Genomic DNA, 55,436 nt, shown 5'->3' with positions numbered 1-55,436 from the left:
CCTCTGGTTATTCGAATCTTTTCAATGCCAACTTTTTCATATTTTCTTCATAGAAGACCTTTAACGTTCTTATATGGTTTTTCCTAGGAATTGCAACTATGACTGTGAACAGAACCTTTTATCTTTTATGCTCTTTTTAAGTCCATGAAAAATCTTACCGAGCTCACTTGTGTTCTGACAATTTTTCTGAGCGCTCTTCAGTTTCATCGTCTTCAGATGCTGATCACTTCTGTACACCCCAGTACATCCAAAAATATCACCCTCTAAAACGAACCCGGGCCGGTTTGCCTTTGTCCTAAGTTCAATGTCACTGACTCCAGATTCTCAATCTTGGTGGCCTCAGATGAACGTTACTTATTGAGATGGAACACTGTCTTCATATTTTTAATGAACTGAGATTTTGCTTCTTTGGCAGCTGTCGAGATGATTATAGGTTGTGAAGTCTAGTAACCCACTTTGTAGTAGTGGATACCCAATAAAACCAACTTCGTTGTAATGGCTTTATATTTTTAAATAAGATGGATTTATTTATTCGTTCGTAATTTCAGAACTTTTGCTTTTGTGGCCTTGAATGCATTTGCTATTGCCAGTGTTTGTTGACCGAGTCCCCCAGTTTTCATAACATCAGCCACCATGTCTTTGACGTTCTGAGGATTCACCGCTTTCTGAAAACACTATAAACTAGACCCACAAAGTCATCTGGGTCCAGTGCCATTTTTGTGGAGAATTTTATAACTACAGTTATGATTTTTGCTGATTTTTTGCCACTCTTTCAAATTCCTCAAAGTTATGTTTACTTACGGAGGAGTTTGATATTCGATGTTAATAATTCAAGTATTTGTCTAGTTTTATGGTTGTTTTAAACGGGAGGGCGCAACTGGAAGTTAACAGTGGAGGTGAAAAAAGCCAGGTCTCACGCACACTCTAGGTGGTCAGCCGGGCAGTTTCAGGGCTGGAGCCACAGGGAGCCTGCGTCCTGCTCGGTAGCATCTGTCCTCTAATCCTCCAAACGCCCTGCTGGATGCAGGCCTCCCCCCTGTCCTGGACGCTGTTAAGTGAGCTCTCTGAGGAACTTCTGCCCAGGAACATTCTGGCCCATGGCTTCCTAGTCACCTTGGCCCCCACGGCCTTGCCCTGTCATGTGTTTTCTCACACTGTCTGACCACATGGGTCCTTTACCTCCAGAACTTATTGTTGCAGGGAGTGAGCACAGCTGGATTTGCATAATTAATCTGTTTTTAATTACATTGTTTCTGTTAAGATGTTGAAAACATTTTATCTTCTTGTTTTTTACAATTTTGAGTACTGATTTTACCTGCAGAGTTCCTTTTCCATGCAGGACCTGGAAAGCGTGCACACGTCCTGACTCACGTACAGGCGTGCACACACGCACACACACCCCACCCTCCACACGGCCCAGCTCCTCTGCTAAAGCCCCATGTCTTCGCATTTCTGATCACAGGGAGCTGCTCAGACTTGCCCCCCTGGGAGGCTTCTAGCACGGCCACGTGCACGGGGCACCTCCGGTATACACTGCGGTCAGCACAGCCAGCCTTAGGGTTGCTCCAACCTTCCCGTGGTCATTTAGCTCCCCTTGCATTTCAGGGTGTTTCTTTGTTAACAATGTGAAATCGCCTTTGAAAGTGGTTTTCCACACTTTAATCTGATTTGGAGATTCTCTCCCTCTGCACCGTAAGATGTTCTGCTTTTTGGTTCAGACATTTTATAGCAGCCTTCCAAGAGTGTTACTCTTCCCGCTTGTGCATTCGTGAACCAGATGACTGGACACAACGCCCCTCACGCTGGCGTCACAGAGCAGGGAGCCTCTCCTGCATTGCTCTCTGTGCATTAGCACACGGGCTGGTTCTAAGCAGCGTGGTAGCAAAGCGAGGTGCCGGTCCGCTGGCGATTCTTCATCATCCTAGGCTTGCCTTGTGCCTTGAAAGCCTGGCCTGGGCTCAAACCCGGACGTCCCCTGACAACTCATTGCTCATACCCCATCTCCCAGGATGTACTGGGCCACCTGGGCTTTCTTGCAATTGGTGTCAGCCTGTATCCTGATATTTCTAACAGTGTACCATTTGAAGAAAAGACACAGAGAAGAGCTCACTGCACTTCAGAATTTGACTCACCTGCAGTTCCAAATGAGCTGAGTGCACATTGGTACTGTTGCCTCAAACTCAGCCCAAAGCAAGAACTCCTTACTGCACACTCGCTTTTCTTTTCTTTACTTTTTTTGGCAGTACTGGAGTTTGAACTCAGGGCCTCACGCTTGTTAGGTAGGCACTCTGCCACTTGAGCGACTCCACCAGCCCTACCACACACGCTGGACAGGAAGAAATCACGACATTCATTGGCTGGACTCTGCCTCTGTCTTTCCTGGGAATGCTGTGAGCCGCGAGCGGAGGCTGGGCTCCCGCTAGAAGGACTGAGAGGAAAGGGTGTGCTGTCAGCTCACGGTGGACTCCAGGTCCCTCAAGCTACTTAGAGGTCCATCCCGGTGGGCTGTTGCAATGACAACTCAGTCCCCTATCGGGTATTGGGGTGGAGCCTCAGTCCCCTGTGTGCTGTTGGGGTGAGAGTCTCACTGCCCTATGGGATGTCGGGGTGAGGGATAAGGACTCAGTCCACTATAGAATGGACGGAGTTCCTTAGGGGCTGTGGGATGAGGGCTCAGTCTACTGAGTAATGTTGGGATGAGGGCTCAGTCCACTATAGAATGGACGGAGTTCCTTAGGGGCTGTGGGATGAGGGCTCAGTCTACTGAGTAATGTTGGGATGAGGGCTCAGTCCACTATAGAATGGATGGAGTTCCTTAGGGGCTGTGGGATGAGGGCTCAGTCTACTGAGTAATGTTGGGATGAGGGCTCAGTCCCCAGGAGATTTGGGATGAGGGTGCAGTTCCCTGTGTGGTATTGGGGTGAGAGCTCAGCCCCTGTGTGCAGTTCAACTGAGGACTTCAGCTCTTCTGTGAGAATGGCTTCTCCACACAGCGTTGCTCATGATAGGGAAATTTGCCCCTCCAAGTGTGAGAATCATGACAGTAAAAGAGAACTGTCAAAGGAAGACCCCAAAAGAATTCACAGTGTTTAAAAAACAATAAAACCGGCATTGACAATGCTAACAAACACCCCATTTCTCCTCCTTGGCTGGATTCCCCTCACCAGGAGTGAGACACTAAAGCCATCCCTTGAGGGTTAGGTTGCCTGAGGCAGGGTCACCCCCGACCGAAGGCCAGCCCAAGAATCTGAGCCACAGGGAACTTCTTTCTGTCACCTGGCTGTTTCAGGCCATGCTGGTGCCCACAGGGAGACAGAGATCAGACTGTGCCTTTCATAAGGGAGACCAAAGCCTTGGTCTTAATCCTTGCTCCTCACAGCAGAGCGGAAAGACTCTGGGGTCAGAGTACCCGCTGGTCTGCATTTCCCACGCTGGGAATTCCTCTGCCTTCTTTTGCCTTTGCCACGTGTTGGGTTTCAAGGAGCTGGCTTTTCAGATATCACCAGAGGGCCGTGCATCTTTACTTCTCCACTCACTCCTGAACTAAACACGCTTTCCCAGGGGTGACCTGATTGCGATTGCATGTATGAACCTTCCGTGTTTATTCTAGAGAGAACTGAAGCAATGCTAACCTGCATCCACATAATGTCAGAGGTGAGTTTTACGTTCACTTATGGAGATGGGATCACAAATGTAGGAAAGTCCTAAATAACATAAAGGTGATTTGACTTGGTCTGAGGTCAAAGATAGTTAACTCAATCCTCCTCAAATATTTTGCTAAATTTAAAACACATTGCAAGCGTGTTTAAAAGTTTTTTGTGTAGCCAGAACAAATACTCCAGTTGGCATGAATATAATAAAATTATGATACTGTCATAGAACAGATAGGAAAAATTGTTTGAAGCAGTGATAAACCAAGTGGGCAGGACTGTGCCACAAGCACTCTGCCTAAGCTGTGTATAGCAACACATGTAGCTGACCCCGGGTTCTGCAGGAACCCGCCCATGGCAGAGTCCACCTTAATGTTCTTGCCCACAGGAGAAGGGACAGGTGCTCAGAGAAGCAGAGCTATCCTTCAAAGACAGCCCAGTGAGAAAGTGGCAGAGCTTAGAGCTGAAACCAGAAAATCTGAGTCTGGAACTCGTGTTCCTGGTTCACTACCACAAACAGCCGCCACCAGGTGTGTGAACACAGGTGTGTGAGCAGCATTTGTTGACTTTCAACGAATTCATGAACGTTTGAATAAATGAGGGAGGCAGACTTTTGGCTAAATTGGGGGAGGGGGATTGTCATCGCTTTTCCTTGCAAGATTCTGATCCAGCTTAGTGGCTCCTTCAAAAGACAGTTGCTTTGTATTATTTTTCTTAGTCAACACAAAATCAGGTGAGCGCCAATTTACGGGGAACGTTGGGAAAAGCACCATCACTGCGGTAACTGAGCTGTGTGTGTAGACAGGCCTCTTTGCCCTCACCCTGTATGCGGATTTGAACGTGTGGCGGGTGTGAGGTGACCAGTCATTCCCGAGACTCCTGGTGCTGGAGGCGAGAGCCCAGCGCCTGCTCAAGAACGGCTGCAAAAATCTGGTCTCCGTATGTGTTTTCCACGTGCTGCAGCCCAGGCTTTGCTCCAGGGCCTAGGAGCCAACACGTCTCCCCGGGAGGCTTTAAAGATTTTACTAAGTGGAAAAGATTTTGCTTCCTTGGACTGGGAGCCTCAGGGACGGAAAGACGCTCTGTGCTTGGAGACTGCCCATTCATTTTCCACAGATGGTAATCTCTTAGTAAGGTGAATTTGAAGGATTTCAGGTTTGCAGTTGAACTATGAGAAAATAGAAATGTGTACTTTTCAGTATTGTGAGTAAAATGTCTCCATCTTTTTGGTGACCATACTTCTCTGCCTTTCACTATCTTTACTAAAATGTGACATTATTAGTAGAAGCACAAAAAGGTTAATATTTCTCCCTGAGAAACAGGAGACCTGAAGGTAGTGAAGGAGCTGAGGCCAGGCATAGCAGACACTCCTGGCTCTGAGGTGAGCTCGATCTTGCTCTGCACACGCAAAGCAACCCGCAGGCCATGCTCTCCCAGCACTGTCTCAGGTGGCTCAAGGGCACATCTCAGAACTCACAGCAGACTGCTGGATTGGAAGCTAATGACTGAGTTTGGGCTTCAGATGTGATTTTCATCATCTCTAATCTCTTTCCAACCCAAATAAACTTAGTGGGACTACTAAAAGTGTCCTTAAAGTCCTTATTTCAGCATTTGAGGTTTTGTTTTCTTTAATTTTCATCTTGGACATGAAAGTCTAGCTTTATATTTTCAAGGGTCACTCACACACTGGCTGAGTCCATTTGACATTAAGGGTTCCAAAGATGAAATCAGAAACCAAAGAGAGTGCAGGCAAGGTGCACTAATTCAGAATTTGATTTGCTTTATTAGCACTGTTTTATGGTGAGGACTGCCCTAGCTTTTCAAAAGGTTTGGTTTGAGAAATGGCTCTTTGCAATCACTTTTCCAGCTGACAGCAAACTGAGGCAGAATTAGGATGGATGAGGGGGTGGAAAGGGAATTTCTACAAAACAGGATTTTGCAAGAGACAAAGTTAAAAAGTAGAATTTATCTTCTAAGAAGCTTTGGAAGTAGGTTGAATAATGAGTAGCAAAGAACTTAAAATTTTATATTTCCTTCCAATCAATTTTATGACATTTTGCACAAGGAATATTTATTTTCTTTCCCCAAATACCTTCTGGGAAGAGCATTAAGTCCAGGTCTATATATTCTGTACAACTGACAATAAGAAATCTTTCAGGAAAGGTGGGTCGATGACACTAGGGATAACTGGGCCCCTAAAATGACCATTTGACCTCTTTGCCGACTGGATTCCCTATGGTCCACGGCCGCTGACTGAGCTCCAGTTCTCAGCTCCTGCAGAGCTAGGATTTTACTCAGGCACCAAGCAGAGCCCATCGTTCTTCTCCCAGACAGGGAAATGGGCTGCATATAGCTTATTTTTATTCTTTTATTTTTTAATTGTTTTAATTTTGAAAACTATGGTAAAACACAATATAAGATCCTAGCTGCAACCATTTTGAAGTCCAGGACTAGAAGGTATTCAGGACACTCGCAATGCCACACACCCACTGTCACTAGCTAGTGATGAATCTTGTCATTCCCCGAGGGAAACTCTACACAGTCAGCAGCACCCCCGTGAATGCCACAAGGCAACTTGAGATTTTTTCTGTGTCTGACTCCTCTCTCTTAACATAGCCCTGTAGAGGTCCTTCAATTTTGTGGCAATAATGGTATTTCATTCCTTATTTTTTCAAATTTTTTACTATAGTAAACTATATATAAAATAAAGTCTGCATTCTAATGATTTTAGGAGTAGCCAGTGGTAATGCGTTCACTCATACTGTGTGCACCATAACCACGTCCACCCCCACAGCTCCCTTCTCGAACACTAACTCCCCCCAGCCCCTGACAGCCACCCTTCACTTTTTCTCTTTGACTTTGACAACTCTAGGAACCTGACAGAGTGAAATAACACAGCATTTGTCTTTGAAAACCAATAACCCTTTGTTGAAATGGGCTAAAGACTTGACAAGCTCCCTTGTGTTCTTATTTCACTATGATTTTTATCATGGGTGCAATTTATTGTATAACAATTTTGCCTAAACAAAGCTGTTAAAAATAATCAAATCTTATTAATTATAGTTAAACAGTAATAAGAGATGAATTTACATATATAATACACATGTTAGGTGGAAAAGGCTTAAAATGATTATACTTTTAAAATCTTTAAAAAAAGAGCCAGACAAAATGAAAAAATAGATAAGGAAAATAATGCAGTGAAGAGCAGAAGTCAGTGCACTGCAAAATAGGCTTGGCATTTGCATTTGACCGTGTGAGCTTCTGCCCTACACATGGTGTCCTGCAGCCAGCGTGGCTCACGCACATCCCACGGGAGGGCACTGGGAAGATGGTGAGGGTCACACATCCCTCTGTTCCTCAGGTGGTGACCCCCATATCACCTGATGGGATGAGTGCCTTTGGCTAATTCCAGAATGTTTAGGATAAAGTCCAACAGGGAGTAGGGTTCTAGCTATTGGCAGCACTTGTAACTAAAGTAAATGCTCTAAGGCATTACAGGTAAATCAGGCATGTCAGCCAAGTCAGTAAACAAGAAAGGGTAACACAAAAGCTCCTGCTCTCCAGCAGGGAAAATACCCAGCCTGTCATTAGATTAAGATGAACGTGTTTCCATGGAGAAGACGGGGAAAGTAACAAAAACGCAAGACCTTCTCCTTTGAAGGGAAGAGTTTCCTGCTCCTCTGGAAGTGGCTGTCCCTGTAGGGAGACTGAGGTAGGCGGGGCCGGAGACCCAACTTCATCTGCTGGGCCATGAGACAAAAGTTCTGCCGAGGGTCTGTGGAAAGAGCTGCCTTCCCTCTCCGCCCTCACTGTCGGCTGCGTATTTTCGTGCTGAGTCCCACACCTGAGTGTTCTCGTGCACGTGCTGTCCTGTGTGTCCCAGCATGCACTCCTGCCTGCGTGCGCCCACAGGTGTGTACTTGTGGCTTAGATGCACCTGTTCTCGCCTGCTGTGTCCACACAGCTAGATGTTCTCCTACCTGTGGTCTCCTGCAGCTCTTTCCTCCCGCTGCCGTGTGTCCTCATGCGTGTAGTACTTCATCTGTGTTCTCACTGCTGCCTCACACGTGTTCTCATGCCTGCGTGGGATGGCAGACACAGTAGCCATAGCCACAGAGGGCAAGCCGCTGAGCGGGCAGCAGACTGGGAAGTCCTAGGTTCTGTGAGTGTTAGACTGGACCTGTGGCCACCTGCCCTGGATGTTTTGTCCTGTGAAATAATAACTTCCACACTCAGCCATTCAGTCAAGCTTCCTCCGTCCAGAGACGCCCTGTTGATGCAGGGACTGCCCTTGGTTGGTGATCAGCACAGAAGGGTTCTGCTTGACCTGACATAAATGCAAGGGAGTGAACACCAGGAGCTCCTGGGGTTCCACAACCCCTCCACCCTGATCCCCCGCCACATTTTACGTGCATTTGTGAAATTTACAAAGCATTTTACACGCTTTTTTTTAAAAAAAAAATGTTAACTCCCCCCCGATCCCCAGATTCCTCCTCCCTGCACAGGCTAATGAGGGCTGTCCACACGCACACGGGTGATGCCTGGGGTACAGGTGAACTTCTGGTGGCCCCTGGAAGGCTCGAGAATGTTGTGACTAGATGTCTCAGTGAGACTGCATGGAGATAAAGCATGAAGAACAAGCCAGGTCGCTTTCACGGACCAGTTACACCCTCAGGCAACCAGGAAGGCCCTGAACAAACTTCCGTTTCTCAGGTTTGTGAGATTTCACTCTACCAGTGCTGATTCTCACGAGCAGCTGAGCAGGTGGTGGCACTGTGTGTGGGGAATGACCAGCTTTCTCCCTCAGTTTCTGACTCGAGTAAGATCACTTTGACTTGAAGCTTTGCCTCCAAATGGCCGACCTACACTTCTACCACCATCTGTGAGATGCATGGAATCATGGGGAAGGTAAAAACAACCACAGGGATCTTTCCTGCTATCACATCACGGATTAAGGGAACCAAACAGGAGCTGCCCCAGCAAAATCACTGTTTGCCTTGAAGTGGACACTGCTGAAAAGAAGCCGTCTTCTGTCACCATGAGCAATGTTGGATGGGAACAGTTACTGGAGGCCACCCTGAGCTCAGAGTCGGTGAGGATGTGACCAGCAGAAATCGCAGACAGGTTAAGCCTTTTAGCAGTTCACCCAGGAAGGCCCTGAGTGAACTTTAGTTCTCAAGTTTGTGCAAACATTTGTGGCTTACCAGCCCTGATGACACTACCTAAGAAAACGCGAAGATAGGTTCTACCACTTCTCAAACACACTTGCGATTTCTAAGTCTTGGAAGTACAAGAGCCATTCCAACTTGGAAATAAAGGACAGACTTGCTATGAGAGGCAGGCGCTGGCGCTGAGGATTGCTTCATCCCACAGAGCCTCGTAACTCATGGGCCCCCCGAGGCTGCATGGCTGCAATGTGCTTCTGCCTTGCAGATTTCAGAGTGGGCTTAGCGAACTCCCCAGGGCCACAGCCTTCTCAGCATTGCTGAATGCCACTGTCACTGTCACTCCAGAATCAGCCCAGGCTGGCTGGCTCAGCACTGTCCCTGTGAGGATGTCCCATGGAGGCTGGTGCAGGGTCAGTGAGCCAGGCATTTATGCTCAGATGACAGGGATTAGACATGCGTGTTTTATTTCCCAGGAATGTGAGGGGTTTGTCTCAATTCTTGCATCTGTGTGGATCCCAACCAGTAAATATTTAATTCTTGTACAACACTCTGCTCTGAGCACCAGACTTGCCTGTCTAGAGAGCACCGGCAGCCAGCTGGCTTCCTGCAAGATGAGGGAAGACAGACAGAGCCCCCCAGTCCCCATCATTTATTATCCCAAAATGATCAAAGATTCGGTTTGGAAAAGGATGGAGCTGGAATTGGACAAGAAAAGACAATCGTAGGAGAGAAAGGGGAGGTCTTCCATACCTCGAAGTCAGTGTTGGTTTTAATGCCTCCCGCAGGGAGTGCACTCTGCACACCGCCTCAGCCGCACTCACCTGGACTTTTATATTTAGGAGGTTTTGTCACTCCAAGTTCACTAAACATCTTCTCCTGAGCCACAGCCCCAAGTCCATCCCTCAGACCCTCCCTCTTTGTGGGCCCAGAACCGCCATTTATGTGCTCACCTTGCAGTGTGCGCCCCTACAACACTGCCCCCACATAATCACCACCTGTGCTCTGAGCAGAGAGTCTGGACGCCGTGGGCACAGGATCCACTTCTCCAGACAGCAGAAAGCAGCTCCGGCAGCCCGTCCACTGTTTGATGATGGTCCTGGGGCAGAGCTCAGGGAGCAGCCATGCTCCAAGCCTCCCCGCCTCATCCCTGTCACTCTGTGTGTCCTGTCACTCTGTGTGTCCTGTCACCTTGTGTGTTCTGTCACCTTGTGTGTCCTGTCACTCTGTGTGTCCTGTCACCTTGTGTGTTCTGTCACCTTGTGTGTTCTGTCACTCTGTGTGTCCTGTCACCTTGTGTGTCTTGTCACCTTGTGTGTTCTGTCACCTTGTGTGTCCTGTCACTTTGTGTGTCCTGTCACCTTGTGTGTTCTGTCACTCTGTGTGCTCTGCTCTGTCACCCTGTGTGTTCTGTCACCTTGTGTGTTCTGTCACTCTGTGTGTCCTGTCACTCTGTGTTCTGTCACCTTGTGTGTCCTGTCACCCTGTGTGCCCCGTCACTCCGTGTGCCCTGTCACTCTGTGTGTACCGTCACTGTGTGTTCGTGCCGCGCTTGGCAGGTGCACACCAGGGCAAACATAGAGCACCCAAATGCTGGATCTGCTCTCAGGCCCAAGAGGTACTGCAGCATGAAAGAACGGACGGCTGTCTTTTGAAAATAATACCGCCAAGAGCTGAGTTCAAGTCAGTTCTATCAAGTCTGCCCCAGCCCTCAACACTTTGCCTAGTGTCTCTCCAACTAAGGGTCCTGTCCCAGCCTCTCTTCACACAAATCCCTCCTTCCAGGGAGGATGAGGTGTTTGTCACCTTTCACAATTCCTTTTCTGAATATCAGGACATACCTAGTGAACGCCATGCTCACTTACACAGCAGTCAGTGTTCACTAGACCGTCTTACCTGTCCCTGAAAGAGGACTGACTTCTGTCCTCAGCGTCTGGGTGGTGGCTTCTGCCTCAGATTTCAACAGTGTGGTAAAGGTGTGGCACCAGAGGTCCTGGACCCCAATCCCCTCAGGCAATTTATCAAGCTCAACCATGCAAAGGAGCAGTGGACACTGAGTGCAGGCCTGGTGGGTATTGCACACTCTAAAGACAGCAGGCAGCACTGTCCCATCTCCTGGCAGAGGACTGAGGCTCTGTGTTTGGTATTTCTGGACCCTACCCTGCACACTGCTTCCCAGTTGATTTTAATGCCATCATTCCCTTGATAGACTGAGCTGTGAGCACACTATCAGAGTCCTGCTCTTCTAGAGGTAATGGCTCTGAGGATGTATGGGGAGCCCTGACTTGCTGTGTGTCAGAGGGCGGGTGGCCCTGGTGACAGGACCTTATAACTTCCCTGTTGTCTAGCCTTCTGGCCTTAGGCCAATGTTTCAGAAAAGTAAGTTAAAAAAAAAAAACACCTTTCAGCCAGAACCTTCTGCTGGTCCCTTGTGTTACTCAAGTCTATCCTGTGACGTTCTGTCATCCCATTGCAGCCTATCCCTACTCCCTACCCCTCACCTGACAGTTCACATCAGAGGTCATCTCCCTCCCTTGCCTAACAGTACCCTATGGCCCTAGCTGTTCACTGTGTACATGGAGCTCACGCCCACTTCAGGACTGAGCACCCAGCACCCCTGTGTGGATACTCTTCCTCTGGTTCCTCACTGTTCCCTGAAACATCATCCCATCTCTGTATCCCATACAGACACCCAGAGCTCCCCTGCCTCCGTCCTGTTTGTTTTTCCCAAACACTACTGACTGTAATGTGCTTGGTTTGGTTGATGTCTCCTCCATGGGAATGCAGCCTCACTGGTTTGTCCACTGTCACACCCACGCATGGAGCAGGCAGCAGATATGCTCACAAAACGCTTTCTGAATAATCAAGTGACTGAATGAACGGTGCCCTGTCTCTACTGTGCACTGCAGAGGTGAATTATACATGGAGAAAGGCTGCTGCCTTTAATAAGTCTCAGACAGCCAGACACACACAGACACACACTCCTGGGAGGAAGATCAGGGTGAGGCAGCATGCACGTGGTGGAATCCAGGGGCAATGGAGGCGAGAAGGCACCTGACTTGGAGCTGAAGTGTCTCAAAGCTCAGCAGGTAAAAGATGAGAAGTAAGCCTGGGATGGAAAGAGAGGCCTGGGAAACGTGAGTGGAGGTCAACAAGGGGAAACTTAGCAGGCTTCTTCTACAACAGGCCTTTCCTAGATGAAAACAAAAGGCCTTTGAGACTGGACACAGAATAAGCTTGCTGTTCTGAAGTGGCAAGTCATATGTGCAAATCAGATAAATAACAAACTTTCTATGATCAAATGAAAGAAGCATGGGATTGCTCTGGGAGGATTTTTTAAGTTGTTAAAGTGAACCTAATGAAATCTCCTTGACAATTTTATTCCCTGCAAATCTGCAAAGTAGCCAGTTTTATCGCAACTTATCCCTTGGGGCAAGAACAAAGAAGAGGTGCCCTGCTCATCATTGAGACTTTCTGGACTAACACAAGGAGGAGTAAATTCTGGCCTCATTCATCCCGTTCTGCTGAGGGAGTCAGAAGGTCCCCCGGCTCCATTTTCTGGTGCTTCCCACCCTGCCAGCCTCACAGAGACACAGATGCATTTTAGGACCTCCCCTTTGACCCTGGCTGCACAGCTCAAGTGTGCACAGCTGCAGCCAAGGAAGGGAACATCCTGTTGTCCTGAGAAATGGTCTCTGGAAGTCCTACAGCGTGCAATCAGCACACAGAACACTGGGCTGTGTTCTAGCTCTGCGTGACCACGTTAGCCAGGTCCCGGGAGAAAAACACTATTTCTCTGGGTGCCTGGACCTCCGTGGACAAGTGAGAGGGAGTCAGCCTCTTCCTGAGAGCTCACACTGCCCCAGTGATGACCATCTGGAATGACATTGTTGACACTACTCAGCTGAAACTGCTACACCAACACATACCCAGCTGCTGAGCCCAGGGTGAGCAGGGTACCAGGTGAGGCTCAGCATGGAGGGTGACTCCCTGCAGGACGCAGAATGGCATGGAAGTAGAACTTGGGTGAGGCAACTTATTCAGTTATTTGTAATGAATCCCACAGAATATTCACCAACAAAAGCATCTTTTGAGAGTACCCAAAATGAAAAGCATATACACAGGGCATGGCTGTGGCCTCCAGTGGAGTGCGAGCAGTCTGTCCACACTTGAGTCAAGTTAAAGTGAAGAAAGAGAAAAGGAAATAGGAAAAATGTTTGCTGACCACAATGTCTTGGGCCTCATGTCTGGCGTCCTGGTCCCATGTTATGAGTGAGGTGTTTCTCTGTGGTGTGTGTGTCCTGATACGAATGTCCATTTTCCCATGATGCACCTGTGAGGTCTACCCCAAAACTAGAGGTCCTGAAGCTCTGCTTCTTGCTCCAGAAGTAAAGCAACAGGACAAGGACGTGCCAGGCTCTCTTTCATGTGCACCACACAGGGCCCATGTCATCTGCATGCGGCTGAACAGTTGACAGAAGTACTAACCCACATCCTCTGCCCCCTGGGTTTCTCCCTGGCTTGCTTGTGTTAGTCAGATTTCTGTCTCTGTGACAAAATACCAGAGAAAATCAACTTTAAGGTGTTAGGATTCATTTTACCTCACAGCTTCAGAGGTTTCAGTCCATGGTCACTTGGCCACATTGTCTCTGGGCCTGAGGTGGGGCAGAGAATCATGGTGGGGAATAAGTGTTGGAGAACAGCTGCTCACTTCATGCCCGCAAGGAGGCAGAAAGAGAGAGGAAGGGCCAGTGTCAAAATGTCTTCTTCAACAGCCCCTCCTCTTACAGTTTCCACCACCTTCCAACAGTCCATTCAGCTGTGACTCCATCAAGGGATCAATCCACTGGGTAGATACCCATTGATGACGTCAGAGCTGTCATGATCCAATCACTTCCCAAGACCCTGCCTTTGAGCGCTGTTGCATCAGGGACCAAGGCTTCAGCACCTGAATCTTTGCCTTTGAAATGCGGGGGACATTTCTGATCCAAACCATGACAGTCCTCCCCCTCTTCCTCCTTCCTCATGAAGGCCTCTACTGACCACTGACCTCCAACCCCCAAACCCAGTGTTGAACTTTGTTCTGTTCTGAATTGGCCTGGGGCTCCATCTTGGGGCTGCAGTGGCTGAGACAGGCAAGGCCTGCATGGGTTTGCTCTGCTCCCTCTGGACAAACAGAGGAAGACAAACCATTTCCAGGCAAACCACTCCAGCAAACTCCATGTCCTGCAGTGAACTGGGGTCCAGAAAGCACAGCCAGGACCCTGTTCACTATGAGCTTTGTTTTAATAGCTATCTTTTTTCCTCCTCCTCCTCCTTCTTTTCCTTTTTTCTTTCTTTTCTTCTTTTTTCTTTTTTTTTTTTTGGCAGTACTGGGTTTAGACTCAGGAACTTAGCCTTACTAGGCAGGTGCTCTACCACTTAAGCCATGACCCTAGCCATTTTTGCTGTAGTTTTTATTTGGATAGGGTCTTGTGCTTCTTTCCCAGGCCAGCCTGGACCACAATCCTCCTATTTATGCCTCCCACATAGCTGGGATGATAGCTTACTGGTTGAGATGGGTCTCGCTAACTGCCTGGGCTGGCCTCAAACCTCAATACTCCAGATCTCTGCCTCCTGAGTACCTGCCATCTTCCAGAGTCATGTGGGGTTCTGAGCCCCAGTTTCACTATCTGTAAGGAAGATGACAATGGTGTGATGTGGGTTCCTGCCTGGCTGCTCAGCTGTGCAAGCTGCAGTCACTTGATGGCACAGGCGCTCTTGGTGGTGTGGGGTCTGCACTGTCTGGGCCAAGGAGTATGAAGCTCCCATCAAATGCCTAGATGTGTTTAGCAAACAACAGCCACCCCCCTTCCACCTACACCCAAGGTTGCTCCAACACCCCACAGTGCCAGATATCTAACTGCAAAACAAGCTTAGGGAAACAGCTGCACGAACGGGTTGTGTGGGGCAGGCCATCAGCACCACCTGCATTTGAACACGATAGCAGCTGCAGACACTAGATGGGCTCTTGTCTAAGCTCTTCACCTGCTGTGACTCACTCAAGCAGCACTCTGGAGCCCTGAGGTAGGAGGGCCCTGTGAAGGAGGACCACAGCAGCCCCTGCCTGGAAGGTCCAGGTTGCCACTTAAATGAATTACAACAGGCAGAGCTTTGAAGAGAGCTTGGCCCATGTTTGCAGCTGTCATTATCTTCAAATGGTGGCAGTGGTGATTGACTGCCCTCTACAACCCAAGTGAACGGCCAAGTTCACCACATCAAGACAGTGGCCACGTATGGGCTTCAGCTGTACATTCTAGCTCCTAAGCCTTCTGATTTCACTGCGCTGTGTGGACCCTAAGGGAGCCATGGGATCCCTCTCTGCTGCAGAAAATCCCCAGTCAGTATCCACAGAGGCCTCTGGGGTACTCACGGCTGTGTAGTGAGGCTGAGCCCTGGGCTGGATGGTCTGAGGAGAAATTCCTGGGTCCACTGACAGCAACTGGGCCATAAGCACCATCCCGTGCCTCAGTTTCCCTGGGTATAAGATGGGATTAATAGCAGGATGAGTCACTACTTGCACAGTGACAGATTTTAAAGTGCCCGCTCCTGGCCAGCACTAGGTAAACATCAATGCCATAATTTCTACATATGGAAAAGTAAAGACAAAATTAGTCATTGCTCTGGAACCTTCCAGTCAGTTATGTCCAGAGCGCCGGGGACAACATGGAATTTCGAAACGCACCGATGCTCCGGCCAGCAGAAGCACCTGCTGCCTTCTGCGTGTCCCCTCACTGCAGGGGTCTGGCGGCCACAGCTGCACGTGGCCCCGGGGAGTCTGGCAGCCAGGGTGAGGTGTGGAGCCCTGTCCAAGCCCAGACATTGGGGTGCGGCAGCATGGGCTTCAAGTGTTGGGTGGTCTGCTAAGGACCAGCTCTGTTACTTATGGAATGGAATGGTCTGACGTGGGGTGGGACATCAGCGAGCTGGAGCCCAGCATGAGGTTATGCTCAGGGCCCTTCAGTCCAGCAGGAAGCTGGGGACACAGGAAACAGTGGTCCAGGCAAGTTTCCAGGGCTCACAGGCTAGAGGGAGGAAGGAGGAGATCTCACTGTGAGTTGAGGCAAAGCCTTCATGAGGCTGTGTGTGAGGCACCCACAGTCACCTGGACGTGAAGTTTCCATGTGGGGTCCTTCTGGGAAGATGTGTTGACACACACGAAAGCCCCTGGGGTGTTCAGAGGGTGATGTGTAGGGACACAGGTGCTTGAAAGTAGGTATTGGTTACATGGCTTCATGATAGGGCCAGGACTGGACATTTCCACATGGAGACCTCTGCATGGCACCAGAGGACCAGGAACATCTTTTCAGAGAAGGAGAAGAAAGCTCACTCCTCTTCCCATCATGGAATCATGGAAGGAAAGTAAAGCACAAAGCATGAGAAGACCGGGAAGTGTTGAATCTGAGCACACTTCTGACAAAGGCTTTTCAAGTTTAAGTGCAGCCTCCAGCTTGTCCTCCAGCTTGTCCTCCAGCTTGTCCTCCAGCTTGTCCTCCAGCTTGTCCCTGGAAACATAACTCTTGCATCAAGCTCTATAAATGAATTGGCTGCAAGAACTTCTTGATGCAACTTTTAGTGAGCCCTCCACAGGTCACTAAATAATAGTCCCCGTGGTCCTGAGATGTCACCACGTACGGCAGATACCTGTCCATGCTGTCCTCTGGAGAACTTGTACCCCCTCCTGCCATTAAACAAGCGCTGGGAAAAGAATCTCCAAGGATGAGGATATCCCATGGGTTTGACTTTTTCTTTTCTGTCATTGATGCACATAGTTGAAAGTTTTAGAATAATACAAAAGGATTTCTAATTTGAGGTAACCTTTAAGAATCTAGTATTTCAAAGCAATGGTAAAATTCTCCCACTACATGCAGACGTGTCTTCACTGTGACTCAAGTTTCAGTACCAACCGCGTAGTCACGCCACACACACTCACGCCACCCGTCCAGAGCTGGGATTTTGCTTCACATTTACAAACCCTGCCATTTCACCTTAATATTTCTCAACTGTGTGCAATTTGGTTCTCAAAAATGTCACCAAAGTGAATTATTTTGAAGACAATTCTATCCCACACACACCTCTGCCAAACAGGGTTTTTTAAAAAAATTCTTTTTCTCACAAATTTTAGGTAAAACTTCCTTTTGTAGTCAGGCATCTCCCTAATAAATTTCAGAGTGGAAGAAATGTCCACTCCTCATGAAGCAGAGAGGATAATGGTGTAGCTGTCGTTGGTTCATGGATTAGATAACGCTGTGTGCAAGTCAGAGTCCCAGCAATTTTGCTGTTTTATGACATAGGAGCATCTCTGTGATTGAAGCTATGCATTATTTGACTCTTGGGATCTGCAGAACAAATTCTCAAACGGAGGAGCCAGCACCTCTCCTCCTACCCAAGCCACTGGTTGGTCACACCCAGTTGGTTTTCACGTCTCTTTGGTGTCAAAGTTTTCATCCTGGTGGATGCTCTTAGTTCTTCCTTCAGGACAAATTGTCTTTCTTCAAGGAATTTCTCTTGGGGATTCTAGCTGGGGTCGTCAGCCATCGCTGTCATCCCCACGTGGAGCTATCTGGGGGCAACACGAGCGGTAGGCTGCGTGGTCTTCTGGGTTGGAGTCCTCTCTGATACCAAAGACCTGCCTGGTCCCAAACATGGCAGAGAGTCCACAAGTGCGCAAAGCCTTTGGCTTATAACTAATCTCTTAAAGATAATTTCCTTTCTTATTTCAGGCTTGCAGATGCTTTACAGATCCCCATTTGGTTACCCTGTATGGAGCAGGTGACTTTCAGTAACGGAAGAAACAGTTAACTCCTCGTCGTCTTCTTTATGCAGATCAGATGTTCACACCAAGGGAGGACCAGCTGTCAGTGGAGGTGATGTGGAGGTGACTCACCTTAGGGAGGACCTGGCTGAGTCACAACGTAGGACAAGAGTGCTGGATTTATGCTCCCTGATTAATTTTCCTTCTGTAATCAAGGCTGTCTATTGGGATGAAAATAAATATTGTAAATGTAATTAAATGCAAAATATTTCAGGTTAGTATTGAACTTTCTGACAATAAGAAATTGATTTTTCAATAGGCAATTGAGCCATTTTTAAGAATGGCTGCAAATGTCTCCTTCTTTCTCTGTTGAAGTGTACTCCTTCTCTAATAAACATCATTTTCACTACGAAGAAAAAGACTGGTAGCAAACAAAACACGTTACAACGCATAAGATTAAGCATTCATAAGTAGATTAGTAATTATGACAATGTTAATCTCTACTTATTTGATAATTTAAAGCAGCTAAATATGTTACTTGTGTAAGTGACCAAAATATTTTGACAAACTAGTTTCTGGTTACACAAAAGACTGTGGTATTCTACAATAAAACGATTTACTTTTGTCTCCATTGCCTTAAAATATCTTCAAAAACAGTAACTCAATATGAAATTCCACCAAGAATAGACAAGTGGCTAATTTTAATGTCAACAGCCAAGACAAGGAAGGAAAAGAGGGGGAGAAGGATCACAAGGAAAGTCTATTTCAGAGTGTCTAACATTAGAAAAACAATAATGAATGACTTTAGTTTGCTATCATATAACAGAATATTAAGTGAAACCCTAAACTGGTTATTTTGTACATACACACTAAAATTAATTTGCTGATGAACAGAATATCCTGAGTAAAGCCGTGGCTTGCCAGCGATTCCGTGGGAAGACAAAGGGGAGGGGAGGTTATGGCTGTGAGGGTGACGAACAGTCTTAGGCACAAAACAAGCAATTTCTGTGCTCAGGTGGTGAGTTGTGTGAACCATGAGGATTGAAAACTTGGAGAGGATTTTAAGCATATAAAATGTTAGTTATGTTCACCAGATTTCACATCTTGAGGCCCACGAACAGCCCATCCCAGGCACCTGGTAGGGCGTGGGTACCTGTGCCAGGTAGCCACTCTTTATGATTCTGCAGATAAGTCACAGAGACACAGAGCTGCGTTCCTGGAATGTCAATGGGAAAGTGCGTTTCTGAAATGGGACCTCTGGGGAGAGTGCGGCAGAAAACAGAGCCTGGAACCAGCGCTGAATCGAGGGGGCCAGGAAGCAGGGGCTGAGGGCAAAGTGCCCAGGTGGCTCCCAGATGCAGCTTGGACCACAGGTATGCGAGAGAGCTGCTCATGGCAGGGCCTGGGGGATGGCAGAACAAGTTTGTTACCATGCAAAGGGCCTGCTGACCCAAGGCAGTCTCTGGTCTGATTCTGTCAGCAGATTTGCTTGATGTAGTCTAGAGAGTCCACGCTATGTGGGCCATGTGGCCGGCACAGGTCTCATTTCTCTCACTCAGCATAACAGATTTGTGGCCATCATGGTTTGGCTTTCACCAGCAATTTTTTTCTTTTTGTTTCTGGGTCATATTCCACTGTCTGACAACACCGGGACAGACACAAGGCTGTGCTAGCTTTGGCCAATCATGGACCGAGCAGCTGGACACATTCTCTTGCGGGGCATTTTGGACATATGTACTGATTGTCCACAGTACCGTGTACTGATGGACCTCGAGAAACATCTACGGGTGGAAGTGCTCACAGTTACAGGAGAGTTTAGCTCTTTGAGAAAGTGTCAAATACTTCCAGGCCGCACACCCACACTCAGGGAGCCGCTCTTGGGAGTTACGGCTAAACCGCAGTTCAAGGCCGACCTCTGGCCTTCTCAGGTGGCTATTCCATTTCAGTGAGTGAGCAGCAGATCTCCTTGGGGTGTTAATTTGAATTTTCTTAGTGTCACTTAGTTGTGCCAGTTTTTCTGGAATATCAGTGACCACAGCATCTGCACACATTCCCTCCACATATTTTGGAAGGAAAGCATTACTTTTTGCTGCACCATGGAAGGTCAGTGGGTTTGGTCTTAGGAAGGCCTCCCTGTCCTGTTCCTCCTCCATCTGCAATGCACAGGCATCACAGTGTCCAACCTGCTGCAACGGAAGGAGACTCGCCTCTGCTTCTCTTACCACACCATGCACACAGCATTTCAGGATGGAAACAAAGGTTGACTTTTAGTGGAACTGAGTTTTTCCTGGTGACTAGGAAGTGGTTATGAGCCATGGGAATGCAATCCTTTAACAGAAGCCATCAGGTGTGTCTGTGGACCAGGCTGCAATGGGAGAACAGAGGGAACAGGAGGAGGGTCAGGTGTTGTGGTGTTGCTACCATGAGATGGGAGCCTGGCAAAGTCCCCTAAGGGATCCACCTGAGAGGTCAAGAACCACAGAAGGAAGAGACTGAAGTTATGGGTCAGAGGAGGTTGTGCCCGGGAGTGGATTTCCCTTCTCTTCCTGCCGGCGTCTGGCCTCATTTCCTGCACAGGTGTCTGCAGTTCCAGCGCACAAGTGGAAGCCGCACATTGCCACCTCAGCTCAAATGTATCGGGCCTGTCTTCCATGTCCCAAGTTTTGTGTGTGGTCACCCCTGCACTGTGTTAGAGCTGCTTGCTGAAGGCTCAAGGCTGGGAGGCCCTCAGTGCCAACTCCACCCATCATGCAGGTGAAAAGACAGAAGAGCTGCAATGTCAGCACCACTCCTGGGCAAGGGTCTCCCCCACAGCACCGCGCATGGCTGGTGCCAATCTGCATGGAAACTTCTAGTAGGTCATGGGGCCCCAGGGCCTTGGTACCAAGCTTCCTCCCGCCTATGTGTAGAGAGAGAAGTTGGTCCCCTTTTCTAAGACCCACAGAGGATGGGTCTTAGAAAAATGTGAATATGTAAGAAACTTTGAATAGGAATTTGAGTGTCAGTTTTCTATGAATCAGTGTCGTGCTTGGCCATAAGCGAATCAGTCTAGGATTGGTTCAGTCCCTCTCTAGACCCTTGGAGCATTCATCCGGTGACTACGTGGAGAAGTGTGCTCACTGGGGACCCTCGCCCCATCACCCCACATGTGCAGGGTGTTCTGTTCTGTTCCCATCACCAGTCCTATAGCCCTCTTATTGGCTGTCCCCCCCTATCCTCTTGAAGCCCTCATGGAATAACCAACTTTTCCACACAGGTTCAGTTCTCTCATCATTAACATCAAAATTCAGACAGACATCCTCATTGCTGTGCAAACCTGTGCTAGTTTTCTTCCATGCTAGCTACTTCCATTCAATTCCTGTCCTTCTAGAATCTCTGTTCTCACCATGTGAAGAACAACAGCCATTAAAGTGTATCGATTCATTTTCAAACCCTCTGTTGACAGCTCAAAGCAGTTTACATGAAACAAGCAGAATAATAAGACTCATCTGTGAATGCAAGACCCTTTCACGAGAGACCTCATGCCCAAGCAACTCAGCCCCAACAGCAAAGCAGACAACTGCCATTAGCTGTCAGCTACTTGGCCTGAGAAAATAAATCCCTAACAAAAAAATGAAACTCAGCCAGGCACCCGAGGCTCACGGCTGTAATTCTAGCTACTTGGGAGGCTGAGATCAGGAGGATCAGGTTCAAGGTTAGCCCAGGCAAATAGGTTGCAAAACCCCCATCTCCAAATTAACCAGAACACAATGGACTAAAGGCATGACTCAAGCAGTAGAGTACCTGCTTTGAAGCGCAAAGCCTTAAGTTCAAGCCCCAGTCCCATCTAAGAAAGAAGAGAGAGAGAGAGAGAAAAGAGAGAGAGGAATGGAGGGAGGGAGGGAGGGAGAAGAGAGGGAGGGAAACTTGGATTAGATCTGGGGTTGGGGAGGGTGACTCACTGTCCATCTCCTGTGCAGGCACCACTAAGCCATTACCACAGGAAAATTAAGTGGGGAACTTACAGAAGAAAGCAACTGAAAATATTGTTCCTTATTAGGGCCTGAGACTAAATTGCTAAAACAAAGTGTGTCAGAAAGAAGAAAGGAAAAAAAGAAGTGAGAGAGAAAAGAGTAGAGGACAGAGGCAGGATTTAATGCTGGGCCCTCCCCCTCTTGGAGAACACATGTGTATGGACAGCATGGGACAGCCATTTTGCAGGTTGGACCAGTTGGCTTTGGTCACATTAAGTAGTTCAGTCTACACACAGCAGAGATGCCTGCTGGACCCCGGACAAGCGTTCTGGGAGGGCCTTTCACCTGTGGCCCATGGTTCCCCAGGACCTGCAGGTGCCTTGCCTTGACACGGGCTTCACCTTTCTCCACCAGCCTCCTGTCTCACACATGGCAGGGAAAACCCAGAAAACACCGGCTTCTTCCCCGACAGGTCTAAAATGCAAAGTTGGTTCTCTTTAAGCTAAGGAAAAAGAACAAGCTCCCACATCTGCAAAGAATGCTTTTAAAGGGAATGTCAAAAATGAGCAGAAATTGCTTCTTCCAGAGGCTTAGGCCCCCTTCTGTGGCCAGGCCTGGACCATGATCACATTCTTGCTTTGATGTCTTCAAAAACACAGACATGCCAGAGTTGTGCAAACTATGACATGGACCAGAGGATATGAATCATTTAGCATCCAAAACCAAGAGGAATCTCAACACCCATCTAATTAGAGACTGTGCAGCCTGGATTGAGCCAAGGCGCCTCCCTTTTCTCCTCCACATGCCAGACTCACCCTGCAGGGGCCAGTGTGGGCCTTCAAGGTGGGCAGCCTCCTCACTGCCCTGCACCTGCTAAACCAGCTGCCAGAGTGGCCAGCTGTGCCCTAGAGAAGGAGGGCTGGAAGTCCCTCCAGAACCCTCATGGCCCAGCTGCTCTCAGCCTGGTTCAATCAGATGGAAAGGAAGGCCTTCTGTGCTTTCCAGAAGTCCCATCGCCACTCTCTCTGTGACATGGCTTTCGTGAGGATGACCATAGCGACAAGGCTCGTCACACTCCTTAGTGTGGGGTCCTCGTGGTGGGGTGTGACACGGCCTCTTCTGGCAACAGTTTTCCCAAATTCATTTTGTCCCATGTTTTCCCTTCATAAACTCTCTAATGGGATTTTTTTCCCTACATAGTAGAAATTTTTCTTTGACATGTGTACTCAGCATTAATAATTAAATAAATTCCTTTTTTCTTAGAGCCACACTTGACAAAACTGGAATCATGACTTACTTTGGAGAGAATTCATACGAAAGTCAGTATGATCTATGGTCTAAACCTAAATTTACTCTGAAAATCGCACACAAAGCTGGGCCTGTCACACAACTAACTGTGGCACAGGTTGGGTGTGAACTGCTGAGGTCAGTATGGAAAACGGCATGGTGGTCCCTCAGGATGTGAGGAACAGAATCACCACGTGCTCTGAGATCCCACCTCTGTGTGTCCACCCAGACTAGAAGAGACACTTGCCCGCTGTCTTCACAGCAGCCAAGAGACAGAAGCAGCGCAGGTGTTGATGAATGGATAAACTAAACGTGGAACACCCACACAGTGGAATAGTACTCAGCACTGAAAAAGGAAGGGGTGCTGCGACATGCTGAGTGTGGATGAGCCTGCAGGACCCTGTGCTCAGGGATGTCGTAAGTCAGCCACAGATGGATACACGCGTGCGGCTCTGCTTCTGTGAGGCCCAGACAGTGGCCCGGTCCACAGAGACAGGAAGTGGAATGGCTGTTGCCAGTGGCTGGCAATGAGAGGAAGGGCTCAGCGGATACAGATTTTCAATGCTGAAAATGAAAAAATCCTGCAGGAGGACAGTGACCCGCACAGTCAAAATAGCTGAGGCAGAAAACTTTACGTCAGGTATATTTCACCACAATTTAAAATAAGTTAAATTTTAAATGACATACTGAAATTAAAAATATTAAATAGGACCCTCTGGGCTGCTTCACTCACCTGCACTTAGCTTGTTCTAAGTGATTTCATTTCAACAAAGGGAAACAATATATTTTGAGTAAATGAATAAAATGTTTAGATGATTAACTCTGGTAGGAAAATAAAATGAGTTAAACTCGTTTCTCAAGAACGTTGTGTGTTCGTGTTGGGTTTGCAGAAATCCCACCGAGGAGCCCAAGTCCACCCCAGGAGGCTGTCAGGAGGTGGAGTTCCCAGTTCTGCATCTCTCAGGGAAGCCGGGGTAAATGGAGGCCAGCAGGTGCCTCAGTGGACGACATCTCCCTGGCCAGGCAGCTGTGCAGCCTCTGCCTCCCGCGGTTCAACCATTAAGTTTGGGATGAAAGGCGCAGAGGCCGCTTGGGCACAATGATGGTGCAGCCATCACGGTGAGGCCGTGGTCACCAGCCAGGCCCCAGGCACACCAGTTAGCAGGTCACAGCAGCCAGCATAAGGGACATACTACGATCTGAATATAAAATGCCCTCCCAGACTCATGAGTTAAAGCCCAGGTCCCCAGCTGGTGAAGTTCTTTTGGAAGGTTCTGGAAACTTCAGGTGGGGCCGAGCAGCAGAAGCAGGTCACTGGCGACATGACCTTAGAGACTGTCATGTCCTGGGACCCGCCCTGTCACTCCCTCTGCTTCCTTCAGCATGGGCAAACAGCCTCTGCCACACACTCCCATCAGCGGCATAGAGCCTGGGGCCAAGAACCATGGACTGGGCCCTCTGATACCAGGGGCCGAACGCGTCTGTCCTCACGTTGTTCTCTCAGGTATTGGGCCACAGAGATGCAAACACTGCTCTGCTTCATTTTCAGGGCCTGGAGAGAATTCTCATCCATTTGCTCTCTCTCCCACCTCCTTCCCTCTCACCCTCCCCTCAAAACCCAAAACAAATTCTACATCAACCTTTATTGAAGAATATTCTGCTTCAACTTTGCACAAGTCTGTGCAGAAGGACTGGAACCATTTTCACTTTTCCAATGTGGGGCCCCTTGAGGAGCAGGGAAGCTGAGAAAAGTCAGCATGGCACCGAGGATGAGGCCTGAGGAATGGGAATCAGAAAACCTCTGTAGCCTGGTGCAGATGGGTGAGCTGTGAGTCCTTGCAGCCTCCCACATCCTGGTACCAGCAGGTCAGCAGTCACACGGGGAGGAACAGCTGAAGTTTCCCATCCAGCGTGGCGGTGGCCAGCTGTAATAGAAAGTAGAGAGCCATGTTACTTAGTTACTTGCAAGGTCTGGATTACAGAACAGAATGCATCAAACAGTAAGATCCATATGCTCGAAAGGAAATACTCTCACTTGATCAATCCGAGCTACATTTCATTTCTACTTTCATCTCTTAAGTGCCTTGGTCAGAGTCGATCTTATGAACCAAAGGTCATAAGATAAGATATCCCTCGTAATGACTGCATGTTACCAGTCAATTACAGGACGGACAGACCAATCACAGGAGAGGGTTCTGGAAGACAGCAGGGCAGGCTGCCTCAGGACCCTGTCTTCCCCCCAGGACAGGAACCTAAGTCTGTTTGGTGTGAGTATCTTGCAACTGTGGAGCAACCTGTTCTCCAAACATCAGAGGTTTATGTTGGGATGACCACTTTCCACTTCAGACCATAGAGGTTTAGACAAAGAGGGAGTACAGATGAAGAGGGGGTGCAGATGAAGATGGGGTGCAGATGAAGAGGGGAGGCAGACAAAGAGGGGTGGCCCTTGTTGTGGCACCCTCTCCATCACTGCAAGCCCTCCCTCTCCAGGAGAAGTGACTCCCAGGGGATTTAAGGGTCAGTTCCATTTACACCACCTTCATTTTTCTCTTCTGCTCCTTTGGGAGCCACACAGTGAAGAAGAAATTGAAAATCAGCAGCATAGTAGGGAAAATAGAAATGACTGTGTGCTGAAAAAAAATGCTTAAAATATAGTTGAGAAAATCTGAGTTTACATTGCAGGTTGATCCTGAATACAGAACAGTCTGTGCAGCCAAAGTAAAAATAATAATAACAAACAAAATCATATCCATGGGAAATGGGAGACTTTAGTTTCCAGAATTATCATGTTATTGCACTGAAGTGTCCATTTTTCAACAAAGAAATAGGAAAGTGTAGCCTAGCCAGCTCATTTAAAAAGAAAAAACAAAAACCAACAGAAATTGTCCCTGAAAAAGACCTATAACAAAAACTCCTTAAAACAACTATTTTATTTTTTTTCAAGAGGGCCAGAAGGCTGATGACCGATTGGCAAAATTTTATTTTTCTTTGCAAGCTTTATACAAAAGAGGAAGAGACTTAAACATCAAAAACACCCTGACCTAGTTACAACCTTTCTGTTTTTGCCTCCCTGCATTCTTACTGCCAGTGTCCTTGACTAAGTACAAATTTCTTTTTTTTTTAATTTATTTTTTTTAATTTTATTATTCATATGTGCATACAAGGCTTGGGTCATTTCTCCCCCCTGCCCCCACCCCCTCCCTTACCACCCACTCCGCCCCCTCCCTCTCCCCCCCCACCCCTTCAATACCCAGCAGAGACTATTTTGCCCTTATTTCTAATTTTAAAACAACTGTTTTAAAGATGCTCAGAGAGTCAAAGGAAGATGTAAAGATTTTTGGTGATCCACAAATGAAATGGAAATATCAACAGAGAGAGCAAAAGTGAAATTAAACTAAAAGGAAGTTCTAAAACGGACAAAGGAGAGTAGCTGATGAAATATTTGCTGACAGTGTTGAGGCAGATAAACAGGCTGAAGAAAGAATCAGCAAACCCAAAGATAAGAGAAGTCATGGAGTCTGAGGGACATGAAGAAAAGCAGCTGAATAAAAGCGAATGGAGCTGGGCATGGTGGTGCACACCTGCATCCCAGCACGTGGGAGGCTGCAGCAGAAGGATCACGAGTTCAAGGTCAGCCTAAGTTACATACATTGTAAAACCTGACTAAAACTGTGCAGACCAAGAACCTATGACCAACCTGTGCACTGCAGGAGGAGAGGGAGGGAGTAGAAGAATATTTAAAGAAATAATGGGTGAAAACATCCCAAATTTGATGAAATACACAAATATAAACATCCAAGAAGACCAATGAGCTCCAGGTAAGAGGAACTCCAAGAGATGCCCACTGGGACATGTTATGATCAAATTTTCAAAAGTCAAAAGCAGACTGAATCCTGGAAACACCAAAAGGAAAGTGACCCCTGACATACAAGGTCATTAGAACATTTTTCATCATAAACTTTGAAGGTTAAAACCAGTGTGTTGATAGAGTCAAGGATCTAAAGGAAAAATGCCAACCAAGAATCCTACATCCAGCAAGTGTGTCCTTGAAAAGTGAGAGAAAAGTAAGACCTTTCCAGATCAACAAAAGCTTAGGAGTTCATTACACTAGACTGTCTGCAGGAAACGCTCCTGGGAGTCCTGCCTGGTGAAATCTCCAGTGGCCATGAAAGAAGCTCAAAGCCTAGGGAAGAAATGCAGATTCAACAGCGGTGCGCACACGGCAATTGTAGAGCTAGTGTTACTGTAACAGGACTTTGAAACTCCACTTTTCAGTGTGATTTAAGACACAGATCCTTAAAATAATTATGGACATAACAAGTAGTATTGCTGTAAGTCTGGTTTGTAACTCTACTTTTTCTACATAATTTAAGGTATCAATATATTTAAAAGATTTGTTAGTTTATGTTTGGGGAACCAAAATATATATGTAAGGATATACTTTTTTTTTTTTTTTTTTACTTCAACAGCTGAAATTGGTGGGGATGGAGAGGCAACTTTAGGAGATGAAATGTAACCTCCATGGTAAACACAACAAAAATGTCTATAGAACATGCATAAAAGGAAATGAGAAATAAATTGAATTGTTTCACTGCAAAATGAGCTGAAGACAAAAGAAGACAGTAATGCAGGAAGTGAGAGACAGACAGCTGTCAGACATGGGAAATAATTTACAGAATAAGTCCCTCCTTATCTATTATTGCATAAACGTAAGTGGAACAAACTCTCCAATAAAAAGGATTCACAGAATTAATTAAAACAGAGGTTCCACTTGTATGTTGTCTACAAGAAACTCACTGAAACTGAAAAGATAAGGGAAGATATTTCATGCAAATAGCAAAAGAGAGTAGAGATGACTATAATAGTATCACAAAAAAATAGCCTTTAAATGAAAAAGGTTACAAGAAACAAAAATGACATTGTATATAAATAAATGTTGCAACACAAGAAGACACACTGTTACGTTGACGCAGCTAACAGATACCTCCAAATATGTGAAGCAGAAGCCTGCAGAGCTAAAGGAAGAAACAGTCTTGGATTAATAGAGACCTCAAAATCCTCCTGGTAGTAACAGACGGGACCAGCAGACAGCAGATGTGTAAGTGTACAGAGGACCAGCAACACAAGAAGTAAACAAGATCTAATGGGCACATGCAAAGGACCCTTCCCAAACATGCACGGGACATTCTCCAGGTAGACCATACTTTAAGCTACAAATTAAGTCTCAATATATATTGAAAAAATAGATATCAAACATTAGATGAAATTTTCACAAAATTGTGAAAATTAAATGTCATATTCTTAAGCAACCAATGGATCAAAGAATAAACCACAAGAGAAATTCTAAAATAGTGAGATGTGAGTGAAATTGACAACACAGCATGCAAAAAAAGATCTGTGGTACCACTAAAAAGGGAAAAAATCATCAATGAAACCAAAAGTTGGGTTTGATCCCCAGAACCCTGGGAAAAAAATAGCACCGAAAGAGTGCAATAGGAATTCACCAAGGAGATTAAAGAATTGTACAACAAAAACTACAAAATATTGCTAAAATAAATTGAATACATAAATTAATAAAACATCCCATTCTCATGGACCGGAAGACAGTATTATTCAAGCGTCTAAATTACTAAAAACTATCTACAGAGCCAATGCAATGCTTACCAAAGTTCCAGTGACCTTTTTCTTGCAGAAATGGAAATGCCTATCCTAAAATTCATTTGTCATCCTAAGGGCCCCTGAACAGACCAAAAAAAAAAAAAATCTTGAAAAAGAATGGAACGGGAGGACTCACGCTTCCTGATTTCAGAACTTAACTGCGGCACTGTAGAAATCAGAACGGGATGGGATGGCGTAATTGCAGATGCACAGACTAAGGAACAGCACAAAGCTCTCAGAAGTAAATGCTGTGTGTCGGCACGTGGTGCTTCTCTAGGGTCCCAAGACCGTTCAGTGGGAAAAGAATGGGTCCTATGAAAACTGGGTATCTACAAAACGAAGCGGGACTCCTACCTCACACCATAGACAAAAACAAGTTCAAATTTAAGAGGTAGTGTAAGAAATACAGTAAAACACTTAGAACAAAAATAGAACAAAAAATTCATGCACTGGAGTTGGCAATGATGTCTTTTGGATATGACACCATAGGTAGATGATAAGAGAAAACTGACAAGTTGGACTTCATGAGATTTTTAAAATTTGTGTGTAGAATTTAAAGTGTGTCACCACCAAAATAAAAGAGCAGCCCACAGAATGGGAGGAAATACTTGCAAGTCATATATCTAATAAGGGATTGAAATTCACAATTTATATATGCAACCTAAAACTCAATAACAAAAAAGCAAATAATCCAATTCTAAACTGGGCAAAGGGCTTGAGTTGACATTCGTCCAAAGAAGGAAATGTGTGCAAATGGCCAGTGAGCACATGAGGATGCTCAACTGACTAAGCATTTGTCAAATACTATCTCACGCCTATCAGGATGGCTGTTGTTTAAAGAAAGAAAATAATGAAAAAATGAGAATGTGGAAAAACTGGAACCCTGTGTGTTGCTGATGGGAAGGATATAAGTGAAGCAGTATGACAGTTCATTAAATACTTAAAAACAGAACTGCATTATCCAGCAATTCCATTTCTGCATGTGTTAGCAAAAGCATCAAAAGCAAGGTTTTGAAGAGGTGTCTGTACGCTCTCATTCATGGCAGCCTCGTTTATAATAACTAAAACACAGATGTCCATCAATGGGTGAATAGGCAAGCAAAATGTGAACTATCCATACACTGCATTTATTAAGCAGAAAAGTGAAGGAAATTCTTTTGTATACCACAATCTGGATGAACTTTGGGGACGTAATGGCAAGTTAAATAGGCCAGTCACAACACGACAGATATGGGGCACTTAGCGTAGTCAAATCAGAGCAACAGAAGTTGAGTGGTGGCTGCCGAGAACTGGAGTGAGAGAGAAAGTGGGCAATTATTGTTCAGCAGGCACAGAGAATCCATTTACAAGGTAAAGAATAGCGATGGTGGCGGTGAAGGGTGACCGTCTTTCCAGGTGAAGAGTCACCGAGATGGTGGTGAAGGGTGCAGGCTTGATAACTGCATTTCACAGCACTCCCGAAGAGAATTGTGTATTGTGTGTTTTACCAAGTGAAATCATTGCGGGAGCAAGACACACTGCACCACTTTAGATCCCTGCTCCCATCTGTAGTGGCTTTCACGTGGAGAGAGGCCCCAGCACGTAGGGTCGCTTGTTCAGTTCCTCACTACTCCTGCTTCCTTTTACTTTTTTGAAGGAGCCAACTTAATAAAACCAGGTCTTTTATGTACTGCCACCGAACCATGAGTTCTGCATTTTGAGGGAAGCTCAGGAAAGCACTGGCAAACTCTTTTGCCAGGTGTCTGAGTCCGCTGAAGCCGCCATAACAAGACACCGACACCATAGACTGTACGGATTATGCAACAAGGTTTTCCTCACCGTTCTGGAGGCTGGGAAGTCCCAAGGCAGATTGGCACATGATTGGCGCATGGATGGGCCTGGTAGGGCTCTGCTGGCTGGCACAGGCTGACTTCTGCTTTGGGTTCACATGGCCTGCCCCTGGTGCATGAAGACAGGGCCAACCATCATATCTGCCCAGACCACATAATCCCTGTGGTTCCATGGATGACCCCACACCTAACACACCAGGCAGGCATACGCCAACCACGGAACTCAAACTGGAGAAGTCCCATCCTTTGAAGCCAAACCAGAAGTGGCCCACCTGGTGAGCTGGTGTTGGAAGTGACAGAATCCCCTGCTGTGCCATTCTTTCTTCCTGAGGAATAGTTGCCTATTGGGCTCTGGTAGGTCATGATGCTGGCTTTGCCCTGATGCATTTCCCAAAAACATCTGGATTTTGTGATAAGCACACGAGTCCCAGGCTAGGAGGTTCTCATACAGTAGTACTGTTGACCTGGACTTGCTGAGATTCTAGCAGCAAATTCGTGACAGGCTTAAGGATGCAGCACTTGTGCCGTTGCTCCAAACTCCATTCTTCATTTTGAGCCAGGAGTGGCCACATTGAGCTTGCATCTCTGTCCACAGACAACCATCACCTCCCGTGAGGTCTCGGGTTGGCTGTGAGCATCTAATCACACAAGCTCTGGACACACTTTATTCCCGAGACCAACGGTGTTTTCCACCAAAGAGCAAAGTGTTTTATTTCCAAAAATAAAATGAGATAGAGGTCAATTCCTTGAGTTCGATTGGAGATCACCTCATGGAGGGGGCTTGTATGTTAGAGGCTATGGAGGGCATTGTGCAGGCCCGGGGCTTAGATGTTCTGTCATCAGGAAGCAGGCTTCCACCAGGAGGACTCAGTGCCTGGGCAGCTTCCTCACTTGCCAGCAAGCAAGCCATCAGCAGGAGCATCTTAAGAGCGGGAGCCCTAGCCACCCTCATGACTTTGAGCATCACTTCCAAACAGATGATGATATTTAAGTGCTTCTGATGACTTTTCATCGCTATCAAAATCCTGTGTTTCAAAATATTATACAGCTTGACTTCATAGACAACCTCATGCAACTTCAAATGCAACCAGCCCATGCAAGTCCTGTCCAAAGAAGACAGTGTACCTCGTCTGTCATAGGGTATTAATTAAAACATCTTTGACTCGTCTCTTGATTCAAGTAACAGACTTACTGCCCAATGACTGACAGTTTGGCCGTCTTTCACTTTATACCTCTGTTTTCCCTTTCTTTCAGCCACCCCATGGTTCCACACTAGGCCAGGTCATTTCATCTCACCCTCAAATTGTGTGAGCTGCTCTCAGCTCCTGTCCCAGTCCTGCCCTCCTCGCTCTAGCCCACCTGGCATATTTCTGCCAATCGATTTCCTCAGTCACTTCCTACGCCCTTCCATATTGTGGCCAGGAATTTAAATCAATCATGTCAAGATGGAATTTGACGTTGGGCCCAGTGTTTGTCCTGTCTGCATCTCTCTCAGGGAATGCAAATGCTTGGTGTCTGTCCCCCGCCAGAACACAATCTCTCCCAGTGTCTCTGCAAGTTTGACTCCCTCCCTTTCTAGTTCAGTTGTCCTTGTTGTTATTATGTTAAGGCAATGGAATACGATTTGAAATCTGCATTTTGTCTTGCTATGTCAATCATAGTGTGCAAAATTACCCTCAGTTAGGTAGCACCTAGGGCATATCATGTCCGCTGGGTAAACACTGAGAAAAGTGTCACTTGGTGACCTTTGATTTTTAAAAGCCTGAACTGTGGAATAGGTAAATGTCTGGGATAAAACGGTGAGTAGGAAAAGACTTTGCTGCTCCTCTCCACAAATTAAGATTTGTGTGGAGTTTCTGGGCTGGGCGGAGGAGAGGAAAGTCAAAGTAGCTTTACTTCTGTGGATTCCATAAAGGCCAGACCTCTGGTTTTTGCTGATCAGTTCCGAAGCCAAGTCCTGGAAAGGCAGCTGGCAGACTCCCCGCACCACTGTGTATCTCTAACGAGGGGCTGTTTCTCCATTCTAGGAGGTAACGAGGCCTGACCAGGGCCAAAGGACCTTGAAGGCAGCAATCGGCCTGGTGGCCTCCACAGATGCAGCATGGGCAGTGACAAGGACTGCATACTCTTCATCAAGCAGGACCTCACCCTAGAAACTCCTGACTCCCCCAGAAGCCCAATCAGGGATTGGAGGGTGAAGCAGTACAGATTTGACTGAGGGCCTCCTGCCTTTTGCAAAAGGGAAGCAAGCAATAAAAACTGAAAAATGCAGGTAGTGCTGAAATGTGACTCAATGTAGGATGCTGTGCCTAGCAGGCACTTTAATAATAATAATAAGAGTAATAAAAGAAAAGAAAAGTAAAGTTACACTTTGTACGCCCCTGAGAGTGTGGACTAAGATGGCGCCTGCCACAGGACACACAGCAACTCAGCCATCGTGACACGCTAGCTCCTGGCTCCTGGGGCTCTGATCTCCCTGATTCCCTGCAGTAGGAAGCAGCACCCTCAGCCGTTCACACACCACGCTCTGCCTTGGTGGCTCACGCAGTGACACAAGGTGTTGCTTCAAAGATGTGACCACCTCAGCTTTTCCAAAATTATTATGGTTCATCTTTCCTAAGGTCTTGGTAGGTAGGCTCAAGCCCTCACGACTGAATCACCTCCTTTTCAAAGCCCCAGTGGGTATTAAGTCCACAGCAGGTAGTGTTTCATCATCTTCTCAGTGACTTCCTGTCTGGCAATCTTTGGACTGACAGTAATGGATCCTCGGTTTCATAAGTGATTAAGTGGTACTGGTGGTGCTATGGTGAGTGCAGCTGCCTTCCATGAAAGACAAAGTGAATCAAATACAATGAACACAGAACTAACAATAGGAGGACTTTCGAGGGCTTATTGCACGCAGGTGACACCCTATGTCTATGATGTATCCAGACAGGGAGAGATAGATACGCACGCACACACTCACACACACGCACACGCGCGCAGTCAGCCCTCTGTGTCTGCAGGTTCTGCATGCATGGATTCAGCCAGACATGGGTTGAAAATACTTTTAAACTTGCATCTGTACTGAGCATTCACAATCCATTTGGTTCACAAGTCCCTAAGCAATGCCGTGTGACTATTCTGCACATGGCACGTGTGCTAGGTTTTATAAGCCGCCAAGCAATGGTGTGCAGCGTGCAAGAGGATGTGAGGATTCTGTGCAAATACCGCATTTTATGGACCAAGTCTGAGCATCTGTGGACTTGGGTATTCAGGGGCGGTGGTTCTGGAATCAATCTCCCACCAAACACGTCCATGTGCAACACACAGCATCGCCTCCAACTTGCAAACCATTAGAAGCAGCACAGAGACAGAAGCATCTAGAATCTTTGTTTCTTGACTGGCATTCTTTTTTAAGCACCCATGGTTTCAGCGAAGGGACTATAAGCAGACTGGGGTTGCACTCTGCTTCTCCCATGGACTCACTGCCCAGCTTAGGAGGCCACAGGAATTCTCTGCCTCAATTTGGGATAGATATGTGGGACAGTCTTAGCCCCTCTCCAAGACATGCAAGGATCAGGCTAGGTGATACACATCCACCACAGACACATAGAGACCCTACAGTATTGAGGATCCTTATAGGATCACACAGAAGACAGACACACAGATGTGAAAAAAGCTATCAGTTTTCAGATCAAGTGTAGAATTTACATAATCCTAAGAGTAGTAAACTGATATTTACAGAGCAGAGCTTGACCTGGCTGCACATGTTGCTCTGGTGGGAAAGCTTAATTCTTATTTCAAAGGCAAAACCAAAATCTGATTTCATGTTGGAGCAAAAGTGCCCCTATTTACAAGTCCCCAAATACTTTCACGATCATAAACATCTCGTGTTTACTTTAAAATTTGTGTTCAGTTGGGTCATCAGCTGTGCTCATCAGTGAGAACAGCATTAAACCACACACATTCTGGATTTTTTTTTTAAAAGGTGTATCTGTTCTGTTCCAAATAACTCAGTCTGCAAACACCGCTCCAGACTTCGCACTGATGACATTTGGAGTAGTAATAACTTGCTCGGGGTAGCTCTTGAGACAGCTAGAAATACTTTTCAACAGCTGTGGCACTTTTATTTCAAACTCTTGAACTGTTACAATAAAGAAAAAGCACTAAAGCCCATAATGTTAGTGACACGATGTTTGTTTGTTGTTTTTCAGACAGGGTCTTGCTATATGGCCCAGGCTGGCTTCCAACTCTCTATGTAGCCCAGGCTGGTCTCCACCGCCCAGGTGCTGGCATTATAGGTGTGAACCACCATATGTGACTGGTGACATGAATTTAGATTGAATTTGGAGAAGGATTTAATCTGCTGCTGTCCAGTCCTGGTCAATGCAAATACAATGTGAAATATGCTTCCCAGGTCTCTGTTTGTGTTAGTGATGCCCATTAGGGGGTGGGATTGCTGAGGAGAGAACAGCATGCAGGAAAAGGAGGCACGGACTGCTGCCAGGCAAGCTCACAAACCCATGTTGAGCTTGGTATTGTGGCAAAATGGAGCTGCAGGTAATCCATGAATGAACCACTTGTAGAGAGATTTTTAAAGACACAGGGGCTGGAAGAGTCCCTCTAGAGCCAAGGGATGAGAAATGGGAGAATCTCTGGAAGTCCTGCAGTGAGGAGAACCGGAGCTGTCATAATTCAAAGGACATATTGCTTATCTCACTTGCAAGGCTCAGAAACTCAGCTTGGGAAAATGGCAGAAAGGTGACATCCCAAGGTCACTGGAATGTCCAACAGAGTTGAAAAACAAAATGGACCTTCGGATCAGGACAAGCCAGAGCTAGAGACTCAGATCCACAGGGCTTTTTGTTCACCGTTGTGTCTTCCTGTGATGTGTTCCCCTTAGTTTTCCTTCTCTTTGGAAACCATGGTTCTGATTCAGTGATCCATATGGCCCAAGAAAACAGGGCCAGCACACACCACTTTCAGCAACAGAAGACCTGGCCAGCCCAGCCTCTCAGTTTAGCTCTGGCTTCTACTTCTCCCCCATTTAATTTCAAAATCTGGACTGAACTGACAAGAAATGGGCAAACAGAGACAGGCCCTCTGTCTACCAGAGAAAAATCATCATTTCCTGTTGAATGAGGGGCTGTGGCTCCCATGGTGACAAGGAAACAGAAGATGAGGAGTTGGTGTCTCCATACCTAAAGTCTGAGTGAAATGATGGACTAGAGGAAACTGCCTGCATGCAGAGGTGATGAGGATGCTGTCTGCCTCAGCCCAAGATGGACAATGTCCCCCAAATTCTGTACCACAGGGCTTCCCTCACAAGTCTTCAGTTTAATGTATATGGTCTGCATAACATGAGTACACCAAGTCAAGTAAGCAACAGAAATGAAAGCTCCGGGATGATCACTGGCACACCAGGTGGAAGGAAACCTAAGAGTTTCCTGGAAGGCCACACCTGCAGCAAAGCCGCAGGTCAAGCTCTGCTAAAGACCAGCCCTGAGTGTTCCTCAAGAATTAGAACTAGCAGACACAACATAAGGCAGAAACAGTGTACCAAGACCCTCGGACAACAGACCTGCCAGTTGTAGTCTTTAAGTATTTCTACAAAGAAACCATAAAAAACAAAAAAGAACTACCAGAAACAGAAATAGTCATTGCATCTAGACATTCAACCCATGTGTTAGAGCTAGTTCAAAATGGTTGAAGAGAGAATTTATTAACTGGAAATCAGAGGCAAAGAATTTATCCAGAAGTAAGTAACTTATGAAGTGAGAGGAAGAAAGGAGGGAAAGAAAATTTAGATGATGGACTAATCCCAATAGTTATCCAATAGGATTTCTAGAAGGAATGAAAGCAGTGAAAACGGGGAATGTTTAAAGACATAATAAATAGAAGTATCCAGATTTAAGAAAAAAAAATCAAACCATCGTTGATGAAGCAAAATGAGTTCCAGGAAAGATAAAGAAAATTAAATCCACACCTGCCTTCCTGGTGACGCTCAAGGATGGGCAGTAATGGTCTCTCTAGATGAACGGGCTGGCTTCTGATTCTACCTCACATGGGCAGACCCCAGGGACACAGGACACACCACTCACAGAACTTGGGTTTCAGTCAGGTATGGTGAGTGGGGCGGTATGGGTAGTGTGGTGTGACTGTTACTTATAACCCCAGTGTCTGTGTGTCAGTCCCACTGTTGGTTGTTGGACATTAACTCTGCATTGTGTGATTATCTGAAAATCAGTCCTGAATCACATCACATTTTGTTTCATGTTTTATACTTTGAGCTCAGTCGTCCCCACATACACGTCATAGAGCTATTCAAGGGGTGTGGTCTAAGAGGTAGAGCGCCTGCCTAGCAAGCACAAGGCCCTGAGTTCAAACCCCAGTACTGACAAAAAAAAGTCTCCATTAAACGTAACGTTTGTTGTGAGTCCTATCGTGCAAACGTCATCAGATGAAGAGGCTTCTTTCTCCTGCTTTTCTAGATTTCCCTCAAGGTCTAAACAGTGAGGGACTCTCAGCATGTACCTAGAGAGAGAGAGAGGACCCTCGCTTGAGTTTGTCAAGAAAGTGAGGCCAGCCTGGACCTTGCATTTGGGACAAGGCTCCCAAAATTCAGTGGGCTCACATCCTCTTTAGGGTTCACGCGGGCTTTGTTTGTACCTGAAATGGGCCAATCAGTCAATCATCACCCTTTAACATTATATGCAGCTGGTGTCAGGATAACAAAGACCTGGCTGTGAAACAAGGGGATCTACAAACACTGCTGGTCAGAAGGCAAAACTGCACCTCCACTCAGAAAATAGCTCAGTTTCTTCTGAAGTAAAACGTATGCTTAATAAATGACATGGAAATCCACACTCAAGTGCTCACCCAGGGGCAATGAAAGCACGTGTTCCGCAAAGAGCCACTCAGAAGTGTTCTGACATCTTGCTCATGACAGACGGACATCAGAGACCATGACAATGACCACAAGCTCCACATCTCTAAGCCACACAGCACCAGTCATGGTGAGAAAAGCCACCATGCACTCCAGCCACACCCAACTGAGTCTCACAAGCACCACGTGCACTCATGCAGCCACACCCAGTTCACACAACTCCCTGAAAGAAGCAAGTCAGTGCTGCGGTCCTTCCTCCTGAGCACACAGGCTGACCCAAGCGACAAGCTCTGTGTCCAGCACCAGCAGCCAGCCGGGCAAGCCCACTATCCTCCCGGAAACCTGGCTGTTAGGGCATTTCTATCAACATCTGACTCCCTGCTGGACAGACAGACCATGTGTTAAGCCACAAATTAAGTCTGAATAAATTTAAAAAGATAACTATCTACATAGTTATCTTTTTCTTTTAAAATTTCTTATTAGCGCACATTAATTGGACTATGTAATGGGTCACACTTGTCCTACATGTTTAAAAGGAGCTTTGGTCACATTCACCCTCTGATGCCCTCCTTGTCCCCCATCCTCTTCTCAAAGTCCCCTGTGCTCACAGCATAACGGGATGAAATCAGCAATCAATAACTAAGTCAAAGTGGAAAAACTCACAAACTTGTGAAAATTAAGACATGCTTAAATAAGCAGTGGCTCAAAAAGAAACCGCAAGGAAATTAGAAAATGCTTGGGAATGAGTGAAAGCGAGACAAAACAAAAGAAGTGACAGGACCCAGGAGAGGAATGCTGGGGAGCTGTGCTCTAGAGGCTCCGCTGATGGATGGGAAGGCAAAGCCACAACCAGATCCACAGCCTGGGGACCAGAAAACAAGAACGAATGAAAGCCAGGGCAAGCAGGTGGGAATGAGAAAGAGCAAAGCAAAGATACGCAAGTGAAGAGCTGAAAACAGCAAGGAAACCCAGTTAAACCAAAAGTCCCTTCTTTGAAAGGTAAAAAATATTGACACATAAAATTTTATTTAGATGGACCAAGAAAGAGAGAGAAGAATGAAATGACTTAAATCACACGAGAAAGTTAGGGCACCACAACTGGTTCATTTCCCCAGGAATAACACTGAAGGAAATTATTATCAAGAATAACTCTAGAGGATAGCTAACCTGGAGGAGACTCAAAAATTCCCATTCAGTTCACCAGCAACTGAGTCTGGCACCATGAATAAACAAGTGGAACCCCCTCCTCGAAGGCAGGGATGGTTTAACACATGAAGGTCAGCCAATGTCATACACCACAATAGCAGAACAAAGGGAAAATCCACACATAATCTATACTGAGGCAGAAACCATTTTGACAAAATTCACGTTTTAGGATAAGAACAGTCAGCAAGGTAAAAATGGAAGAAGACCAGCGCAGTACAATACAGCCCTATAAAACCCACAGTGAACATCACAGTCGGTGCTGAGAGCCTGGAAGAGTCTCCTCTTGCATCAGGACAGGTGAAGGGTACCCACTTCCACCACTTCTCTTCAAAATAGTGTGGAGGCTGTAGCCAGAGTAATTAAATAAAGAAAAGAAACAACTGGGATACAAACTGGGAAGGAAGAAGTAAATTCTGTTTGTTGGCAGATAATACAATTTTGTATACAGACAGCCATAAAGATTTCATTTAAAAAAGTTGGAATTAATTTACTCGCCAAAGTAACATGATACAAAGTCAACACACAAAAATCAATTGCCTTTCTAAGCACAATGAACAAGGAGTTAGCAAAAACAATCCCACGCATAATAACATCATAAAGAATATAATACTTAGCAATTAACTAAATTTGCAAGATGAAGTTACAAAACATCACTGAAATAAATTACAGAAGCATAAATTGATGGAAATATTCTAGGTTCATGGACTGGAAAACAGCACTGTTAAAATGACCACGCTACACAAAGTGACATGCAGATTCAACACCATCCTTATCAAAACCACGCTTTTTCAGAAACAGCCATCACATAGACTCTCAAAGGACACTTAACAGCCAAGACTTGACAAAGATTCAAACTCTAAGATTAACAACTCTGCATTTCAAAACTTACTGCAAACCTACAGTAATCAAAACACAATAGTACTGGCATAAAAAACAGAAATTTGTACCAAGGATACAGGATGGAGAGCCAAAAGAAATAAACCCCTGCATGCACGAGCGCACCAAAGAAATTTAAAATAATAAAACTCCTAAAGGAAGACATATTTCACAGCATTATAATTCCAAGCTACGACACCAAAGACAGAGGAAAAGTAGAATGACTGCACTTCATGAAAGTGCTCAATAAACTCGAGGCTGAGGTCTATCTCAGGGGCAAGGTGCTTGCTTCCCATGCACGCGGCCCCACAGGTGTGGGAGGGGGAAGACGGCACAGAATGGGATGGGAGAGAGCTTTGCAAGTTACACATCTGATAGGGATTAGTATTCAGAATATACATAAAACTCCTCAAACTGAACACCAAAAACCCAACAACCTGATTTTAAAATGGGCAAAGCTCTTCAACAGATATATCTCCAAAGATAATAATACAAATTGCCAATAAGGACCTGAAAAAATACTCACATCCTCTAATCTTTAAGGAAATGCAAATCAAAACTACTATCAGATGCCACCCATTGGGATGGCTATGGCTGAAAGAAAAATAAAATACCAAATGTTGGTGACAATGTGGAAAAGTTGGATCTCTTGCGCACTGTTGATGGGACTGCAAAATGGCACCACTGCTGTGGAAAACAGTTCCTTGAGCACATCCATATGATGGGGCCACACATGGCAGCTGCAGGACACCAGGGCCACTGTGACACAGAGAGGGTGTGCAGCAGTGGGTCCAGAGCTGAAGACAATTGCGCATGCACGGACACTTCAGGCAACAGAAGCAACTTCCCCAGTTAAGTGACATCTGACCTGCCCCTCACCCCCACACTGCGTAAACACTTCTGGGAAGAAGCTGGAGTGCAGGGCCAGGGAACAGGGCCATCTTCCAGCCTCCAGGACTGTCCCCAGGCTCCCTGTCCTGCCACCCATTGGTTCAACAGAGGCTTTCTGTTTTTTCTGGAAAGAAGATGGCAGAGTCTGAAAAGAACCTAAAAACTTAAATGTATTAACTATGTGTCTTGAGACTTTTCAGCACATGTAGCTTGCTAATAATTTCAATTTCTGCTGTAATTTCCTGGGCCAGCCCAGTATTCCCAGAGCCACGTAAAGTAAAAGAGTCAATTTTCAATTGAATTCTAGTCATTAATACATCCCTTTCCCATTATTTTAAGCCTGCTTCAATCTAGCCTGATGTTCCCATGAGATTTCAGCGCAAAAACCAAAGAAGCAAAAGCGAAGCAAATCTATTCTTAATTACATCCCATGTGTCATGCTGGACTCACCTACTGTGAAAGGGAATTCCCTCTAATAAGTGCATTAAAACAGAAGTGATGCATTGGACTTAAAGTGTGCTAGATCCTGAAGTCCTGGAAGAGCGCACGGATGAATAAAGCCCGCTGGATAGATGAATGGAAAGAGGACACAGAGATACGCAGCTATGCACCAAGACACAGGTGGAGGATGGTTGGTGGGGTCCTCCTGGTTGGGAAGTCCTCTGTTCGTGGCACTGCAGTATAAAGACTCACAGGATTCTGTTTCAGATGGACGAGTCACCATACTGCGAACATTCTGCTGAGGCTTTCATGAAAATCAGTTGTTTTAGGCAGTGGGGTTTCTATGGAAGAAGTGAAAACTATATCTCCTTCATTCTGTGTATTTGCCACGAGTCCTTACGTGCAGTCCTCCTAGAGCCACAGTATCAGTTGGTTATAATTACACCTACAAATTAATAAGTGGCATGTTGTACTCCATGTGACAATGCCATACTGAAGTTGAGCAAATTCGTCTTTGGGGGTGGACATAAATTGTATGAAATCACACCACTTCAGTATAATTGTTAGTTATTTTGGAGAATACGTAAGATCCTGGTAAGCTTCAATCATTGCCAAGCTTGGCTTCTACTTGTGAGCTATCTCTGGAGAGAGAGAGAGAGAGAGAGAGAGAGAGAGAGAGAGAGAGAGAGAGAAGGGAAAAGTTAACCTTGTGAATGACTCCCCTAATGTATCAGTGGACACTTATATCACATATCACGCCATCACTGCTAACCCTTGGGGTAATGACAATAATAAGAACTAGCATTCATTGATCTCCTAGCACAGACAGGGGCACATGCTACTTCATTTAAGCCTCAAAGTGACAACATAAGGCAGGTACATTTTTATACAGGGAACACGGGGAGTCAGAGACTCGTGTGTATGTGAGCAATTCCTTCCAGGTTATATAACTGGTTATGAGAGCTGGGCACGAAACAGAGTAGACGGACAGCACCCCTTCTCCAAGGACAGTCCTCAGACCAGCGACAGTCACCATCCTCCGGCTCTGCTAGAGTGGCAGAGTCCAGCCCAACCCAGACTCACATCGTTGCGTCTTCAAGGACCCGAGTGCGTAGAAGAGAGGAGCTGAGGGATGGACTGTCTCTCTCCAACGTCGTGTGACCAAAGTCATTTGGAAGGCTTGTGGAAACCCAGACTTCAGGGCTCTCCCCTCAGATTTTTAGATGGAGCTGGTCTGGGCTGGGGCCCCAGAATCTGCACTTCTGAGTCCCCGGGGCTGCGGTGGCTGCTGATCCAGGGTCTACACTGAGAAGTACTGTGCCCGGCTGTGCTGCCACCTGAAGGCACCATGGCTCAGCAGCTGAAGAAGCGCTGTGGCTCATGCCTCCCCAAAGCCGAGGTGAGAAGCAGAGCTTCTGGAAGCGTCCTCTACAGTGCACGTCTGCGCGCACACTGCTTTCGTAGAAATGGAATTATGGTTCTCAACCACACACACCAGTTCATGGAGCTAAAGATCGAGTATGCTGCACTTTGGAGGCTACACTTGAAGAACTTCCAAGCACTAATTGCCCCCAGTTTTCCATTTTAATCCTGCTCTCCTTTTGATCCATTTGGGATTTTCAGAAAGATCACAATCAGGATCTGTGTAATAATCCATATGTCATTAAAATACCCATCTTACAAAACCTTGAGCAACTGCAAGTTTTATTCTACTTCACACTGACAGGCTTGATGTAGTCAAAACAAAAAAAATTCAAGAGTCTTGTTAATGCCTGTCTTAGTGGAGCAACTTTTCCAAGTGTCTGGATCTATAATTACTAAGTACTGCCTCCCCTAGTAATTAGTGCTGGAAGTCCAAAACATTGTGCCAAATGAAAAACTGGTCCAATTGAGTAAGGAGAGAAATACAGTGATTCCAATAACAAGAGTGCATAAGAGATTACGGTGAGCTCACTGAGGCACATCAAAAATGTAAAAGAGGTGTAAACCTACACACACTGTCTCCAAAAAATGTGTGTCCTCCACGCTAAAAATGTAACACCTTTCTTAAACTAAATGCGGCCTGAAGCTGGCTCTGTACTTGCAGTTCCTTGGTAGAGAACTTAACCACAGGTACTGTGCAAATAAACCACAACCTGACAAAGAGTAAATTACCATAAAACTGAATCTTACAGATCGCAGAAGCTGAGCCCCAGACAATAGGCCGTCAACTGGTCAGGCCAACACCCAGCAGCCACCAACCAGGCTGCTCCTGCCTCACCTCCCCTCTGTGCAAACCACCTGGCACCCTTGTTTGGTGGCACTGTCATCTGGTACACAGAAGAACCTAAAAGATTAACCGAGTCAAAGTCTGCCTCTCTTAAAAGTTCCTCACAGAAGACAAATGAAAAATCTTGAAAGTGTTTTTCATGGACATTAGTCAAAAGCTTTAGACATCTGTGCAGGAAACCTTGGTCCATTTGCCAGAAAAACAGCATGGTTGCAGATTCTCTTTAATTAGTCACTGGGTTTTGTGTCATTGTAGCTGCATGTGGCTGAGATTCTAGGTGGACGTGACTAGACCTGTATCTGTCCACGTCTGTGTGCCCCTGTATGTCTGTGTGTCCCTGTATGTCCATGTGCATGACATTTCTTTAAGCATCTTTAGGATACTTTCAAGGTAAGTTGTTACAGAGCTCTACTTAACTGGCTTTAGGAGAAAAACAAGGAAGCTGAATGCTTTTTCAAGGTCATATGATCTGGGTGGTCTTTGGTAAATACAAATGTTGTTGCTGTAATTAAAACATAGCTTCACTTTAGTTTTCAGTTTTTAGCACTAAATAGAGAGATAATTCACAACTTTTAAGACCACACAACTACAAGTTTAACCTGAACACAACTGTGTGAGCGGAAGTGACATGTCTGCACCTCAGGGACATCAAACAGCATTGCATAAAAAAAGTATCCTGGTTTAACTCTTGGTTCTCACTGTGTGATGACCGCCCACCACACACATGCAGTGAACACGTTAACGGGAATAATGTCTTCACGACGCCTGGTTTTGGTACTGCAATATGTGTTCTTCAGCACCGCTTCCAGCTCTCTTTGGTAACGTAGGCCCTCGGAGTTAATCTAAGCTAAATATGGACCTTCATGGAAAATTTGGACTAGTTCTGAATGAGATAAAATTTCAAATCCTTAATTGCCAAGCATAAATTTAAGTTTGTATACTGTTGCTAATAAACAGGAAAGATCTTACTTTGAGGAGGCAGTTCCTGGAAACATTGTTAGGAAGACACAGAACGTCTAGCAAGTGTGCCTTGCAGAGGGATGAACACCCACACATCCATGAGTAAAGGCCACTGTTGCATGGGCACATAGGCAACAAGTTCTCCTGAAAGCTGCCAGCACCTGCTCCATGCTGAGTGGGCTTGCCAAGAGCTTTCCTCTTTTCAGTCGAGCATAGGTTGATGTGGGACCACAGCATTGCTTCTGTCCTGAACCCAGGAGACAAGCCCTGCACCTCTGAGCCCATAGCGGATCTTATCTGGCCTTTCTCTAGTAAACCACAGCTCCTGAAATAGATATCTTCACATGTTCAGTGAGATAAGACTGGGTTTTACATTTCTAAGTCATTGAAAACATTGAAGAATACTTTGTGGTGCGTGGAAGTATAAAACCCAATGCCCATAAGTAAAGTTTGTTGGCACACAGGCTCATCTACGTGCATACATCTGGTCTCAGTTGCTGTCTTGCTGTGCTGGCCAGCAGAGTGGCAGTGACAGAGACTGTATGTGAGCTCGAGACTTCACTCTTGTGATAGTTCACTATAGGTCACAGCAATGAATTAACTTCTGTGGGCTGGCGTAATGGCTCAAGTGGTAGAGCACTTGCCTAGCAAGCATGTGATAGCCCTGAGTTCAAATCCCAGTACTGCAAAAACATAAATAAATAATAAATTGGCTTTTTTGGTGATTCTAGGGTTTGAATGCAGAGCCTTGCAAGTGCGAATCTGGTGTTCTTCCACTTGGGCCATGCCCCCAGACCTTTTGCGCTTTACACAAAAGGTAGGATCCTACAATTTTTGCCTAGGTCTGATTTCAGATGGTGATCCTGCTATCTACGGCCTCCCACGTAGCTGGGATGATAGGCACATGCCCAGCTTATTTGTTGATATGGGATCTTGCTACCTTTTGCCTGGCCTGGTCCCAAACCATGATCCTCCTGATCTCTGTCTCCTGCCAGCTAGGATTACAAGTTGAGTCACTGGGCCTTTTGAGTGTAACATGCTGTGCTGTAACGTGAATTTTTGTTTTAGTTCTCCTGAACATTCCCATCATGTTGAAACAGGAAATGAAAACAGGTTTTGTATGTCATGCTCCAGGGTCCTGTGGAGTGTGGGCTATTTTATAAAGAAGTGGACAACAGATCACTTTGGTCACTATGCTAAGACGCGACAGCTGAGCTAAAGGATACAGGATACAACTCTGCAACCAGATGGATCACTAATCACAGTGGTCCCAGCTCACAGAACAATAGTGGTCACAAGAAGAAGACAATTTAAATAGACATCTCAATACAGCTGAATTTCTTGAAAAACTTTAAAAATGGAAACCAACATACATCAAGGTAATTTTCTGAGTGTCTTGTTAGCCAAACAAGGAAAGCTGCTTACCAATTGTGAGTTGATTAAATCATACTTGATATCGCCAGCCAAAGAAATGCATCCAAGAGCTCGTCTGAGACTGTTATATTTGGCTTAGAAAACATATTCTGAGAGGAGATTGACGATGCTCATTTTTAAAAAGGAAAACAATTTTCAAGTGATTTTTCTCAACGCTTGATGACTCAGCCAATGTCATCCCTTCTGCTCAGTTGTTTAAGAAGTCAGCAGTCTTGGGCTAGAGACAGAGCTCCGTGGTGGCATGCTTACCTAGCACACATGAGGCCCAGGTTCAATCCTGAGCAACACACACACATACACACGCACACACATACATGCACACTCACATACATGCACACACACACATATGCATGCACACACATGACCTCAAGAAGTTATGGTATGGATACTACAAGTCTCATGTGCTGAATGCAGCAGTGCTCAGAGGTAGAGCTTTGGGGAGGTGATTTGATCATGAAGGCTCTGACCTCATCAAAGGAGTAATCCACTGATAGGTTTGTACTTCAACGGGCCATTGGCAGGTGGTGGTGTCTTTAGGACGTGGGGCCTCATCGGAGGACATAAGTCACTGGGGGTGTGTCTGTGGAGAGTACATTTTGTGTCCTGGCCCTTCCTCGCTCTTTCTCTTTTGTTTCCTGGCTGACACGAGGTAAGCAGCTTTTCTCACCTCATGCTCCCTGCTGTGATGTTCTACACCACTACGGGCCTAAAAGGAACCAAGTGACCATGGACTGAAACCTCTGAAACCGTGAGGCACAATAAGTTTTTTCTGGGCTATTGGGAGCAAGATAGCAGATTATAAGCATTCACAGTTTTGATTCCTTGAATGAGAAGAGTCATGTAGCACAAGAGAGACTAGATCCTGAAGAGAGGGAAAGAGGAGGATTGCTGTGAATCACAAAAGAGGTGGCAGGACAGAAAAAAAGGCATGGAGAAACAAGGCAACAGAGGAAAGCAACAGACAGTTCCAAGCCTGTCACTGGCTCCTCAAAGGAAGCTGAAGGCGCCATCACAAGGTAAGACAGATGGTACCAGTGACAGACAGGCAATTGTAGCTACAGGAAAAGCCCATGCCTCCCACAAGGTTTAAACTCAGTGCAGGGATTTGGTGAGACAGTGACTGCTCTGTGTGGAAGGCTGGGTCTTGGTGAACAAAGATGTTCTGTCACTCCTGTTATCTCAGAGGGCCATGGCAAGGTGCCATCTTGAAAGAGGACCTATTGTCTGGTCAGAGCTCCTCAAGGGGCTTGAAAACAACAGAGGACATCATAGCTCAGGGAATCTTGGGACACTTGGGCACAGTGTCTGAATGGGAGACAGCCACGAGAGGTGGTCATGGAGAGAAGATGGTTGTGAAGAGACATTCAAGCAGCAGGGAGCTCAGGAAGGAATGGATGCAGTAGCCAGAGGCCATGCCTGCCCCGTGGAGAAACAGGTCTCATTGCCTGGAGGTCAAGGGAAAAACAAAGCTCAGCCTGTAGCAGTTGTAATATTTGGCCTCCTGGCTGCACACATAGGCTCTTAGGTGAGTCAGAGGGCCATGGACACAGATTCAGCCTGTGAAGTCATGTGATTTCCACAGCCTTCTCCCTCCACAGTGAGGTGAACTATTGGGCGGGGTCTGAAAGCCTTGAGGACCACCTCCAGGAACTGCATCCTCACATGTGTCTGCTGAAAGAGGATCTGATGTCCTCCAATCCAAGCTTCAGAATCATATGACTTCCACAGCTCCCCCCTCCACAGGGCACTGAACTTCCAGGCAGGGTCTGAAAGCACTGAGACCTGCCACTGGGAGCTGCATGCTGGCAAGTGTTTTCTGCCTGGCAGATTAAGGGCCAGAGTCCAGACCCTCTGATTCACAGGACTTCCACAGCCTCCTGCTCCCTACACAGATGTGAATGCTAGACGTGGATGGAGGTGAATACTAGATGGGGTCTGTAAGCTAGGACCAACAGGCAGAGCCACTAAGTACCTCACTTCTCCCAGCCAGTGCAGAACTCAGAACTCTTTTGCTCTCCAACTCTCTAATGCCTTCAAGGGTTGTGCCAAGGCTTGGACACTTGCTGTCTTGAGCTAGATCTGTGTCTCTCACCCTACACAAAAAATCAGTTCATTGGTAGAATCTACATAGTAGAAATGGCTACACTACCAAAAGCAATCTACATGTTTAATGCAATCCCAATGACTTTCATAACAGAGATTGAAAAATCTACCCTAAAGTTCATTTGGAAACACAAGAGACTGAGAATAGCCAAGACAATACTCAGCAAAAAGAGCAATACTCAATACTGGAGGTATACAATACCCGACTTCAAACTATATTACAAAGCAATAGCAATAAAAACAGCATGGTACTGGCACAAAAACAGACACGAAGACCAGTGGAACAGAATAGAGGACCCAGATATGAATCCACACAACTCTAACCACCTTATTTTTGACAAAGGTGCCAAAAATATACAATGGAGAAAAGACAGCCTCTTCAACAAATGTTTCTGGGAAAAGTGGTTATCCGTCTGCAAGAAACTGAAACTAGATCCATGTTTATCATCCTGTACTAGTATCAACTCAAAATGGATCAAGGACCTTAATATCAGACCCAAAACTCTGAAGTTACTACAGAAAGGAGCAGGAAACACTCTGGAAGTAATAAGTATAGGCCAGGACTTCTTCAATAGAACCCCAGCAGCCCAGCAACTAAGAGAAAGAATGGACAAATGGGACTTCATAAAATTAAAAAGCTTCTGTACAACAAAAGAATGGTCTCTAGACTGAAGAGACCATCCACAGAGTGGGAGAAAATAGTTGCCAGCTACACACCAGACAAAGGACTGATAACCAGAATATGGAGGGAACTTAAAAACTAAACTCTCCCAAAATCAATGAACCAATAAAGAAATGGGCAACTGAACTAAACAGAACTTTCTCAAAAGAAGAAATTCAAATGGCCAGAAAACACATGAAAAAATGCTCACCATCTCTAGCCATAAAGGAAATGCAAATTAAAACCACACTAAGATTCCACCTCACCCCTGTTAGAATAGCCATCATCAAAAACACCACCAACAACAGGTGTTGGCAAGGATGTGGGGAAAAAGGAACCCTCTTACACTGTTGGTGGGAATGTAGACTAGTACAACCACTCTGGAAAAAAATTTGGAGGCTACTTAAAAAGCTAGACATCGATCTACCATTTGATCCAGCAATCCCACTCCTAGGGATACACCCAAAACAATATGATACAGGTTACTCCAAAGGCACCTGCACACCCATGTTTATTGCGGCACTATTCACAATAGCCAAGTTATGGAAACAGCCAAGATGCCCCACCACTGACGAATGGATCAAGAAAATGTGGTATCTATACACAACGGAATTTTACTCAGCCATGAAGAAGAATGAAATCTTATCATTTGCAAGTAAATGGATGGAACTGGAGAACATCATTCTGAGTGAGGTTAGCCTGGCTCAGAAGACCAAAAATCGTATGTTCTCCCTCATATGTGGACTTTAGATCAAGGGCAAATACAGCAATGTTGTTGGACTTGGGTCACATGACAAGGGGACAGCACATATGGGAGGTATGGGGATAGTTAGAAAACCCAAAATACGAAAGCATTTGATGACCCCACTCCAGAGGAATTAATACAGAAACCTTAAAGTGACAGAGGTTAACACAAGAAGGGGATCAGGAACCAGTGAAGCTCTCTGTATAGCTGTCCTTATCTCAACTAGCAAAAACACTATGACTTTCTTATTATGCTTATGTCTTCTCTTCAACAAAGCTAGAGATAAGGGCAGAACAGGTTCTGCCTGGAAGTGAGTTGGGGTGGGGAAGATAGGGTGGGGGTGGGGGGCAGGGGGAAGAAATGACCCAAACAATGTATGCACATGTGAATAAACGAATAAAAAAAAGCTACTAAGGAAAAAAAATCAGTTCAGAATGGATCAACTATACAAATGTAAGACAAGAAACTTTGAAAATACCAGTGGAAAACAGAGGGAAGACCCTTGAAGATACAAGCATAGGCAACACCTTTCTGAATAGGATTCTAATTGCTCAGGAAATAAGAGAAAGATTTGACAAATGCAGGTACATCAAATTAAAAGCTTCTGCACAAAAAAGGAAATAATTACCAACATTAAGGGATAGACCACAGAATGGGAGAAAATCTTGGCCAGCTACTCATCAGATAAAGGATTAATATCCAGAATATATAAAGAACTACAAAAATTAAACACAAAAAGAAGAACAATCCAATTAATAAATGGGAAAATGAATTGAACAGACAGTTCTCAAAAAAAAGTACAAGTGGTCCATACACACCTGACGAAATGTTCGACATCAACATAAAGAAAATGCAATGAAAAAGAACACCCAGTTTCTATCCCACCCCAGTCACAATGGCTGTCATCAAGAAAATAAGAACAAGAAAGGTTGACGAGGAGGCCCTTATACACTGTTAAGGGAGTGTAAATTAGTATGGAGCCTCATCAAGAATAGATTTACCCTATGATACTTCTTTACCGCTCCTGGGCATATATGCAATAATGTAAGCCTGCACACAGTGCACAGCCATGTTTACAGTAGCACTATTCACAATAGCCAAGCTATGGAATCAGCTTAGGTGTCCATCTACTGATGAATATGTAAGGGAAAACACACTACATATGCATAATGGAGTGTATTATTCAGCCATAAAAAATCAAAGCATGTGGTTTGTAGGAAAATGGATGGAACTGGAAATCATCTTAAATGAATTAAGGCAGACTGAAAAAGAAAAACATCACATCTTCTCACATGCAAAATCTAGAACTTAAAAAAATATGAATGAGCTGAGCATGGTACCTCACACCTGCAATCCTAGTTACTCAGGAGGCAGAGATCAGGAGAACTATGGTTCAACCATAATCCTCAGCAAAAAAGTCCATGAGATCCCCCAATCTCAAGCCATGAAAAGCTGGGTATGGTGTCAAGCTCCTGTCATCCTAGCAACGTGGGAAATGCAAATAGAATCATGGTCCAGCTCAGGCATGAATGCAAGACCCTATTCATAAAAATAACTGAAGCAAAAAGGACTGGGAGTGTGGCTCCAACTGTAGATTACCTGCTTAGCAAGTGCAAGACCCTGAGTTCAGACTTCAGTATCACCAAAGCAAAAATGAACGACACAAGTATAAAATGGTGTAATTGTCTGGGGGTGGGAACCATGAGGAGGGAGGTGAGCTGAGGTGGTGAAGGGGTGAATATGACCAAAGCACTTCATATGCATGATGAAAACAGAATAATGAAACCTGCTAAAATTGTTTTAAAATGGAGGAAGGAGGAGTAAGAAAGAGTAACAGAGGGGTGAGCTGGATCAAAGTCTATATATGCATGCAGGGAAATAGCACAATGGACCCCTTTGTTATGTATGTACATATTGTTATTAGCATATTATCCACATATATGCTAATAAAAAGGAGCGTAAGTAACTCTTTTCTCTTATCTCAGGCAATTTGCCACAGCAGGAGCACGCTGACTGACAGGAGGGCACAGTCTAAGGTGGTAATGATTCATGCATCCTCTGCATGGAACCACTGTAGACGCAAATGCTCTGATGCAAACTTTAGTGGGATCTAGATGTGCTCTGACGAGCGGTCATAAAGCATGTGAGAAGGAGACAGCTTTACGACCCTTGTGAAATGTGAGGTGTTTAAATCCTAGAATTATCTACTGTGTTGTAGAAAACATCTGGGTTCCTGCTGTGTTATTAAGCCAGTGTCTTCAATGATGGATGCTATCCACCCTGCTTTCCCTGTGAATTTTTGTCATAAATAGAAGCTGAATAACCTGACCTGCCCTACTACACAGAAAGCCACAGCCACCCAGAGGTCAAGTTTAATTGCTGTTGTTGAGCTATATGTAGATGTCCTGCAAAAAGAAAGCCACGTTTGATTTTTATTACATCAAATATAACATATCTTGAATGTTTCTGGGGAAGTGATTACATCACGATCCTGTCTCATTATCTAAGTGCACCTAGAATGTCCTCAGTTTTTTCTCCTTACAACAAAACCTAAAATGTTTACTATCCAGCCCAGAAAAGTCTGCCAACTCCTCCTCTAGATACTGTATTAGTCCCCAAATGATACTTCATATTTTAGCTAACGTCCCATCTGCCATCACTCTTTTAAGTCACAATTCATAAAGAAGCAGTATGCGTGGGCTATAGTTTTGATGGGGTTTGTCCCACAGATTCCTGTCTGGTGGTCCCCAGAGTGGCAGGGTTGAGGTGGTGGGGCCTGTAAGAGATGGGCCCAGTGTAAGGTCATCAGGTCACAGAGGCACTGCCCTTGGTAAGGATTACTGTCCTTATCCTGGAGCCTGGTGAGTGCCTGTGAGGTGGCTGGTTATAAAAAGGGCTGGGGCCTTCTGCTTCCTGTCTTGCCAGGTAGTTGCTCTCTGATGTACCTTTGCTCCTATCAGGGTGCCATCTGCCATGCTGTGATGCAGCAGAGGCCTCAACAGTGGGGCTTCCCAGTCCTAGACTGTCAACCTCCAATCCTTTGAGCTGAATGAACCTCTGTTCTTCACACATTACCCAGCATGCACTTTGTTATAGCAAAAGAAAACAGACGAAGACAGTTTGCATACATGGATAAATGGATGGAAGGATGGAAAGCTAACTTCCTGTTAATTAATCTACTGCTATTCTAAAAGGGAAGTGCAGTCATTACAATAGGCTACAACTGGGGAAGTAAAGGCACCAGTAGGAATTTCCATGTAACACAGGCTACCCCCAAAGAGAGGTCTGCAGATGGAAGGTTACACTGCTTTTCTTCAGACAAAGGATTTCAACTCAAGCTTTAAAAAGAGCTGTAACTATTATACAAAAAGTATTCTAAATTATTTTCTTTCTGCATTGAAAGAGCAGTAGAAACTGACAAAATGCTTTAAACACTCTCCAAATGATAACACCTTAAATTTTGCCAATTACCATGTCTTCTTATCAAGTGAAGATATCTTGAAAGTATAATTAAATTTCATTCACCAAAAGTCTATTCATCAAAAACCAAATCTGCTTTTAATCTTTTCAGTAATGCAATACTTTGAGTTGACATAATGAGGCATGATTTCAACCTAGGTCTAAGTGTCATTTAAGCCAGTTCCTAAATAAAATTTAACCATCACCATGTTTAAAGAGTCCATCCTACAGTCAGCCGCAGTTCGGCTTGAAGGCCAGAAAGCCCTCATATTTCTCATCAGTCAGCTGAATTCCCTGTGCTTATCCTTCTTCAAAGCTAGACTGATAACATGAATGGACCCACAGCAAATTCTTCCATACTAAACTTTCAAGGTTCAAATTGCAAGTTCCAAGAAAACATTAGGCATGTCACTTCTGTTGTATGTTACTATTAAATTCAGGCGTTAGCCTGTTAAATTAGGAAATATCCAACAGTAAAGCTTCTATTCCCCCTGGCTTATTTTCCCCTGAGGGAAGAAAAAGGCCAAACATGAAGTTTTAGCTTTTAGCAGTTCATACCCAATTTTCAACTATAGCTTAAAAAGTGTGGAGAAGCGGAAGGTTTATAAATTATAATTTATAAACAAATTATAATATTTTCCTGAAACTAACAATTGATGACATCACTGCAGGAGGGTAGAGCAGCCCTAGCCATTTGGTTCTAGTCCAACAATTAATTGTTCAGACTTTCTTCATGTAGGAAAGGCATGAAGCAGAAAGTCGATGTCCTAGAGGACCAAAAAACTAAATTAAGTTTAAAACTTAAGTCTGAAAAAAATTCATAAAACCCAGAAGACACATCAAATTATGTTAATCCATTTCACCACTTTCTTAGATTAGAAACAAAGAAATGTTTAATGAGATGTAGGAAGAGGTCATAACCCGGCCATGCTGGCTTTCCAGACCATACACACGACAAAGTTTAATGACATTGTTTGGGGAACTCACATAGAAACAGTTCGACATCAGAATGCAATGAACCAAGTGTCCACACTTCTCTCTTTAGAGATTAGAGAGAATTGATAGTCACCTTTCATTTTATAATAACAGGTCATGCTCCATGTTTCAAGAAAAAGTATGGAAGACAGTGCCTGACTGGTAATCCTTCAGTAAAGTCTTTTATGGGAAAAGTAAACCTAGGAGGAGACAAAAAAGAACAAAGCAGAAAATGAAAGCCAGCAGGGATGGTGATGCCAAAATGTGTTTGACATCACCACCGACTCTAAAGGAAACAGGCATGGATTAAGAAAATCCACCTGAGTGAACTAAAGGATACATGGAAATGTTTTAAATGTTCCAATTCTTTACTGTTGCATGATAGACTACCCCAAAACTTAGTGCTTTGAAGTGAGAGCCCTTTTCTTATACATCCTCAATTAACAGATCAGGAACTGGACCAGCTTGGTGGTGAGTCCACTTTGTGCTGATGGCCGTCACCTACAGGGGCTGGAACTGCTGAAGGACAAGTATAGGACTTCCAGTACATGACCTCACAAGGCCAGGGTGGCTCCAACCCTCTAGAAAACAAAGCAGAAGCTTCATAGTCTTTTATAGCTTGATCTCGAAAAGTTGCAAAAGCACCCTTTTGTCACATCTAATTGGTCAAACAGTCATTTAAACACCTGGGATCAAGGAGAGGGAATAACTGCCTGCCTCTGCGTGAAACAGTGTCAGAGCATTTGTGGCCTCATTTAAAATTCTAGATCCAAAACCCCTTGGTGAGTCCCCTGATCCAAATGAAGTAATTCTCATCTACTTACTCTGACATATTCACACACACCCAGAGATGGCAACGTCAGAAAAATAGCCAGTATTCAGTAGGACGACCTAGGAGCATTCTGAGCTGTGAATCTCCCATACACATGGCTTTGAAAGCGCCCCGAAAACAGAAACATCTCTACAGTGATGCATGCTAGAAATCATAGTTACTTATTTGTCAAGCTAGCATACAGATGTTGCAGGAGGGCTCAGACAGAGAGGGCACCAGAGCTTTTGGGAAGCAAGTTTATTAAGCAGGCCGGCAGTGACTCAGCAGGCTGGAGTCCAAAGGCTGAGCCCCAAGAATAAGGGGGCCTTCCTTATACACCACTTAGGGCAGGTTGCAGAGATGGGAGAGTACAGCTTGTCCCATACAGAGTCACATGCTACTTCATTAGTCGCTTTAACCTCTGGGGTGAGGTGACTGTTCTTTGGTCTCCAGGTAACATTCCCCAATGCCGGTTTTTTCCTTGTTTGACTGTGGCACTCATTAATCTCTCTTTCCCCTCCTTGCCTTCCTGCCAGAGAGAGCATCCACTATTTGCCAGCTCCTGAATTGTTAGATACAGACTAAAGATATTGAAAATGACCTCTTCTCCCACTAAGTAGAGAACTGAGGTGTCAGAGAGTACAGGGAGGGAGGGAAGAGCCACATTTCCACAGAGCCAAGTCATCAGCCGGTACTGAATGGCAGAGTGGAAGCCACCTGACAAATGATTTAAAAAGTGAATGTCGACCAGCCATCTGTACAATCTCACTGTTGACGACCAAGTCTGAGCAGCATTCGCTTTATTCAGAAAGAATAGAGAGAAAACAAGGAAAGTAACACCTTCAGAATAAAATCTAACAAGGCTCTTATAGGAAACTATGGATAGCTACTTAAATCAGAGACATACATTTTAAGATGTAAATCAGATATTACCAAAATTTCCTCCAAAATATATTAAAAGGGTATTACATCAAGATCAAGTTGGGTTTTTCTACAAACAAAAGCTTGGTTTTACAGTTTCAAAAGCACCATTCTAGTGTCTCATTACACCATTACAGAAACACAAATATACATGTACTTCAACAGCTGCAGAAATAGTATGTGTTAAATTTTGTCATTTATTCTTAGAAAAAAGAAATAAAAGATAATTTCTTTCACAAAAGATAATGATAACTACAAAATATAAGGCCCTATATATTTTAAATAACTTCAGAGACACATAAGATATGAATATTCAAAAAATCAACACATTCCAAAATAAAATATTTAAAATCATAAAGATCTGAATTCTTCTCAGATTGGTCTTTGAGTTGACTATATGCCTAATCAAAACTTCATAGTGAGTAAATAATGTTCATGCAGAAGTAAATACAAGAATGGCTATGAGGAAAACAGCAAACC

At 45.3% G+C, this 55,436-nt stretch overlaps 1 long non-coding RNA gene across 1 annotated transcript; it reads right to left on the bottom strand.

Moving 5' to 3' along the window:
• Window positions 1-24,477: 24,477 nt before the first annotated feature.
• On the bottom strand, window positions 24,478-55,202 carry LOC141422492 (uncharacterized). Its single transcript, XR_012447072.1, has 2 exons — window positions 54,049-55,202; window positions 24,478-24,774 (listed from the first exon to the last, which is right to left on the bottom strand). It is a non-coding gene; the product is annotated as an uncharacterized lncRNA (long non-coding RNA).
• Between the last annotated feature and the right edge of the window lie 234 nt (window positions 55,203-55,436).

Source organism: Castor canadensis, chromosome 1, assembly GCF_047511655.1.
Source record: "Castor canadensis chromosome 1, mCasCan1.hap1v2, whole genome shotgun sequence".
Taxonomy (NCBI): domain Eukaryota; kingdom Metazoa; phylum Chordata; class Mammalia; order Rodentia; family Castoridae; genus Castor; species Castor canadensis.
This window is presented reverse-complemented; position numbering and strand designations above follow the sequence as displayed.